Genomic DNA, 72,089 nt, shown 5'->3' with positions numbered 1-72,089 from the left:
AGTTCATAATGGGCAAGCTTCCAGATGTTTATTGCCAGGACCTTCTGCTCAGAATGAAAAGAAAATCCAAACAAATGCCAGGTCCCTCTTCTACACTATTAGAAAAAGGAAAGTTACTCGCTTTTTTTTTTTCCCACTTTCTTTTTTTTCCCATTCGATTTGGTATTCTGGATTGGACAGGAAGGTAAATTGCTCCTCCATTTTCTTGGAAAGACTTGACAGTGATTCTCTGTTGAACAGATGTCTGATTCCTTTTTGCACTTGGACACTGGATTCCAACCCTCTTGGTAGAGATGTCAAGGTTTGTAACTGACCATTTTCTAGAGGTAGTATGGTGCTGGCAAGGTGCCAAGAGTTGGCTTGGAGTTAGAAACTGCAGTCTCAAATATATATAGACTCTTTATTCAGATACAATCTGTTAATTAATATTATGTACCCAGAGTGTTATGTTAAATTTTAATGCTTTACTGATTAAAGTCAGTTCTGTGAAAAAAAATGTGATTCACATTCGGAAATCAGTTGATCTCAAGCTACTATTTAACATAAAGCACTTAGATCCAGCTAATTTTTCAAAAGTGTCCTGGGTGGGCACTTGTATTAGTTTCTATTGCTGCTGTGAGCTCTGTGATGGGTCTGTCCAGACAATTTCTCCATTTTAAGATCCTTAGCATAATCGTCTTTACAGAGTGGCTTTTTTCTTATAAAATAGTTGTAGGTTTTGGGGACTAGGAAGGACATCTTTGGGGGCTGCTGTTCTATCGTGGTCTACCTTCTATCCCCTTCAAATTTACTTCTATCCCACACGTTAAATACATTCACCAGCACCTCCAGAAGTGTCAACCCATTGCAGATCAACTCCAAGTCCAAAAACCTAATATAAATCTTATCAGTTCAGAAGTCCTAAATCTCATCAGTTATGGATGAGGTTCTGGGTAGTCATGCAGCACAATTCATCTCCATTTGTGAATCTGTGAAATTGGAAAAACAGATTATTAATACCTGCTCCCCCAAAACAATGGTGGGATAGGCATGGGATAGATAGAAACATTCCGGTTCAAAAGGGGAGGAAATGGAAGGAATAAAGGAGTCACCAGTCCCAGGCAACTTTGAAATACATCCATGCAGATTCATCCATCCATGAAATTAGGTTTCAAGGCCTGGGAATAATTCTCTGCGGTTCGCAGCTCCACCCTCTGGACTTGAAGCTCTCCCCTTGGAGTCATCCATCTTCATGAGGGATAGCATGTATTTGCAGATGAGTAGTTTTATTGGCCTGTTTCTTGCCTATACAACTTTGGGAATCTGACAGTCTTCTTTTATTTCATCCTCTCCTTTCCCCCGTTACGGTGCCTTCTATACAATGAAAGTCAGTTTGGGCTGCAAAAACATATTAGGGATTAACACCTGAGGAAGGAAATGAGCAGAAGCAGAGAAAATATTTGGACTTTGATGCAGGCCTGATAAAACCTTGGCCAACTCAAGGCTAACTGATGCAGAGTTGCCTGTATTGGGCCAAAATGGTCAAGCTTTTATACCCCTTCTTTGCTCAGCCACAGAATAGGCATTATCTACAGTAAGAGAGCTCTCTTGAGTGGAGGCAGACTGTGAAAGAGCTAACAGTTGGAGACTATCTGCTGATCACAGGTCAAGAGAAAGTTCTCCCCTGAAGAGTGATCCGGATCATGCATGAATTTCTCACACATATTGGCTTATGGTGAACATGAGAGAGATTAGAAAGTAGGCCTGTTAGTTCTTGCAGCCTTTTAGGGTTGAATTGGTAGCTTCTCCTGGACCAACTTGGTTTTTTTTTTTTTTTAACTTAATTTTATATTGGAATATAAGTGAAGTGTTAGTCACTCAGTTGTGTCTGACTCTGTGCGACACAATGAACTGTAGCCGGCCAGGCTCCTCTTTCCATGGGGATTCTACAGGCAAGAATACTGGAGTGGGTTGCCTTTCCTCCTCCAGGGGATCTTCCCAACCCAGGGATGAAGCCTGGGTCTCCTGCATTGCAGGCTCTTTCCCAGCTGAGCCACCAGGGAAGCCCATTGGACCAATTAACAATGTGTGATAATTTCAGGTGGACAGCAAAAGGACTCAGCCATGTAGATATATGTAAAATGTATCCATTCTCTCCCAATCTCTCCTCACATCCAGGCTGCCACACAACATTGAGCAGAGTTCCCTGTGCTATACAGTACTGGACTAACTCTCAAGTCCTGAAACAGTAGTGACAGAACCATCATGGTATTTAAGGCAGCCAGGTAGCTTAAGAAAGAGCTCAGCTGTGTTCCAGGGACCAAAGGCTGTTACGGAAGTTTTCCCTCTAGGCTGAAGGCTCTCCCTGTTCGAGGTGGGCTGTAGGGGAGTCTAGTTTATTCAGGCTCAGACACAACCCTCTATCTTCATGCCAGTAATCACTGCCATTATCATATTTCACATTGCTGTTATTTATTGAACACTTATTCTGTATCAAGCACTGTGCTAAGGAGTTTACATGTAAACTATCATTTAGTCACTTCAGGACACCTTAGAACTGTTCAAGGAGTAGTTGTGGGTTAAGTAAAGGAGCATAAAGGTGTTCAGTTCTGTGCTCAGTGATCCTGAGATGTCCTGTCACAACTCAGCGACAGTAACCTCCTCCTGGTCATCATTTCCTTTTGCCCAGCTTTCAAGGTTTAACTGAAACATGTAACATGGTACCATAGGGTTCAGTGAGTTAAGTTGTTTGAGTTCTAGAGCGCCTAGTAACTTTGCCATTCAAAAAACGGATTCTATCCTAGTGAGATCCAGTGTTCTCTAGAAGGTGCTGCCTAGTCGCTTTCATTTTAAATGTAGATTTGGGCCTCTTTCTTGGTGGGTCTAGGTCAAATGGGAAGAAAGATTTGTCATGCTATTTGTACCATTAAAGTTGGATTGCACACTGAAGGTGATTGGTAAGACTACCGGTCTAGAGGCTGTAACCCAAACCAACAGTCCTCATTTTCTCTGGTGCTATTACATTTTTGTGTTTATATTTTCCTAGGCTTGGTAATTATGGTAATCAGGAAAACAAGTCACATTTATAACATATCTTATATAAAGATATTTGCAAACATCTCCACATTTTACGTATGATCTGGTGTCTTTTTGAAGTTTTGGGCTCTGCTATGAAAATCTGTTCCATATTTGTATTTTTGTGTAACTAAAATTTTGACTCTTTAAATTTAGACTATGACAGAGTGTCAGTGAAAGGCAAATTAAATCTTCTCATTGTGTAATTTTGGAATTAAATTTTTAGGTCACATGTTTGAAGTCTCTTGCATGATTATGGACTGCATGCATAATTTCCCCTCAGTGCGAGACTCTGCGGAATTCTCTGAAAGAATAAAGAGCTTCCCAAAGCATGTTCCTGTAAACAGGATTTCAAGTTCTAAATGTATATGGGCTTTTAGTTGGTTCTTATCAGGATTCTGAGTTTTCTGGCAGCAAGTAGGCTTGAGACAACAGCTTGATTGTAGAAATAGAAATCTCTGGACAAATCATTAATGCAGTCCTTGAGAGAGAAGATAGACACAAAAAACTGCAGGTTTGTTTGATGGGACAGGACATTGACAATTCATTCTCAGTTAGTGAGTCTCTTCTGCATTACCTAGGAAAAAAATCTTGTAACTAGCCTGATTTTTGTTTTTTGGCCATGCTTGACAGCATGAGGGAACTTAGTTTCCCAACCAAGGATAGAACCCACACCCCCTACGTTGGAAGCATGTAGTCTTAACCACTGCACAACCAGGGAAATCCAGGAGTTCTTGAGCTCAGCCTTTCATCACATCTACCCTGTGTTAGTTTCCTATTGCTGCTGTAATGAATTATCACCAATTCAGTGGCTTAAAACAGCACAGATTGTTGTAATTCTGGAGGTCAGAAATCCAAAGTGTGTCTTATGGGAATAAAATTAAAGGCTTGGCAGGGCTGGTCCTTTCTGGAAAGTCTAGAGGAGAATCCATTCCTTGCCATTTCCAGCTTCAAGAGACTGCACTCATTCCTTAGCCCATGGTGCCACATCACTTGGCACTTTGTCATATCTGTGTCCCTGGCTCTGACTCTCTTGCTTCTCTCTTATAAGGACCCTGTGATTACATTGGGCCCAGCTGGATAGTTCAGGATAATCTCCCCACCTCAAGTTCCTTAACATAGTCAAGTATGCAAAGTCCTTTTTGTGATGTTTGGTGACATGTACCAGGTTTGAATGATTAGGTCATGATCCTCTTTGGTGAGTCATTATTCAGCTCACCATGTACCCATTCATATTGAGCCTCCCAACTCAAATCACTCCAGCGAGACATCATCCTACTTCTTCCAACATCAAATCCAGATTTGGGAACGCCTGCTCCTCAATCTGTCTAAATCCTACTATAAGGTTTGTGCTCAGATTTTGCCTTTTGCCTGAGACTTCCCCTGAAAACCTCACCTTCTTTGGTTTCTTTCTTCATGGTCTTCAAAAGCATTTGAAAATTTTGCACACAAATTTTGTGTATGTGTTTATACATACAATATTTAGTTCAGTTCAGTCACTCAGTCATGCCCAACTCTTTGCGACCCCATGAACTGCAGCATGCCAGGCCTCCCTGTCCATCACCAACTCCCAGAGTCCACCCAAACCCATGTCCGTTGAGTTGGTGATGCCATCCAACCATCTCATCCTCTGTCGTCCCCTTCTCCTCCTGCCCTCAATCTTTCCCAGCATCAGGGTCTTTTCAAATGAGTCAGCTCTTTGCATCAGGTGGCCAAAATATTGGAGTTTCAGCTTCAACATCAGTCCTTCCAATGAACACCCAGGACTGATTTCCTTTAGGATGGACTTGTTGGATCTCCTTGCAGTCCAAGGGACTCTCAAGAGTCTTCTCCAACACTACAGTTCAAAAGCATCAATTCTTCGGTGCTCAGCTTTCTTCACAGTCCAACTCTCACATCCATACATGACCACTGGAAAAACCATAGCCTTGACCAGATGGACCTTTGTTGACAAAGTAATGTCTCTGCTTTTCAATATGCTGTCTAGGCTGTCCATAACTTTCCTTCCAAGGAGTAAGCGTCTTTTAATTTCATGGCTGCAATCACCATCTGCGGTGATTTTGGAACCCAGAAAAATAAAGTCAGCCACTGTTTCTGCTGTTTCCACATCTATTTGCCATGAAGTGATAGGACTGGATGCCATGATCTTAGTTTTCTGAATATTGAGCTTTAAGCCAACTTTTTCATTCTCCTCTTCACTTTCATCAAGACGCTCTTTAGTTCCTCTTCACTTTCTGCCATAACGGTGGTGTCATCTGCATATCTGAGGTTATTGATATTTCTCCCGGCAATCTTGATTCCAGCCTGTGCTTCTTCCAGCCCAGCGTTTCTCATGATGTACTCTGCATATAAGTTAAATAAGCAGGGTGACGGTATACAGCCTTGACGTCCTCCTTTTCCTATTTGGAACCAGTCTGTTGTTCCATGTCCAGTTCTAACTGTTGCTTCCTGATCTGCATACAGTTTTCTCAAGAGGCAGGTCAGGTGGTCTGGTATGCCTGTCTCTTTCAGAATTTTCCACAGTTTATTGTGATCCACACTGTCGAAGGCTTTGGCATACAATATTAGTCTTTTGCTATTACTTCATTTGTGTTTTTTTGCCTCATTTTGATTATAAGCCCTTTGAAAGTAGGAAAAATATCATATTTCTTTTGTATATTGAATCACTCTTAGCATGGTGCTAACGACATGGGAATGTCAAGTAAATATTTACTCGGCCTCATTTGAAATTCTCTTTGGTAGGTCCATGACTATCAGAAACTTCTTTTTAGTATATAATAAAAATGGACCTCAACTTAATATTTACTGAATAAGCAATAGAGGATTCTGTATGGATCTGTTCCATAACCCACTGTAAAGCTCTTTTTCTTCATTTGCATTTAAGATCTGTAGTTTATAATCTTTGTAACCGAACTTTCTCCACATTTTGATAAACTGGCATAGTGTGCAGAGTGCATGCTCTGTCCCAGGTGATTTAGCTCTGTGTGGTACTGTGGTACTCCTTTGGTTTATGGAAGGCTTTGTTACCTTTCCTGAGCAGGTAATGTCCTGACATCAGAACTCTGTTGCTCTGGCCTCAGAGTGAACCTTTCATGCAAGGGAACTTTGGATGGCTTGAACACTGAGTGGGGCTTTCTCAAACTTAAAATGATAGATTATGTGATTATCCTTGTGTTTGCTTGCTATTAATTGCTGGTGCATTTGGTAGAATTTTGGCTTAATTTAAGCCAAAATTTTATTTAATATTCCACCAAGAAGGAAATTGTGGAGAAGGGGAAGGTTGCTCCTCTTTATGTTTTTTTTTTGGCTGTGCTGTCTTCTTTTCTGCGTGGGCTTTTGTCTAGCTGTGGTGAGGGAAGGCTACTTTCTAGTTATGGTGTGCAGGCTTCTCAGTGTGTTGGTTTCTCTTATCACACAGCACGGGCTCTAGGGCACCGCGGCTTCAGTAGTTGTGGCACGTGGGCTGAGTAGTTGTAGCTTCCTGACTCCAGAGCAGAGGCTCAGTAGTTGTGGCGCACGGCTTTAGTTGTTCCACAGCATGTGGAATCTTCCTGGATCAGGGATCAAACCAGTATTTGCCAAACCATTCTACACTGGCAGGTGGATTCTTTACCTGAGTCACCAAGGAAGCTCTCCCCTTTACTTTGAATTGTGGAATCTATTTCAAGGAGGTTTTCATCATTTACCAAAAGAACCTGATGATTGTTGAATGGCCAATTTGGCTTGGATTAGTTTGCAATAATAAACCTAGGAGAAAGATATTATCATTGCCTTCATTTTATTGATGAGTGTACTAAGGCATATGACATTAAATGACTGGGCAGTGATGAAGCTAGGATTTGAATCTAGGCAGTCTGACCTGAAGGTATTTGCTTTTATATTTACTTTAAATAACTGGGGTATGTTTATGTTCATTCAGGGTAATCGGCAAGCCTGATATATGAAGAATATAAACTGACATAGAGTAGGGCAAGAAAATGTTCAAAGACTTGAAAGTGCTGAAATAAAAATGGCTTCTCTTCTAGACTAGAAACATTTAAAAGCAAGGTACATCTTTTTCACATTAAATAGGCTTGTTTTGTTTCTTGCTTCTGTTGCTATGGAAGAGAGGGTAAGTAGAAAGGAACATATTGATTTACTTCAAGGAAATTTAATAGTTGCACTTTACCTGGAAGAAATTTTTGCTCACATTTCCTGAGGTGGTATAGAAGGTTGTTGGCTGCATAGACAAGTGTAATTGTTTACATAGTGATTGGTTCCTGAATATATAAACCTATATAGAGAGTATAGGTATATGGAATATACCTAAATGGGATATATAGGGAATATATATATTTTATAAAGCTGTTTGATTAATTTCAGTCAATTCATTTTTCTCTATCTTAAAGTCTCAAATTATAGAACTATTTCACATTTTTTTTAGCCAGAAATACATAGACCTTCAAGGAATATAAATATTGACTATAATGAAATACCAGCATGTTGCTTCTGCATTTGTAATAATTAGGATGGATATTAAATAAAAATTAATTTTAACCAGAGCCTTTTATCTTGGGGTATCATTTTCAGTAAAATTTATGAAACACTTGACATAGCAAAATAAAGAATTTGGCTCTTAGCAGTAACTACTGTTGTTTGATTTATGCCCTGTGAACAAAATATGACACAGCTAACTGCATCTCTATAGCTTATGGAAAATTAGAATAATAATAAATAACTACTTTTTACAAAATATTCAACAATGCAAAGTGTCTGTCTTTGAAATTTTTTTTTTACTAGTTGGTAGAGTTATCTCAGCTGGGGAACATCTTTAATCATCATCAAATAAATAAATTCTTGCTGTTACTCATCTTGGAGCAGAATTCATAGGGTTTGCCCACATGAGAAGCAGCCCTATCACAAACCAGTGCCTTTATTATATATATTATTTGTCTTTATAACTTTTGATTTATGGTTCACATTTGGAAGCTTCTGTTTATTTTCTCTATTCAAAGAATTTCAAAATAATATGATTTTTTTTTTCAGATTGTTACTCAACTTAGTATCTTATGCGTCAGCCGTTTTTAAGCATTGTAGTCTGTATATTTGCTGTGTTCTCTGGGTTCTTCCCAAACGCGTTTAATGAATATATATCTTTTTTTTTTTTAATGTCGAAGTGATTCCAGACATAACTCTAAATTTGATTAAGAGTCTGATTAGGTCTTTTTTGCTTGACATAGTTATTAAAAAAAACATAAAAATTTAACTATGTAAAGCAGAACGTGAGAAATAGGGACTGAACTACAAAGACAAAGCAATAGTAATAATAATAATTAATTCCCAAGTTTGCTGGTCTTTTTACTTTCTTAATGGTGCACTTAAATGAATAAAAATTATAAAATAAAATTAAGTCTAGTTTATTGATCTTTTTTTTTTTTTTTTTTTAATACTTAGTGCTTTTTATGTTCCTTTGAAAAATATCCTAGCCTGACCTAAGGTCAGGAACACATTTTCCTGTGTAATCTTCTGGGGGTTTTGTGCTTTGCCTTTCACATTTAGGTCTACAGTTCATTTGGAATGGATATTTATATATATGTGGTATGTGGTAGGCATTGATATTTACCGCCTCCCCCCCTCATCAATTGATCTCGAACCATTTATCGATAAGATCACTTCTTCTCCACAGTATTACAAGTGTCTAGGTCTATTTCTGGACTCAAGTTTTTCCACTGGTCTGTCTCTTCTTGTACCAATAGCAGTTTATTTTCTGTAGCTTTGTAATATGTCTTGATATCTGGTAATGAAGTCCTCCAATTTTGTTCCTCTTCTTGAAGATGATTTTGGCTATTTTATAATCAAGTTAATTACCCTCTAGCCTATTGCTAGCCTACAACTGAAAGACTGAATAACAACAAGCCGACACCTAAGTGGTAGTGTTTTGATTGGGATTACATTGAATCTATAGAGGCAATGCCAAAGAATGCTCAAACTACTGCACAATTGCACTCATTTCACACGCTAGTGAAGTAATGCTCAAAATTCTCCAAGCCAGGCTTCAGCAATATGTGAACCATGAACTTCCTGATGTTCAAGCTGGTTTTAGAAAAGGCAGAGGAACGAGAGATCAAATTGCCAACATTCGCTGGATCATGGAAAAAGCAAGAGAGTTCCAGAAAAACATCTATTTCTGCTTTATTGACTATGCCAAAGCCTTTGACTGTGTGCATCACAATAAACTGTGGAAAATTCTTTAAGAGATGGGAATACCAGACCACCTGATCTGCCTCTTGAGAAATTTGTATGCAGGTCAGGAAGCAACAGTGAGAACTGGGCATGGAACAACAGACTGGTTCCAAATAGGAAAAGGAGTATGTCAAGGCTGTATATTGTTACCCTGTTATTTAACTTATATGCAGAGTACATCATGAGAAACGCTGGACTGGAAGAAACCCAAGCTGGAGTCAAGATTGCCAGGAGAAATATCAATAACCTCAGATATGCAGATGACACCACCCTTATGGCAGAAAGTGAAGAGGAACTCAAAAGCCTCTTGATGAAAGTGAAAGTGGAGAGTGAAAAAGTTGGCTTAAAGCTCAACATTCAGAAAACGAAGATCATGTCATCCGGTCCCATCACTTAATGGGAAATAGATGGGGAAACAGTGGAAACAGTGTCAGACTTTATTTTTCTGGGCTCCAAAATCACTACAGATGGTGACTGCAGCCATGAAATTAAAAGACGATTACTCCTTTGAAGGAAGGTTATGACCAACCTAGATAGCATATTGAAAAGCAGAGACATTACTTTGCCAACAAAGGTTCGTCTAGTCAAGGCTATGGTTTTTCCTGTGGTCATGTATGGATGTGAGAGTTGGACTGTGAAGAAGGCTGAGTGCCGAAGAATTGATGCTTTTGAACTATGGTGTTGGAGAAGACTCTTGAGAGTCCCTTGGACTGCAAGGAGATCCAACCAGTCCATTCTGAAGGAGATCAGCCCTGGGATTTCTTTGGAAGGACTGATGCTAAAGCTGAAACTCCAGTACTTTGGCCACCTCATGTGAAGAGTTGACTCAATGGAAAAGACTCTGATGCTGGGAGGGATTGGGGGCAGGAGGAGAAGGGGATGACAGAGGATGAGATGGCTGGATGGCATCACTGACTCGATGGACGTGAGTCTGAGTGAACTCCGGGAGTTGGTGATGGACAGGGAGGCCTGGCGTGCTGCGATTCATGGGGTCGCAAAGTGTCGGACACGACTGAGCGACTGATCTAATCTGATAGATCAATTTGGAGAGAATTGACATCTTTATAATATCAAAAACTCTAAAGCATGCCCATGGTACTTTTTGCATGGAGGTCTTGCCTATCAGTTACTAGATTTTGTTTTAGGCATTTGATGTTTTTTTTGATGCTAGTGAGAGTTGGCGGAGAAGGCAATGGCACCCCACCCCAGTACTCTTGCCTGGAAAATCCCATGGATGGAGGAGCCTGGTGGGCTGCAGTCCATGGGGTCGCTAAGAGTCGGACATGACTGAGCGACTTCACTTTCTCTTTTCACTTTCATGCATTGGAGAAGGAAATGGCAACCCACTCCAGTGTTCTTGCCTGGAGAATCCCAGGGACAGGGGAGCCTGGTGGGTTGCTGTCTATGGGGTCACACAGAGTCGGACACGACTGAAGCAACTTAGCAGCAGCAGCAGCAGCAGTGAAAATTGGACTGTGAAGAAAGCTGAGTGCTGAAGACTTGATGCTTTTGAACTGTGGTGTTTGAGAAGTCTCTTGAGAATCCCCTGGACTGCAAGGAGATCCAACCAGTCCATTCTAAAGGAGATCAATCCTGGGTGTTCTTTGGAGGGAATGATGCTAAAGCTGAAACTCCAGTACTTTGGCCACCTCATGTGAAGAGTTGACTCATTGGAAAAGACTCTGATGCTGGGAGGGATTTCGGGCAGGAGGAGAAAGGGAGGACAGAGGATGAGATGGCTGGATGGCATCACTGACTCAATAGATGTGAGTCTGAGTGAACTCCGGGAGTTGGTGATGGACAGGGAGGCCTGGCGTGCTGCAGTTCATGGGGTCACAAAGAGTCGGACACGACTGAGTGACTGAACTGAACTGAACTGAGTGTTATCTTATCATCTTTTTAAAAAATTAATTTTCTGATTTTTTTTATTGCTCATTATTGTTCAGTCACCGTTGTATCAGACTCTTTGTGACCCCATGGACTGCAGCATACCAAGCTTCCCTGTCCTTCACTGTCTCCTGGAGTTTGCTCAAACTCATGTCTACTGAGTAGTGATGCAATCCAACCATCTCATCTTCTGTTGCCCCCTTCCCCTCTTGCCCTCAATCTTTCCCAGTGTCAGGGTCTTTTCCAACGAGTTGGCTCTTCGTATCAGGTGGCCAAAGTATTGGAGCTTCAGCTTCAGTATCAGTCCTTCCAGTGAATATTCGGGTTGATTTCCTTCAGGGTTGACTGGTTTGATCTCCTTGCTGTCCAAGGGACTCTCAAGAGTCTTCTCCAGCGCCATAGTTCAAAAGCATCAATTCTTTGGTGCTCAGCCTTCTTTATGGTCCAACTCTCACATACGTACATGATTACTGGAAAAACCATAGCTTGGTCTATATGGACCTTGTCTCTGCTTTTTAATATGCTGTCTAGGTTTTTCATAGCTTTTCTTCCAAGGAGCAAGTGTCTTTTAATTTCATGGCTGCATTCACCATCCACAGTGATTTTGGAGCCCAAGAAAATGAAATCTGTCACTGTTTCCATATAAAAATGCAATTGCATGTGTATACCTGTGGTGGATTCATGCTGATGTATGGCAAAACCAATACAATATTGTAAAGTAATTAACCTCCAATTAAAATAAATAAATTTATATTAAAAAAAAACAAAAAAAATGCAATTGATTTAGAAATATTGATTTTGTATCTTGTGACCTTGCTAAATTCTTTTTAAAATTTATGTTCACTTTTAGATATATGTATTTATTTTGGCTATTTTTTGTAATGGATATATTTTCAACTATTCCGTTGTGATGTTATATTTCTCCGATCTAAGGAAAATGCCTTTCATTAGTTCTGTAAATTTTTCTGCTTTTGTTTTGGTTGAATATAGCTCGTCCATGTTCCTAATTTTTAAATTCCTCTCTTTCAACTAGAGATGTTATTGTAAATTTGCCAAAAACAAAGAGAAAAACCCACAAAGCAACCTGAAAGAAAAGAGATTACTTACAAAGGAACAATAGCTAGACTGGCAACAGATTTTACATACCAGAAATAGAAGCTCAAGATAATGAACAGTATATTTAAAGGGCTGAGAGAAGCTATCAACTGAGAATCCTATATCAAACTAAATTTTCATTCAAGAGATAGGGTGAAATAAAGACCTTTTCAGAGAAAGACTCATAATTTAATTCTCCTTTGGCATTGCTAAGATTACTAAGTGATGTATATCACTCAGAAGAGAGAATGCAGAATAAAACAATATTAGAGAGATGGGGAACTACTGATGGTAAAAGGATTTAAACAAGTATTAGAGATTATCATGAACAGTTTTCTACCAGTGCATTTGAAGCCTTATATTAAAGAAACAATTTTCTAAAAAAATAAACGTTTTCAAATTGGAGTAAAGAAGAAATAGAATACTAGAACAGACCAAGTTTCATTAACAGCATTGAATAAAATAAAATCACCCCATGTAAAAAAATACAAAATACACAGATGGTTTACGGGTAAATTCTAACAACCCTCAGGATACAGATTACCTGTGTATAAGTTATTGTAATAAATAAAGAGGAATTTTTTATTCTCAAGCTCATTTTATGATATTTGTGTAACTGATAATAAAACAAAATATACAAGGATAATATAAGAAAGCAAAATTATGAACAGAGATATAAAAATAAAAAGTAAAATATAAGCAAACAAAATTTGCAACTGCTTATCATGATCCAATGCATCATATCTAAGTTAATTTTACTCTAGGAATAAAAGACATTAACATCAGATAAGATGTAATTGCAAATCCGGAGCTCCTCCTAAGCTGAAAAAGCATGTCAAATGCACAGCAAGTATCATGTATAGTGGTGATACATTTGAAAGGAAAACGACTACACTCTGCCCATCAGCCATGTTGCTTATTTGGGATTTATTTAGGATGACTGAAGAATGTTTTCATTTGCATCTCAAAGAACTATATATTTCAGAACTTTTGTACTGTGATAAACTGCAGTTCATGTCAGAAGAGCTGTGATCTACAAATAGTTAATTCTTTGACATCAAATGGCTCATTCAAGCACTTCCAGATATTAGTGGTAGATGCTTGGTTTTGACATTTAGATAAAGACAGGCTGCTTATATTTTAGAGCATTCCAACTTAAACTCATCCTTGAATCTTATTATATATATATTTCATATAAGATCTTATCCATATGTAAATAAAATACAAATGCATTGGAAAAACCAATTAATAGAGGTATTACTATTATGTAAATAAAATACAAATGCATTGGAAAAACCAATTAATAGAGGTATTACTATTAGGTAATAATAATGATTGCTATATAAACATTATACTGAGACTCCTGCTATTGTATGCCATAAGAAAGAAATATAACAGCTATAAGAACTGGAAAACAAGAACCAAAATGGTTGGCATTCATAGGCTATATGATTTTCTATCTAGATAATCCCAGAAAATTAGAACTAGTAAGAAAATTCAATAAGTTACTAGATACAATAAAATTATGGAACAGTTAATGGCATTTTATTCAGAGACAAAAAGCAATTAGGAAATGTGATTAGAATATCGATCTCATATACAGTGGCAACAGCAGTGATAAGGAACCAAGAATAACTTTAAGAAAAAATATGTAAGATCTTATCTCTAAAATTATAAAATTTTACTAACAATATGAAAGAATATTTAGATAAATGAGAAGCATTCCCTGTTTATGGATGAGGTTGAACGTGAAAGTGTTAGTTGCTCAGTCGTGTCTGACTCTTTGTGACCCCTTGGGCTAAAGCCCAGCTGGACTCCTCTGTCCATGGAATTCTCCAGGCAAGAATATTGGAGTGGGTTGCCATATCTTCCCCAGGAGAAGGAACCCAACCCAGGGGTCGATCCTGGGTCTCCCACATTGCCCGCATATTCTTTACCATCTGAGTAATCAGGGAAACCCCGTGGGTGAGATTACCCAATGCCATATAACAACTGTCCTGAAATTAATTTGTAAACAATGAAATTCAAATGAAAATATCAACAGTGGGTTTTTCCATGAAACTTGTGATCCTGAGTCAAGAAAATTTTGAGGAATAATAATGACACAGTTAATTATTTGTAATTAATTATATTACTATAATTAATATAGTAATTAAAACAAATTATCAGTACAAGGATCAACCGATGATTGGAACAAAGTTAAAAGCCCAGAAATATATCTATACACATATGAAAACCTAGTGCATTTATTCATCCAATAATTATTAAGTACTCTGCTTTTTGGAAGCATCTTCAGGTTGTTTTCCAGGGTCTTTTGACGTGATCCTAAGAGTCATTGATAACTTCCTTACTATTGGTGACAGAATTTTCCAGCCTCACCTGGTACATTTCTTGCTCCTAACCTAGAATCAGCCATTTCTCCAAGAAGCCTTGCTTTCTCTTAAAGGAAGTAGAATTTCAAGACCACATTTATGTAATAGGGATGCTCATCGTTGCTGGGTTGGTCAGTATTTTTAGGCCTTTTCAGCTGACAGTGCTAAAAATTAAATGTATATAACATATGCACACACACAATATATCCATAAATATATGCTTAATCTAGATTATCTACATATTAATATGTTACATATATTATATGTTAATATATTGTTGTTTGTTGTTTAGTCACTAAGTTGTGTCCAGTTCTTCTGTGACCCAATGGACTGTAGCCCACCGGGCTCCTCTGTCCGTGGAATTTCCCAGGCAAGAATACTGGATTGCCATTCTCTTCTCCAGGGGATCTTCCCAACCCAGGGGTCAAACCTGCATCTCTTGCATTGCAGGTGGGTTCTTTACCACTGAACTGCCAGGTATAGCTAAGTACATACTATATATATATTTAAAGATTAAAAGCCTCATGAGTTCATACTAATACTTCCAATTCAAATTTGGAAATACAAAATTTTTACTTGTATTCTCCTATATTAAATCTTTATCTCCTTTGACGTTTGGAATCATGGTTGTCAAGGACTTAAGAGATGAGAAAATTGCAATATACTTTGATTACTAGCTTGTTTTATACTTTATTACACACACATCTTGCAATAATAATACTAATACAACCAGTGTCAATATGATAAGTGAAAACACTTTGTTATAAATATTGTCTATGGGTTTTTTTTTGGGCACATGTGTAGTTGTTTTGTCTGTTTTTATGTGGGGATTAAAATCTATGCTGTTGCTTCTGTGGAACAGAGTCCTCTTTTAAAAAGTTTTGACATCTTTCATGGATAATAAAAAATACCTAAAGAGTAATCCAACTGGCTAATCATTGTTTAGTTCAGTCTAGGATGCACTTTGTGGTTTATTTCTGTGGTTTATTTGTGGTTGTGTCATTATTCTATGTGGTGACCTCTCTGGTTAATCCTGCTGGAGATTACAGAATAAGGTCAAAGAAACTATTATAGCAAATCAGGGGGTGTCTTTGGGGTTGTGGTCGGTAGAGAGGGCCCAGCTGTGGCTTAGAGAAGCTTAAATTAGCCAGTAATTTTCAGCAACTCTTCAAATTACCCAAATGGAGTTAGAATCGAAGTCAAAGCTGTGTGATGGCTAGTGAAATGCAGCATAAAAAAAAAAATACCCTATTGGGCTTCCCTGGTGGTTCAGTGGATAAGAATCCACCTGCCAGTGAAGGGGACACAGGTTTGATCCCTGGTCCAGGAAGATCCCACATGCCCCAAGACCACTACGGCCGTGTGCCCCAACTACCAAAGCCTGTATGCCTAGAACCTGAGCTCTGCAACAAGAGAAGCCAGTGCAATGAGAAGCCTGTCCACCGCAACTAGAGAGTAGCCCCCACTCGCCACAGCTAAAGAAAGCCGTCTTGTAGCAATGAAGACCCAGCACAGTCAAAAATAAAGTAAAATTAAAAAAATATCCTAATGTCCCCTTTCAACCAGATTGCTGTTTTTGTGTAGACATTTAGGAGCTGGCACTAGCGGTAGTAGACATATTTTGGGTTTTGGTTCCCTATCACCCATTTTCCCTGTTTTATCGTAAACACACTAATTTCTGTTTTTTTTTTAAATTTTAATTAAAGGTTTATTTCTTATAGCAGTTTTAGGTTCTCAGCAGAATTAGGGAAGGGTACAGATTTCCTGTCTATTCCTTGCCCCCACATATGCATGGACTCCCTCATTACCAACATTCCCCACCAGAGGGGTAATTTTATTACAGTTGATAAACCTATATTGACACACTGTAATCACCCCAAAGTCCATAGGCTACGTTAAACATTACAGTTAACTCTTAGTGTTGTATATTCGGTGGGTTTGGACAAATGTATAATAATAGCATGCATGCATCATTATGGTGCCATAGTATTTTCTCTGCCGTCTGCCTCTTCATCATTCCCTCTCCCGCTCCCACTGAGCCTTGGCAACCACTGACCTTTTTACTGTTCCATTGTTTACCTTTTTCCAGAGTATCATATATTTGGAATCTTAGAGAATATAGCTAATTGCCTTTTGAAGAGTTTTCTCTCCCTCTAGAAATTTTCCTGTCTTTGGAAAATTATCTACCCACTAGGAGTAGGAATGTGTTACTAGCTAGATTAATCAGACCCTTGTGAAGCTTCCAATATTGATTGGGCTAATGCAGAAAGGTTGTAAGGTGGTAGATCGTTCATTCCAGTGATGGTATTGTGGTAAGAATGTTGATTAAATCCACTTAGTTTGGAACTGCCCTGATTCTTGACCTTTTCCAGCTTGTTTCTCCGATCTTACTGTCAATTTTGTGTATTCTCGGATACACATTTCACACATTCATTTTTTGTTTAGAGCTGGTTTCTGTTACTTGTAGCCAAATAACTGTAACTGATTTGGTGGTGATCCCTAGAATATATTAGAAATGTTTAATATATAGCCCTACCTTTGAGATATTGTGGGTTCCAGACTACTGTAATAAAGTTAATATTGCAATGAAGTGGGTCACACGAGTTTTTTGGTTTCCCAGTGCATATAGAAGTTACATTTATGCTATACTGTAGTCTATTATAAAGTGTGTGATAGCATTATGTCTAAATAACAATGTATATACCTTAATTAAGAAGTATTTTATTACTAAGAAATGCTAACCATCATCTGAGCCTAGTAAGTTGTAATCTTTCTGCATTAGTAATGTTAAAGATCACTGATCACAGGTCACTGTAACAAATATGATAATAATGTATGTGTGTGTGCTTAGTTGCTCAGTTGTGTCCGATTCTTTGTGACCTTTTGGACTGTAGCCCACCAGGCTCCTCTGTCCATGGAATTTTTCAGGCAAGAATACTGGAGTAGGTAGCCATTCCCTTCTCCAGAGGATCTTCCTTGACCCAGGGATCAAACCTACATGTCTCCTGCGTCTCCTGCATTGCAGGTGGATTCTTTACCCACTGAACCACCAGGGAAGTCCTAATACCAGGCTTCTCTGTCCATGGGATTTTACAGGCAAGAATACTGGAGTGGGTTGCCTTTCCCTTCTCCAAGGGATCTTCTTGACCCAGGGATCGAACCCAAGTTTTCTGCATCTCCTGCATTGGCAGGTAGATTCTTTACCAGTAGTGCCACCTAGGAAGTGAAAATGTTTGAAATGTTTGAAATATTGCAGGAATCACCAAAATGTGACGGAGACACGAAGTGAGCAAATGCTTTTGGAAAAATGGTGCCAATGGACTTGCTTGATGGAGGTTGGCCACATACCCTCCATTTGTAGAAAATTCAATATATGAGAAGTGCAGTAAAGCAAAGTGCAATAAAATGAGGTGTTCCTCTATTTAAATTGCAGCCTCTCTTTTAATAGTTCTTCTGATCCTCCTTTCCCTATTCTATTAAATATACTTTATAATTTATTTTTTATCTATGTTTTCTCTCTCTACTATAATATAAGCTCTATGAGGGCAAGAATTCTTTATTTAAATCTGTTTCTATGAATCCTGTGTCCCAAGTACCTAGGACAAATCCTGGAACATAACAGGTGCTTAAGAAATATTTGTAAATTTAATTAATAATTAAATTGAATCTGCTGTTTTTTGAATCTGTTGATCATCTAAATGGAGTTGTGCTTAGTCCCAGTTCATTGTAAAATGTTGGCATGCTTTTGCTGCAGATGGTTTTGTTTTGTTATCACTGTGTGGATTGGGAGAAAATGTAATTATATGGTGGCCAGTAACCAGCTGCTCTCCACCCCCAAGGAAATGAACAACACTGTGGGCTCCTTAGACAGTTAAAGTTATACGTGGTCTTCCATATCTTGATACCTAATGTAAACTTATTTTATTTTTAAGGGAAATTTTGAAAATATAATGTCATATTAAGGTAAAAGCAGATTTAATTGAAGGATTAAAAAATAATGCATTCATTTTTATAAAAAATTAAAATTTGGCCTACTGCAGCTAAATGGCATAGCATCCAAATGAGACATAGATCCAACTAAAACTGAATCAAGAGAGGACCTCAGATTGGAGAGGATGTCTGGTAAGTGATTGGAGGTGTCATTATAGAAACCAAGTCTCATTAAAATGTTACAGTTGCTAGTGGAAGGTCAGTTGAACAACTAATCTTGGACAAGGAAGGGGAATTAATATTTGTAAGCAAGTCTGATCTTTCACATATGGATTATATATATTATTTGACATATGCTTTTCATATGTTTTTCATATTATCCTCAAAATGAACCTGTAACTTGCCACCTTCATTTTATAAACAGAAAAACTGAGAATAAAAAGTTAGTTAACTTGCACTCACATAACAAGAAGAAAGTGTCAGACTCAAAATCTGGCTAAGGTTAATCTAAATCTTCTACTCTTTTCACTGTATCACCCCAACATAGGAAATTGAATCTGAAACTGGAAAAACAAGCCATTTTTTCCTAGGTGAAGATAGTGGATTGTATATATACAATAGCCATCACTTGCTTGTCAAACACCAAACCTCTTTAAAACAACAGTTACTATTTTTTTAAAGGCATAAACACACAAAGACAAGAGAACAGGAGAGGAATGAACAACAAACTTTGAGAAGTTGGTAAGTAGGTGGAAAAGTGGGAATTAACTAAGCAGACCTGGGATAACTGAATTTCAAGTCAGCAATAAAGTTGAGTAACAGATGGATTTGCACCATTGTGTCTCTGAGGCTCAAGAATTAGAGCTAATACCCATATGTAAGGTCAAGGAAAGTAGTCTGATTTTGAAGCTCCCAGTTCAGTTGCCAAATTGATATCCCAACACCATAGACCTATATGATGACTTGCTCTTCTCACATTCTGGAAGACTGAAGATGTATTCTCTGGAGAGGGTAATGTAGAAAGTCACTGGAGGACCCCAAGCACCACTGAGGACAGGTGACTTAGCACCCTGAAAGTGGGAAGAAGGAGTTAAAGTTTGCACACCCAACGCTGAAATCATTGACTGTCTTTCCCTACACACCTCGCAGAAAGCTGGCAGCCAGCCCCATACCTTTTTGTAAAAGTGGAATTTGGGCAATCATTCTTTGAAATATGAGCAGGCCATGGCTCTCCAAGAGGAAAGCTCTTATGACATTAACATCAGGGATTCTTCACTGAAATAACTTGTCTTACCACTTGGAACTGAAGCCCATGGCAAACCAGTCCCACCTTAGTGCTCAGAGTTTCTAACCAACATTTTAAAAAAGTTAATTTAAATTGTGGTTAAAAAAACAGATAACATAAAATTTGCCACCTGAGTCATTTTTAACTATACAGCTTAGTAGTATTAAATACATTCACATTGGTGTACAGGAGATCTCCATAGCTTTTTCATCTTGCAAAACTAAAACTCTACCCATTGAACAACTCCCCACTTCCTTCTCCTCCTAGCCCCTAGCAGCCATCATTTTTCTGTTTCTGGGTTTGACTGCTTTAGATACCTCATGTCAGTGGAATCATGCAATTCTTATCTTTTTGTGACTGGTTTAATTCACTTACCATAGTGTCCTCAAGCTGAATCCATATTGTAGCATGTGACAGGATTTCCTTTTTTAAAAAGGTCTGAAAAATATTCCAGTTTTTCTAATCAACTTTGGACTCTCCAGTCTTAAATATGTGCAGACATGTACAATTACCAGGCATCAGAGGAAGCCCTCTTTCATAAAAGACAGACACAAACAAACATGAGACACCAGACTATTCAGGGATAAGACAACTTCTCAAAACACATCAATTAAAATATTGGAGAATAGAAATATCATACAGGAAGCAAAAATAGGATAATTAATTTTTTAAAAAAGAACAATAAAAAAAATAAAACAAAAAGAGTTCTTGGAAAAACTCAAAGAATGGTGGAATATCAAGTTGAGGAAGTGTCTCAGAAAGTGGAGAAAAAAGAAAATAGATGGAAAACAAGAAAAATAAGGTAAAATAAGGGTAACAGATAAGAAAATCCAAAATCTAAAATAATAGGTGTCTTTAGGTAGAGAGAACAGAGAAAATGAAGGGGAGGAAATCAACAGAATAATATACAACCTAGAATGGAAAGGGATGAATTTTTTGTTTGAAGGATCCATTGTAATTCCAGCAAAATAGCACAGCATCATGAACTCTCAGGAACCCAGGGACAATAAGAGCGCTCTACAAATGTTAGAGATAAAAAAAATTTAGGAACTGGAATGACATCAGTATTAAAGTAGCAATGCTGGAAACTAGAAGATAAGGGAGATTTGTGTTCAATGGAAAAATCATCTCCAAAGTAAAATTCTCTACCCAGCTAATTTATTAATCAAGGTATTTAATGAATATTAATTTTGTGAGTGCCGAAGCTATACTTTATCATTTCACTTGTGGGGAGCTGTTGGAGAAATAAATAAAAAAGGAAGACAGGTCACTGCTCTGTACTTTATTGTTGTTGTTTTTAAATAAATGTTTAAATTTAGGATAGTTTCAGATTTACGGAAAATTGTGAAGACAGTAGAGTTCCCATTTCTCCACATCCAGCTTGCCCTATTATTGTCACAATTGATGCACTAATATTGATTTATTATTGCTATCATCTAAAGTCCACACTGTATTCTCATCTCCTTAGTTTTTACCTAATGTCCTTTTCCCATCCTGGGATCCCATCCAGGACACCACATAACTTTTAGACATAACATCTCAGGCTCATGTGGCTAGGAAAACTTTACGAACTTTCTTATATTTTTATAACCTTGACAGTTTTGAGGAGTTCAGTTCAGTTCAGTCTCTCAGTCGTGTCCGACTCTTTGTGACCTCGTGAATCGCAGCACGCCAGGCCTCCCTGTCCATCACCAACTCCCGGAACTGACAGGTATTTTATAGAGTGGTCCTCAGTTGGGATTTGTCTGATATTTTTATTATGATTAGACTGTGGTTTTAGGTTTTTGGGAGGAAGACCATGTAGATAAAGTATCATTCTCATCATATCAAGGATGTGTGCTATCAATTTGGCCTCACTGTTTATGTTGACCTTGATCACTTAACTGAAGTACTGTTTATCAATCAGGTTTCTCCACTGTAAAATTTCTCTTTCCTCCTTTTTTTTACTGTACATGTTGCAAAGTCACCATGTGCAGCCCACACTTCTAGGGTGAGAGTTATGCTGCACCTCCCTATGGATGGAGTATCTACATAAATTATTTGGAATTCTTCTCTGTAGTAGAATTGTATTTTTTCCTTTAATTTATTTTTTCAATAATTTTGTTCAGCTGACGCGCCGAACCCGAGCCGCGGATTGGCTGCGTGGCGTCTGCGCGCGATTGAGCGGCCTGCCGCCCCCGCCCGCCCGCCCGTCCGCCGGAGCCGCCGGAGCCGCCGCCCCGAGGTCCCGACGCGGAGCCCCGTTCGCCCGCTCGGGCATGGAGCCGCAAAAAAAAAAAAAAAAAAAAAAAAAAAAAAAAAAATTTTTGTTCAAGTGAAGTAAGCCAGAAAGAAAAACACCAATACAGTATACTAACGCATATATATGGAATTTAGAAAGATGGTAACAATAACCCTGTATGCTGCTACTGCTAAGACACTTAAGTCATGTCCAACTCTGTGCGACCCCATAGACGGCAGCCCACCTGGTTCCTCTGTCCCTGGGATTCTCCAGGCAAGAACACTGGAGTGGGTTGCCATTTCCTTCTCCAATGCATGAAAGTGAAAAGTGAAAATGAAGTTGCTCAGTCATGTCCGACTCTTAGCGACCCCATGGACTGCAGCCTACCAGGCTCCTCCGTTCATGGGATTTTCCAGGCAACAGTACTGGAGTGGGGTGTCATTGCCTTCTCCTAATGCGAAGACAGCAAAGAGACACAGATGCATAGAACAGTCTTTTGGACTCTGTGGGAGAGGGAGAGGGTGGGATGATTTGGGAGAATGGCACTGAAACATGTATAATAACATATAAGAAACAAATCGCCAGTCCAGGTTCAATGCAGGATACAGGATGCTTGGGGCTGGTCCACTGGGATGACCCAGAGGGATGGTCCGGGGAGGAAGGTGGGAGGGGGGTTCAGGATGGGGAGCACGTGTACACCCGTGGCAGATTCATGTTGATGTATGGCAAAACCAATACAATATTGTAAAGTAATTAGCTTCCAATTAAAATAAATAAATTTATATTAAAAATAATTTTGTTCAATAATTTATATCAGTATTGACTCATGTGTAGTAATTTTGTACTTTGGGTCATAACCCAGTATTGCTAATGTTTACCTTGTATATATATTTTTGTCATACTTATTTCAAAGGTGCTGTGTCACAAAGACATAGAATAGTCTAGTTGTCTTTCTTCTAGCCTTATATCCTTTGGTTTGGATCCCAAGCACGTAAAACTGATGCACTGAAGAAATGTTCTTCTACTTATACACAAGTCACAGACTTTAATTAAAATAAATGTGGTCAGCATTCTCTGTTAGCAATGAAGACCACTCGGTGGAAGTCACAGTGCCTGTGGAGCTTATGTTCCATTCACTTACTGTAATGCCATTTCCCTCAAATTAGGTCTGTTGAGATGAATTTATAGTGTAGTTGACCTGAGCTCCTATGGAACTTGAGGCACTAAAATGCTTCTTACTGTACGGATTATCATCTGACTCATATTCCTGTCAAGCAGTATATGTAAGAAAGTGTATTTTCTTTAATTTTTAGATAACTTTATAGCAGGGACTGTGCTCAGACCATGAACTCCTTATTGCCAAATTCAGACTTAAATTGAAGAAAGTAGGGAAAACCACTAGACCATTCAGGTATGACCTAAATCAAATCCCTTATGATTATACAGTGGAAGTGAGAAATAGATTTAAGGGCCTAGATCTGATAAATAGAGTGCCTGATGAACTATGGACTGAGGTTCATGACATTGTACAAGAGACAGGGATCAAGACCATTCCCATAGAAAAGAAATGCAAAAAAAGCAGAATGGCTGTCTGGGGAGGCCTTACAAATAGCTGTGAAAAGAAGAGAAGCGAAAAGCAAAGGAGAAAAGGAAAGATATAAACATCCGAATGTAGAGTTCCGAAGAATAGCAAGAAGAGATAAGAACGCCTTCTTCAGCGATCAATGCAAAGAAATAGAGGAAAACAACAGAATGGGAAAGACTAGGGATCTCATTGGTATCTCAAGAAAATCAGAGATACCAAAGGAACATTTCATGCAAAGATGAGCTCGATAAAGGACAGAAATGGTATGGCCCTAACAGAAGCAGAAGATATTAAGAAGACATGGCAAGAATACACAGAAGAACTGTACAAAAAAGATCTTCACAACCCAGATAATCATGATGGTGTGATCACTGACCTAGAGCCAGACATCCTGGAATGTGAAGTCAGGTGGGCCTTAGAAAGCATCACTACAAACAAAGCTAGTGGAGGTGATGGAATTCCAGTGGAGCTATTCCAAATCCTGAAAGATGATGCTGTGAAAGTGCTGCCCTCAATATGCCAGCAAATTTGGAAAACTCAGCAGTGGCCACAGGACTGGAAAAGGTCAGTTTTCATTCCAATCCCAAAGAAAGGCAATGCCAAAGAATGCTCAAACTACTGCACAATTGCACTCATCTCACACGCTAGTAAAGTAATGCTCAAAATTCTCCAAGTCAGGCTTCAGCAATATGTGAACCGTGAACTTCCTGATGTTCAAGCTGGTTTTAGAAAAGGCAGAGGAACCAGAGATCAAATTGCCAACATCCATTGGATCATGGAAAAAGCAAGAGAGTTCCAGAAAAACATCTATTTCTGCTTTATTGACTATGCCAAAGCCTTTTACTGTGTGGATCACAGTAAACTGTGGAAAATTCTTCAAGAGATGGGAATACCAGACCACCTGACCTGCCTCTTGAGAAATCTGTATGCAGGTCAGGAAGCAACAGTGAGAACTGGACATGGAACAACAGACTGGTTCCAAATAGGAAAAGGAGTACGTCAAGGCTGTATATTGTCATCCTGCTTATTTAACTTATATGCAGAGTACATCATGAGAAACGCTGGACTGGAAGAAACACAAGCTGGAATCAAGATTGCCGGGAGAAATATCAATAACCTCAGATATGCAGATGACACCACCCTTATGGCAGAAAGTGAAGAGGAACTCAAAAGCCTCTTGATGAAAGTGAAAGTGGAGAGTGAAAAAGTTGGCTTAAAGCTCAACATTCAGAAAACGAAGATCATGGCATCCGGTCCCACCACTTCATGGGAAATAGATGGGGAAACAGTGGAAACAGTGTCAGACTTTATTTTTCTGGGCTCCAAAATCACTACAGATAGTGACTGCAGCCATGAAATTAAAAGACGCTTACTCCTTGGAAGGAAAGTTATGACCAACCTAGATAGCATATTGAAAAGCAGAGACATTACTTTGCCAACAAAGGTTTGTCTAGTCAAGGCTATGGTTTTTCCTGTGGTCATGTATGGATGTGAGAGTTGGACTGTGAAGAAAGCTAAGAGCTGAAGAATTGATGCTTTTGAACTGGTGGTGTTGGAGAAGACTCTTGAGAGTCCCTTGGACTGCAAGGAGATCCAACCAGTCCATTCTGAAGAGAGATCAGCCTTGGGATTTCTTTGGAAGGACTGATGCTAAAGCTGAAACTCCAGTACTTTGGCAACCTCATGTGAAGAGTTGACTCATTGGAAAGGACTCAGTCTTATGGACTCTGTGGGAGAGAGAGAGGGTGGGAAGATTTGGGAGAATGACATTGAAACATGTAAAATATCATGTAAGAAACGAGATGCCAGTCCAGGTTCGATGCACGATACTGGATGCTTGGGGCTAGTGCACTGGGACGACCCAGAGGGATGGTATGGGGAGGGAGGAGGGAGGAGGGTTCAGGATGGGGAACACATGTATACCTGTGGCGGATTCATTTTGATATTTGGCAAAACTAATACAATTATGTAAAGTTTAAAAATAAAATAAAATTAAAAAAGAAAAAAGAAAGGACTCTGATGCTGGGAGGGATTGGGGGCAGGAGGAGAAGGGGACGACAGAGGATGGCTGGATGGCATCACTGACTCGATGGACATAAGTCTGAGTGAACTCCGGGAGTTGGTGATGGACAGGGAGGCTTGGCGTGCTGCGATTCATGCGGTCGCAAAGAGTCGGACACGACTGAGCGACTGATCTGATCTGATCTGATAGCAGAGAATTCTATTTAGAGAAGTTAGAGCTTCTGCAGCAGGCTTATAAAGAGAAAACAATCCTGAAAAGGTTTAGACACTAAATTTTGAGTATTAAAAATATACGTTTGTTGTTTGAATTTTCTAACTAGTTTCTCTGTCTGTGCTCCTCATGACCAACTGTACACCTTCAGTCATGAATTACTGTATGCTCAAAACAAGGACTCATGAGAAGTCATTAACAGTGTAGAAAAATACCAGTGATAGAAGTACTTGTCTTATTCATAACTAGTAAGTTTCATAATTACGTATAAGATTTTCTATAGGTTGCTGGTAGAAGTTTTTTTTATCAAATTCAGGTCATTTCCTTCTATTCCTTGTTTAATGAGATTTTTTTTTTTTAATTGAGAACTAATGGTAAATTTGTCAAACACTTTTAAAGAAACTTCTATATTTTTTTCCTCCTTTAATCTCTTAATGTAGTGATATGTATCAGTAGATTTTCTAATGTTGACCATTCTTCTGTTCCTGGGAAGAATGCTGCTTGGTTCATTTGGCATAGCTATTACTCTGTTCTTTGAGGATTTGGTAATGCTTTCTTATAAAAACATCTTTGTACCTTTACTATGAGGGCAGAGTTTTTAGTACTTAAAATTTTTTCTTCTATATTTATGAATCCATATAAATTTAAGAAGTCTTCTTGAGTCAGTATAGTTAATTTGTATTTTATAATCACCCATTTTATCTGATTTTCCAGTTCATAGATATGAAGTTGTATCATATTATCTTAAAATTGAAAATATTTTTTATATATATATTTTGTGTTACATCTCTTGATGCTATATTAATGTTGTTATTTGTGTTTTCTTCAACCATTTTTGGGGGGGTCTACTCCCATAATTGGAGGAGGCAATGGCACCCCACTCCAGCACTCTTGCCTAGAAAATCCCATGGACGGAGGAGCCTGGTGGGCTGTAGTCCATGGGGTCGCTAAGAGTCGGACACGACTGAGCAACTTCACTTCACTTTTCACTTTCATGCATTGGAGAAGGAAATGGCAACCCACTCCAGTGTTCTTGCCTGGAGAATCCCAGGGACGGAGTAGCCTGGCGGGCTGCCGTCTATGGGGTTGCACAGAGTTGGACACAACTGAAGCGACTTAGCAGCAGTAGCAGCAACTCCCATAATAGGTCTTATATTTACTTGGTTTATTTATTTATTTTTATGCCACATATGGGATCTTAGTTCCCTGACCAAGGATTGAATCTGCACCCCCTGCCCTGGAAGCGTGGCATCTTCATCACTGGACCACCAGAGTAATCTTCTTTATTATTTTTTATAAACAAAGTAATACTAAATAATCATTTAAAAAGTTAATTCTTTTTGGACAGAATTTTGACCAGAAATATATTGTGATGAAAAAAAGAAGTCCAAGCAAGTCCTGCTTCTTTCCCTTCCCACGAAAATAGAAGTTTTGGGTTGCTTTAATTCTTCTATTCTCTTTTTTCAGTAGGAGAGATACTTTATAGTGATATTCACAGATGTGTTAGGCTCCATTCCATAAGAATGCTAATGGTGTTGTCTTAACAAACTGACTTGGATGGGACTGGAGTAACCCCATGCACGAAGGATGCCTGCTGCTTTAGTTGTTACTGTAGACCTCTCCATAATGCATGCAGTTATGAGTTGATAAGGAGACTGTATAATGAACAGGGGAGCAGCCTGGGTAAACCAAGCTATATAGCGAAATAGGCAAATAGTTTTGCATAAAAATTATGCATCCATTTTGAGCTTGTATCTAAAATGCATAGAAGACTGGCTTTTAGTAATATTTGAAAACAGCTGTACTGGTTCTGTTCTGCCCCTGGGGTCCTTTTATGACTATCCCTGCAGGAAAACTTCAATAATAAGGGAGAAAATGAAAATATTTGCATTTTGAATTAAGTTTTGCCATCATTTTGTTTGTCTCGCTTCTTTATCCTTACTCATATGCATTTTTTTTTCTTTTTTTGCAAACATCAAAGCCAGAATTGATTAGAACAAGAATTCTGTGGTCACACAACACATGCTAAATCAACACTTTTGTCTGGGAGTTGGACATTTATCTTTCCAAGCCAGGCAAACACCTAATTGTCTCCACATTGTGAGAAGTGTAAAGGCCATCATGACGATGGGGCAGAAAGTTTACCCAATTCAATTTATTTAACACCTCATAACACTCTGGAGTTTTCTTCACTGCCCAAGCTTGTAAAATTTATTATGAACTATTAATCCCTACTCCAGCTTTCCTTGGAGTTTTAAAGTGAATGTAAAACAACAACAAACAGGGTGTCTAAAAACATTTCCAAGCAGCACATGCGGCCTTGCACATACTATGACTACAGCTTGAAAAATCTGTTCCAAATGTGTTAGACTTTTCAGACTTTCTTACGCAAACTTTGTCTTTCTCTCATGTAAAAGATGTGGACAATAAGTCCATATATATATAGTCTTTTTCAGAATCTTTTCCATTATAGGTTATTAACGACTTTGAATATTGTTCCCTGTGCTCTACAGTAAATCCTTGTTGTTTATCTATTTTACTTGTTGCGTATCTGTTAATCCCATACTCCTAATTTGTACCTCCCCACGATTCTTCTTTGGTAACCATAAATTTGTTTTCTATGTCTGTGAGTCCATTTCTATTTGTAAATAGTTCATTTGTATTATTTTTTAGCTTCCACATATGTGATATCATATAATATTTGTCTTTTTCTTACTTCACTTAGTATGATAATCTCTAGGTTCATGCATGTTGCTGCAAATTATTTTGTTTCTTAGGTGAGGTCTTGTTCCACATTTTAATTTTGTTACTTATTAGCAAGCACCTTGGCTTTCACTTTTTTTTTTTTTTAGATTCCAAGGAATATCCAATAGAATGACTGGTGAGAATTTACCAGTATTAAAAAGAATTGAATGATTAGTAAGAAATGATAGTAAGAATTGATAAAGCTTTTTCTTTCTTGATCGATTAACAAAGACCATCACGACTTGCTAAGATTTTTCCATCCTTGCCTCCTGTGTTTCTGTGGGTTATTGGGTTTTACAGTCTTTTTTCAAAGCCTCTGAAATGACTTTGAGATACACACAGGAGGCCTCCCTGCCTGATTCTGGGAGGTCTGGACTGACTACTAATTCTGTGGCCCAGATTGCCCAGCAGCCTGTATGACCAAGTTTGTTGATGGTCTCACTGTATTTTCAAAGTCACTGGTTCTATTCCTGAGCTTCTAATCTATTTCTTTTGGGGTATAGTTATAGTAAGTAAGTGAAGTCGCTCAGTCATGTCCAACTCTTTGCAACCCCATGGACTGTAGCCTACCAGGCTCCTCTGTCCATGGGATTTTCCAGGCAATAGTACTGGAGTGGATTACCATTTCCTTCTCTAGTGGATCTCCCGGACCCAGGGATCGAACCCAGGTCTCCCGCATTGTAGACAGACGTTTTACTGTCTGAGCCACCAGGGAAGTAGCGTATCTAATAGTTAGATACTATTAGTTATAGTATCTAATGCTTATTGCTGACACTCAGGAGATATTCAATCTCATACAAATTAATTAAAAAAAAAACAGATTTAGAAGAAGATAGGACAAGAGGGAGCAATGATTTACTGTTGGAGAAAAAACTTCATTAAAAGCTTCCTCTCTGATGGCAGGGCTCTTTTCCACTGGAATTTCTTTACTTGCCTTATTAGGTTTGGAAATGATTCTGTACTCACTCTCCCGTCCCTTTCAAAGATGCTGAAGGCAGAGTCCCAGCCTGCTGGGAAGATAGTGGGGAAGACAAATGCTTGAGCAAATAAATTACCATACAGCCTTGTATAAACAACAGTAGGCAAACTTGTGATCACTTCTGGAGATTGTGACAAGCTCTGTTAGGGTGGGAGTAGTGAGTGAGGTGGCACTCCACTCCAGTGTTCTTGCCTGGAGAATCCCAGGGATGGGGGAGCCTGGTGGGCTGCTGTCTATGGGGTCGCACAGAGTCAGACACGACTGAAGTGACTTAGTAGTAGTAGTTAGTAGTAGTGAGTGAGGTGTGATGTCAGGGCAGGTCTTGACCTGGGTTTTGAGAGACTAATACATACGTTATGAAGTGTGGGCATAAAAGGATCTTGAAAGACTTCTATGTGTTAAAAAAAAATCCCATAATTGAAGTGATAGAAGGTACTGTTAAAAATGGATATGTGTGACTAGTTAAGTCTTTTCACAGAAGGTATGAAACTAGGCGTGATTTCTTTATATACCAGGTATTTGTATAGAGACTGATCCAAACGGTATTTGAGTGATTTTTGTTGTCTTAATAATTGTAATATAGTTTAATAAGATGCTATATTCAATTCATATCATTAAAAATACATACATAATTACACAAAATATACATTTTTATGACCCACAATTAGATTCTCCTTCTCCTAGTCATCTGTTTATTTTTTAAAACTACAGTTTAGATCTTCATAGAAGCACTATATTTTACATGATTAGATCTCCTTGGAAGTGTCATATTTTGCAACAAGGAAAGGTCTTTTGAGTTGCCCCAAATTCATAAACCTATGTCTAGAGATTTTAACTTCCTTAGTGAAGCACAAAACACATATGCTTAAGTAATTAAGGATACTTATGGGGTTAAAACATATTTAAAGTCCCCAAGCAAATGTGTAAGCACTTTTCCAGAGGACTCCCTGCTTAAGAAATGTTATGCCAATGGTCAACATGGCAGTGATTTGCACCACTGAACTGAGCACCTGATGACTAGCTTTCCTCACCACGTAAGTTTGATTTTTTAGTTTGATTGTTTTTGTCTCTATGTACTGAGAATGTATTGTTGTGCCTGTGGCTTGGGGATATGGTGAATAAATGACGGAAAAAGAGTTTTAATGTTCCTGGTTAGGATTTCTCACTATTGTTGATGTCGCTATAACTAAACCTAGGGTGTTTTCCTATAACGGTTTGATTTTGTTCTCAGTGATCTGAACCCAGTGGTGGTCTGCATAAATGACTGGCAGATATAGTAAATCCATTTTGCTTGGTGGATGTCATAGTTCTGTTCCATGGCAGGAAGTGACTCTGGTCACCTTGGACCAGCCTTTGGACTAAGGTCTTATACCCTTTGGTCAGTTTTTCTAACTTCACTGTCCAGACCCTTTCTTTTCTTTAACTTTTTACCTAGGAGAGGCAGAAGAGATGTAGTATAGCACTACCTTGTGGGAATTGGTACTTGGGGGACCAGTGTAAGAAAATGCTGATACTCTGGCTACAGCAATTATCAGTAATGAAGTCCTTTATCCCTGATCCAGGAGTCTCCTGTCTTCTGCCAGCAACTGTGAAATAAGTTAGCCTGCAAGTTGGGTAAAACTCACTCTTGACGGTTTTTGACATTTCTGTCATAAGCCTTTCTGTGGTTTACTTTCTTTGCTCACCTCGTTTAACATGGATGCTTCTCAGAGTTCTGCCTTTGATTCACTGCTTTTTTCCTTCCTTCATACTAGTCTCATGTGTGCAGTTCTAAATAATGGAGGATGCCTTCCAAATCTGCATTAGCCTCAATTTGTCCTATCAGCTCTGGACTCATATATCCTGCTTGGATGCTCAGGGCACCTCAGAATTTAACATATCTTATGCTAACTACCTGTCCCATAAACTCCTGCCTGGGCTCTCATTTCCAGGGGCTCTACCTCTTTTGGGGGGTATAGCCAGTGTCTGAATATAGTGTTGCTCAATAAATGTTGACAGATCAACTGTTGGATTTTAAGTTCCCCAAAACTCCATATTGGAGTGGGCTGGAGGAAATAAAGGAAGAGAAAATAGAGATCTGTTTTAGTGACAAAATTTTTTTTAAATCCACCATGAAGTTAGAGATTCTCTTGGGAAAGTAACTTTAAACAACTTACAAGCAAATCGAGGGTTTCTTATTAAGCATTGATTACCTGTAGGGTCAAAGACTGACTGTGACTTCAACAGTAACATAATGCTGTTTAGTTCCCTCCTAGATATCTATGTAAGGTTTAGGTTTTAATGTGAGGATAAGCCTGTGAACTCAGGGATGAGTGATGGCTGTCATACTAACAAGTAAGATAGGCTGACACTTCAGAAGAATTGTTATTAATCATTATTACTGTTATTTTTGAAAGATTTCAAATGCCTGAGAACACTGTAATTAGTGTTTTTTTTTTTTTTTTTTTTTTTGAGGCTTGTTCTTAATACACAGGCATTTTTGTTGCAAGGCAGTGTTTAGTCCACGCACCATATTCTGGGCACCTGAAACTATGGCAACCATGATTTGTAAGCAATTTAATTTGGCTTGAACATTTAGAAGCATTATTTTGTCAGTTATTTCTGGAAATGATTGAAAAAAGACTTCAACAGGCATAAAATTTTGTTTTATTTTAGTGCTTTTCTTCTGAACCATTGTCTTGCTTTTCTCTGTTTCCCAGGGTGGGAAGTGATTTACAGCCATAAGGCTGTCCGTATGCTCATGTACCATTTACTTAGTTTTCGAAATTGGGCTCAAAGAATTCAGTGTAGGGCAGAGACAGGTATTATCCTTTAAAGAAAGTCATAATGCCCCTTTCTCATTTTTCTCTGAAGTTGACACTCTGAGGAGGTTCAAGTAATTTTAAATCCTAAAATGCAAACTGAGGTAAAGATGCTTTTATGTGTGTGTGACAGAGTAGGATGGTATGATTGTTTTTTACAGCTATTAATTATAGGAGAAAAGTACATCTGAGTTCTACCAAACAGCCTTTTAATCTAACCTTGCATTAGCTTTTCCATGTACTTTAGCTGAATCATCTATAGATTTTAAAGATTGTTATCACACACAAGGAACAGGCTGAGTTTTAATCCTAAAAGCTTGATAACTAATGTTCTTCACAGGTCTCTCACAGTTGGAATTTAGAAGCTTCCATTCAGAATGACTCAAGATAAATTCCCCACATTTGTCAAAATCTGTGGATATGTATGGAAATTTTTCTTCTGTCCAACTGGAGGAAGATGGTTTTAGTTTTGTTCTTTCTCATTGTAGTTGGTGGGTTGGGGAGTGCTAAAACTTCTTGTTGATAAAATATTTATAAGACAGTATATTCAAAGTGGTAAACACATTTATTCAAAATTAAATGAGGCCAAGTGGAGTGTAGTTAAATATCTTCTTAGAAATTTTGGCACGTTACAATGGAGATAAAGATTCTAAGTCATTTGAAAATAGGATTCAATAATGTTATCTTTCATCCCTTTTGTAATTACGGAGCCATACAAGTAATACAGATATTAAGATTACTTATCCAGATATTTGTTTGACTTGCCAATATCTTTACAGCCTATTTTTCTTTGTTCAGACCACAAGCCTGACTACATATTAATTTTTGCATTTTGATATGTGAACTGGGATTTGTTAGTGGTAGAAATATTTTTATAAATAGAAGAAATTTTAAAATGTCTTTTTTTCTGTATATAAATATCTATAAGCACAAATAACCCTATATCCTCAACAGTGCTTTGGTACTATGAGATTAAGAAATTAGGCGAACAGTGCAAGGAGTCTTGATTAGGGATCCCTTAGACAATCCTCCATGGGGTTGCTGCTGCTGCTGCTGCTGCTGCTGCTAAGTCGCTTCAGTCGTGTCCGACTCTGTGCGACCCCATAGACGGCAGCCCACCAGGTTCCCCCATCCCTGGGATCCTCCAGGCAAGAATACTGGAGTGGGTTGCCCTTTCCTTCTCCAATCCATGGGGTTGAGACCCTTCCAAATAAATTCTACTAGCAATTGAGATTTCCTTTCTCTGATTTCCAGATCATTCCCTATGTTGTAATAGACTCCCATAGACCTTAAATATAAAGTTGACTGGTGCAAGTTTGCTTAAAAAATTTCACTTTGATTTTTGAAGCAAGATTGAGCAGTTTTTAATTTAAAAACTTTGCCTGGCTACTCCAGATTTTGAAAAATGTAAAATATGCCTGGCCACTCAGTAAGTCAGATTAAACTATGTCGCTTTATTGCAAGGGTGCCTGTTGCTCAGTCTCTGAGCCCCGTTAAGCAGTACTCAACATTCAGAAAACTAAGATCATGGCATCTGGTCCCATAAATTCATGGCAAATAGATGGGGAAACAGTGGAAACAGTGACAGACTTCATTTTCTTGGGCTCCAAAATCATTGCAGATGGTGACTGCAGCCATGAAATTAAAAGACGCTGCTCGTGGGAAGAAGAATTATGACCAACCTAGACATCATATTAAAAAGCAGAGATATTACTTTGCCAACAAAGGTCCGTCTAGTCAAAGCTATGGTTTTTCCAGTAGTCTATGTATACATGTGAGAGTTGGACTCTAAAGAAAGCTGAGCGCCGAACAATTGATGGTATTGAACTGTGGTATTGGAGAAGACTCTTTAGAGTCCCTTGGACTGCAAGGAGATCCAACTAGTCTATCCTAAAGGAAATCAGTCCTGGGTGTTCATTGGAAGGACTGACGTTGAAGCTGAAACTACAATACTTTGGTCACCTGATGTGAAGAACTAACTCATTTGAAAAGACCCTGATGCTGGGAAAGATTGAAGGCAGGAGGAGAAGGGGGTAACACAGGATGAGATGGTTGGATGGCATCACTGACTCAATGGACATGAGTCTGAGTAAATGCTGGGAGTTGGTGATGGACAGGGAGGCCTGGCCTGCTGCAATCCATGGGTTTGCAAAGAGTCGGACATGACTGAGCGACTGAACTAAACTGAACTGAAGGCAGTACATACATAGCTGACCAGTGCTGCTGCCTGGTTCTGCTGGTCCTGTTGATGGACTTCTTTTTGGCTGGATTTATGATAAAGAACCCAGTTTTTCTGAGGACTTGTGGCTGCCAAACTGTACTTATTCCCTTAATTTGACCTCCAAACCATTGTGATGTCCTGCCTGGAATGTTGAGAAAGATCTGTTCTCCCCCTCTTTGGCTAGAGGTACTCCCTTTGTTTCCCATTGTATTTGAGAAGTTGGGCAGAGGCATTAAATGCTGCTTGTCATTTTACTTTGCTCTGAAAGTTTGTATTCCTGTGTAGAGGTGTAATTCCTTAGGCAAAGAAGAATCTGCTCTTGTCCTCACCTTGGATCTAGAAAATCAGTCTCAAACCAGACTAATACACTCTCCCTGGTGTGTCATTGTGATCTCATCCTATTCATCATCTAATTTCTCAGTTCCCTTCATAATGGGTCAGCTCTCTTCCTTCCGATTTCTATTTGTACATGACATCAGAAGTTATACAGATGATTACAAATTAGGTGGGAAAAATCAAAGCTCTATATCTTTAGTATAACTTGATTTCTTTTAAAGTCGCTGTTCTCACTTGGGAGTGGAAAAACAATCTTGTCACATTCATGTATTCTAGTCAACTAAAATTTAAATCTTGCTTTAGGGTAAATGTTCAGTCAAATTTATGTGATACTATCTCTCATTTAGCTGTTCACAGCTCCTTATCCCTGTCTTCTCTTTCTCTGACTCGCAGTCCTGCTTCTAGTTCTTTGGGCTCTAGGTTCCATCACCTGGCAGTGGAAGGAAGAGAGGGAATTTGTTTATGGGGATGGTGTATGCTGAGGCAACATAAAGGCTGTCCACTCCCTTAATCTCATTTCTTACCCAGATGCTAATGCTGTTGATGTTCGTTGTTGACTTTGGAGACGTGGATGACATCCAACATTGACTCATGTGTGTTATATTATTATAGATGACCTTCGATGTCCAATGGTTACCCTTTATGGCCTATTGCAGAGGATCCTATGGAGACAGCATCGCTTCCCTTCCTTCCAATTTTTTTTCATTCTTCTAGCAGGCCTCATCTGGGGCTAGCAAGCAGGATAATCATCTCACTAGATACTTCCAGGTACCTACTTGAAGTTCACAAGAAGCCTCAAAACCTCCACTCCACTTGGGAAACCGGAAGTGATGCTTGCCCAGCCCTGTCTGACCTTCCTTCTCTCTGTTGATGTCTTGTCAAGCATCATACTGGGTCTGTTGCTCACCAGACAGATGGTCAACAATTCTTCCTGTCCAGAATCACTCACATTTCTGGGGAGAGGCACCTACTGTTCCCTTGAGATTACAGTAGGGAGTGGGGAGGGTGGTGTCCCAAACATGTTTTTTCTTCTTTTTCTCTGGTGGTGTTTCCCAGCTTGTTTTATATTTTGTCTCCTGAAATAACATATGTTTATATTCACTCCCAGACTGTTTTTCTTTTACAGCTAGCTAGGTGTACATTGAATAGTTTATGATCTAATTTTAGTCCATGGTGCGTGTGTGTGTGTGTGTGGGCACTTGCACATGCATGCATGGGGTGTTTGTTTTGAAAGTGGAGAGTTGTTGCAGGGAGAAGAGAAAACCAGACTTGTTTTCTCTTGCCCAGTTACCGCATTGGGCATTCTGAAGAGTGGATGAGAAGAAATGAGAACTCTTAAGAGGTCCAAATTTGGACTTCCTAGATTTTTTATAACAAAAAATATATTGTGAGCTGAAAATAGCAATATTCAACCAGCAATGCAAGCTCTTAGATAGTCATGGTTAAGTTTATATTATATACTGATTTTTTTCTAAACAAAAATGCAGACTTCTCCTATAGTGGCAAATGTTGGTATTAGAGTTGGAAATGCAGATGGAAGATGGACTCAAATAAGAATATAAGACCAGAAGGGCCAAAATCAGAGCAAGGTTGAAAGTGTCTTAATGAAAATTATGTTATTTCCAAGCCCAGTGAATTTTTATAACATCATTGACATTGAATAATATTATCACAACTCCCTGAACTAATAAACCATGCAACAGTCTTCCCTGTCTGAGGTGAAGTGATAAGCTATGTGTATCTGTGCTTTTCTTTCAAGAATGGAAATTATACTTGTTTTACAACTGCATAAAATTTAGCATAATTGATCATGCAGGTAAAATACTGGTCTACAAAAATGATTTCATTCTTATCTCAGGAAAAAAGGGGTAACAAATCTCCTCAGGTTTCAAGTGTTGAATAAAGAGCCCTTAATAGACTGTCTACACATAGCCGGCATCAGAAGTGGGTTTCTTTTAGTGAAGGATGTGTCAGACCAATAGAGCTGACATGGGAAGTTTAGGTAGACCCATTGGGAAAGGCCCAACACAGAAGACTGCAGTGTTGAGAGATCTAGTGAGAGACAGTGCTATGCAGGTGTCAGTGAAAGAGAATGTAGGCAGGAAGCCTGGTGGTGCTGGAGCTTGGAGACCAGAGAAGAGGGTGAATAGAAGGCAGAGGCTGCTATCTAAAGGGCCTACCTGGTAGGGCCAAGGGTCCAGTAGGGCAGGCAAGCCCAGCAGGACTCACCGGCGGATCCAAAATGTTGACTACAAGTTTGGAGTGGATAAGGAGTAAAGATGACATAATCTAGGCAAAAATTTCGGTAACAGTTATGGCCATGAGAAACAGTGAAGATCATGAACTCAAAACTTAGGGTTCTAAGCTCAAGACTTTCTGAGATAGAGACCAGATATGGTCTTAGTGTGATGGAGATCAGTGAATATATGTGGCTAAAGCAAGTAATGTGGGCAAGGTATTCCGAGACTCAAATCTCTAGAATATTACACACACACACACACACACACACACACACACAGAGGGCTGAAAAATTACAGAGCCAAACATTCATAAAATCTCTCTTAGAAATATAATAAAAAGAAAATATGAGTGATGTCATTTTTTTTGCCTGCTTATGCTTTCTGAATTGTCTACAGTGAACATGTATTATTGAAAACAATGTAAAAATGTTCTGTAAAAAAAAAAATCTACCCATAGTGAACTCTAGTGTATTTGCAAATTGTTTGAAATTTTGGTATTTTGTACTATGACTGGGTGACCAATCCTGCCTAGTGGGGGCCACAGATGTAAGACCAAATTATTGCAGAACACAACAAATTCTCTTAGAATTGGGTAAATATCCATATTCAATCTGCTTGCCTTTTATCTTCTAGGGGAAATTTCTTGATCGACCTGTAAAACAGTTACTTTCTTCCAAAACAGTCATTTAGGCTGGGTCTATTTGGGACAAAATGAACTAAGAGTTGGAAATTGTTGAGGTGAGGTGATTAATTGGAAGAATTTGAACTGAATAAATTACTGTTGGATCCCAGTCTATGTACCCAGCTGGATGCTTTTTATTGGCCGATTGAGCCTATAATGGGATAATAGAATAAGGAGAATGTTGGGCTTTGTTTTTTAGTTCATTTTGCAAATGAGAAAAGCCTTAGGCAAAGTTTCTTTTGTTCTTAATGCCAAAATATTTCACTATTAACACAACAGGAAATGTATTAGATAATAATTTTTAAATAACACTGGACCAATAAATCTTATAAAATTTAAACGTGTTTCCTGCCCTAAATATTATCATTAACCCCAGTGATGTAAATGGAGCCAAAGCTATCAATAATGAGAAGATAAACAAGTTCTGTTCTCAGTTAAGCTCTTATTCATACCTTAGGAATTGGGTAATAAGAAAAGAAATGTTTGGATGCATGAATGAAATTGATATTCAAATTTGTTACACACACATACATGTGTATTATAATTGTCTGGCTCAGTTGGGAAAGTCAGTTTAAATAGCAGTCATGATTTTAACCTATTCTTGTTTGTGTGCATCCTCTGAATTTTGGAAAGCCATAGCAGCTTTAGGACAAAATGGAACAGTTTGGCTATAGATTGGATGCTAGATAACTCACATGCTGTGTCCTTAATTAATGTAAGACTAGTAATGTTTAGCAATGGATAACAAATCGGCCATTGTCAGGTTCAATAGGTTCATATCACCCTTATGGTGACTTGGGTGGATAAAGATCACCAAGGAGTCCATAGGGAATATAATGACACTAAATGGACCCTAAATGTCCTATTCCCCACATAAGCGCCAATTGAGGTTGTACTATAGAATTTATCAGAACTCTGCTAATTAAAAATCCTTTTTCACTCTTTACTAGAGTGACATAATGGACCTCGTTTAATATTGTCATTAGCATGCTGTGAGCCTGGTGATTTACTCCTGTACACAAATAGTTTCAGTGACTAGTGACCCCCTATGTGGGTGATGGACATGCATGTTTTTGATTTGACTATTTGCTCTGTCATTAAGTCTTTGGATGAGATAATTCAGGCTGCAGGGAACTTGGATGTGAGGGGACAGGTCTGGGACAATTAGGCCAAAGCACAGCTTCCCTTTAGTGTCTTCCCATCCTTTATGCTCCACTTAACAGATGTGTCTCCTGATGACACCAGCCCAAAGGGTACAGATGTGTCATCTTTTGTTGATGCTACCAATTGTTCTCTCCCACATATTCCCCTGGGCTTTCTTGCTTTTGGGTGACAGTGAGACTGCCTCATTCACCTCTCTTTTGTGAGTGTGCTTGGGGCCACTAGGCTCAGCTGTCCGCTGCCCAGTGCATTCCTGGCTGCCGTGTTTCACTGTCACTGCGTCGTGGTACTGGCACGTTGCTTTGGCCATGATTTCTGTGCCTGGCACAGAACTTGAGTCACTGGGATGCCTTCCCTACACTTCCATTCCAAAGTGCGATACCCTTTTCTTTTCTTTTCCTTTGCAAGGAGTTTAGCTGCCAGACCTTAGGGTTCAGGTGACATGGAATCCTCCCAAGGCCTTGGGCCCTTTCTATGTGATTTAAAAGTATATTCTAAGCAACTGGTGGAACACGACTGAAGCGACTTAGCAGCAGCAGCAGCAAACAAGGTTTTATGCCTTGTTTTGCCTTACACAAGTTCTTTATGCCTTCTCTGTGCCCTGCGTATGTTGGTCCATCCAGGATTAGCTGTCTAGTTCCTTAAACCACTGAATGCAGAGTTGGAAAGAGGTGCCTATAACAGCTTCTTGTGAGCCTCTGTGAGTAGGCACCAGCTCATTGCAGTCTTGGGTATCTCACACTTTGTGTTTGCTCCTAATTACAGTGAGAAAGTAAAGTTAAATTCAGTGGAGTAAACAGTACAGAGGCATATGTTGCCTAATGCAGTAGAAATGGCCCTGAAGATTGCACCTGAATAGAATATTCTTTTTTTTTTTTTTAGTTTTCTGTTTTTTATTTTATTTTATTTTTAAACTTTACAATATTGTATTAGTTTTGCCAAATATCGAAATGAATCCACCACAGGTATACATGTGTTCCCCATCCTGAACCCTCCTCCCTCCTCCCTCCCCATACCATCCCTCTGGGTTGTCCCAGTGCACCAGCCCCAAGCATCCAGTATCGTGCATCGAACCTGGACTGGCAACTCGATATTATACATGCTTCAATGCCATTCTCCCAAATCTTCCCACCCTCTCCCTCTCCAACAGAGTCCGTAAGACTGTTCTATACATCAGTATAAGGGAGGTCATTATTTCAGAGAAAACGTAGTAAAGAGCTTAGTAAAGCAAACATTCTGTTTTTGTAAAATTTTAACCATGCTTCCTGATTTATCTGATTCATACATTTGGATTTTATCTTTCAGATTTTTCTTTAAAATAATACATGCATATAAAACTAAAAAAAAAAAAAAACCTTAAGAGTTTAATGGGGGGCTGGGACTTGAGCAGGACTCTCTCATGATTTTTCCATTTTTTTCTTTAGGGTTTCTTCCTTTCTTTCAGATGGAAAAGTGACTGGAATCTTTGGCAACTTTTGATAGGCCCCTGGGAGTCACCTGCAAGGGCTTATTGTCTTCTGGGGAGAATCTGCGTAGTTGAGACTTGCTATTTTTTCATATACTTTCTCTATTCCTTTGAACAGAAGCATAAGAAAACAGGGAAGTTAGATTAGGGCTCTGGTTTTGAACAGATCAGTTGGCTCCTCTGGGTCTCCTTTTTTCTAATCAGTAAGCTGAGCAGACTATGAGCTCAGTCATGGAGCAGACTATGAGCTCAGTTGTGTCAGACTCTTTGTGACCCTATGGACTGTAGCCCACCAGGCTCCTCTGTCCATGTGATTTCCCAGGCAAGAAACTGGAGTGGGTTGCCATCTCCCACTCCAGGGGGTCTTCCCAACCCTGGGATCGAACTTGCATCTCTTGAGCCTTTTGCATTGTAGGTGGATTCTTTACCACGGTGCCATCTGGGAAGCCCCAAAACGAGCAGAGTAGGCTTCATGATTGCTAAATTCGCATCTGCAGTGCAATTTTAAGAAACAGACAAACAAGAAATAAATTTTAGAGTCTATCTTTGGAAACACCACCAAATCATGAATTTTCTTTATCCATATTCAAATGCTAACTAACTATGAGGGGCACGTGCTTTTCTGAAGGCAATAATGACAGAACTTTTGGAAAACCTGTGTACTTAATAGTGCTAAATGGTTCATGCAGTGGCAACCACATTCTTGAGTAATGGTGGAATATATTTTCTCAGGTGAGAGCTTAAATTCATTTCTACTGGGGCTTAATTAAGGCATGCTGTCTGTAGTCAAGAACAATTCTGTGGAGTAAAATCACTGAAGAAATTGAAATGCCCCAGAACGCAATGCCAGTCTTTGACATTTGAGGCATAATCTGATATAGTTAGCTTGGGTTTTTTAATTTGAAGGAGATTCAAGGCTCTGTTGAACGTGCTAGGGGTGAATCCCAATGGCCTTGGCCTGTTGCAAAGAGCCAGGGAAGTTTATTTTGTGTCTGGGCTGTTGGGTGAGTTCCCGAAACCAATTTTCTGTTGGAAACGGTGTGTATCCTTCTGGCAACAAGCTGCTTGAGCAACGAGCTGTCACATTTCAATGCAGAAGCCTTTTGTTTGGCAATAAGATAATTTTAGTTCTTATTCTATCAGGATTCTATTTAGAATTTCAGCATAAATACATTTTGAGTACACTGGACTCTTCACAGGGGAGCTGAGGTCCAGGTAAAACCATAACGTGCTTTTTTTCCCTACTTTCTCATCTTCCCCCACTTCTACATGCCATGTTTTGATATAGGAAAAAGAACACCAGAGGCAACCTTGAAAGCACAGTATGTGCGGAGCGCAGGGAAGTAGGTATGCAGCAGCATCCACTCCTTGCCTTCCCAGTGGCAGTCAGAGAGTGATGCAGAAGCTGAAGCTGTGTATGTCGGTTATACTGAGGTTTTGTTGGCACCTCCTGTCAGGACTTCCCAGGTCGCACAGTGGTAAAGAATCCTCCTGCCAATTCAGGTGCTTCAGGTTCGATCCCTTGGTTGGGAAGATCCCCTGGAGAAGGAAATGGCAACCCACTCCAGTATTCTTGCCTGGTAAATCTCTTTTTTAGAGATTTAGAGGAGCCTGGTGGACTACAGTCCGTGTGGTCACAGAAAGAGTTGGACTTGACCTAATGACTGAACCAAACAACAGCTGGCTTTTGGACTTGACAAACTTTATCAGCCACTTCAGCTTTAAACATCTAAGATACTAAAACAAAACTGGAAGTATTGTAAAGGGTGTACTCAAATTCAAATAGCTCACAGGTCCATGAGGACAATCTATCCAATCTCGTTTATTTTTATCTTCAAGTTTTATATATATAAATTGTTTATTTGTTCTTATATGCTATCAGAATGGTATTCAAGCAGACTTTCCTATTGTTTTGTGATTCTTTATTGCTTATATAAGGGAAAACTGGCATGAGAAACTCACACTGTTTTTAAGGTGGCTTAGGTACATGTCTCGGAGAAGGCAATGGCACCCCACTCCAGTACTCTTGCCTGGAAAATCCCATGGACGGAGGAGCCTGGTGGGCTGCAGTCCATGGGGTCACTCAGAGTCGGACACGACTGAGCGACTTCACTTTCACTTTTTACTTTCATGCATTGGAGAAGGAAATGGCAACCCACTCCAGTGTTCTTGCGTGGAGAATCCCAGGGACAGGGGAGCCTGGTGGGCTGCCGTCTCTGGGGTCGCACAGAGTCAGACACGACTGAAGCGACTTAGCAGCAGCAGCAGCAGGTACATGTCTGGGGCTTCCCAGGTGGTGCTGGTGGTAAAGAACCTGCCTGCCAATGCAGGAGACGTAAGAGATGCGGGTTCGATCTCTGAGTTGGGAAGGTCCCCTGAAGGAGGGCATGGCAACCCAGTCCAGGGTTCTTGCCTAGAGGATCCCATGGACAGAAGAACCTGGTGGGCTGCAGTCTGTGGGGTCGAAAAGAATTGGACATGACTGAGCGATTGAGTACACAGGTGCATGTCTTCCAATACAGAGCTTTGTGTAAAATGTAGCCTGAACAGTATCGTGATGTCTTCCTTTTCAGGAAATTCCTGTTCACTTATCTTTATTTATGTACCAGCAGAGACCAAACTGCAGCTTTTCCTTTACATTTCCTTATATTTGCTCTTTCAATAACCCTTTTGAATTCAACAGACCATGTAATTATTGTACCATATAGAAACAGTTGGGGGAAACAAATGTCATAGTGCAAAGGGTATAATTTATGGAGGTAAGTCATCCAGAAAATCGTGGAAAGAATGTTCAATTTATATTAAATATCTTAGTACTATGGCCTTTCCCCCATTTCAGTTGTGCACATTAAATTCTTTGTGTGACACATGAAAAATTATTAAACATATGCCTATATAAAAATCAAGCAGAAGTCAAAATCAAAATGTTCCAATTTAAATGAAAAGAGAAAACCAGCAGAGTTTAAGGCATTCATTTCCTTGGTTCAAATGTGACTGTACTTGAGTCAAGACATTTTCATTTGTCAGCAGCTCAAATACCTATGCTCTTCAATCTTAGAAAGATGGGAAGGTGAGGTTCCAGCCTTACAGAGCATTAGCATGAAGTGTGTGTATGTGTATGATGGTAGAATGGGTGTATTACTGAAATTTTGATGTTACTTTTATCCAAAAACCTGATGCATGGAATATAGGACTGTAGTCGTGTAACACAAATGCACTCACAAAGTCGTATTTATCACATATATGTTTGTGCCTATGTATGTGTACAAATGTATGCATACCTATCTTGTAAACTTATGAATAGTATACTAACATATTTAATCTAGGTGTTGCTGTTGTTTCATTGCTAAGTCTGTTTCATTGCTAAGTCTCTTCACATATATGTTTGCATATATGTATGTGTACATATGTATGCATGCCTATCTTGTAAACTTATGAAGAATACACTAACCTATTTAATCTTGGTGTTGTTGGTTAGTCACTAAGTCGTGACCGACTTTTTGTGATCTCACAGACCTGTAGACCTCCAGGTTCCTCTGTCCATGGGATTTCCCAGGCAAGAATACCGGAGTGGGTTGCTATTTCTTTCTCCAGGGAATCTTCCTGACCTCCAGGGGTTGAACCTGCATCTCTGCATTGGCAGGTAGATTTTGTACCGTTGAGCCACCAGGGAAGTTCTAATTTTCCAAATAAATAGAAGTAGAAGAAACTGTTTTGGAGTGTTTACTTCAATATTTAGGTTATTTAGCTTCTACATTAAATCTCCATGCTAACGCTATGTGTCTTCCATCTTAGAGCTCAGCACATCTCAGCACTGGATTCAGGAGAGTCATCTAGGGAACATAAAAAAAAAAAAAAACCTCCGCTGCACAGTAATTAGTAATGTTTAAAAGCTCCCTTGATGAATGTAATGTGCAGTAGGGTTGACAGCTACTGCATTAGCTGTGTGTTGACAAGCAGCACTGGCATTATTGAACAACAACCACATGGAGATCTTGGGTTTGTTGAGATCTTTCCTGCTTCTTCCTGACTGCTGTTAAGACTCAGAAGTCAAGTGGGCCTTAGAAAGCATCATTATGAACAAAGCTAGTGGAGGTGATGGAATTCCAGTTGAGCTATTTCAAATGCTAAAAGATGATGCTGTGAAAGTGCTACACCCAATATGCCAGCACATTTGGAAAACTCAGCAGTGGCCACGGGACTGGAAAAGGTCAGTTTTCATTCCAACCCCAAAGAAAGGCAATGCCAAAGATTGCTCAAAGTACCGCACAATTGCACTCATCTCATACACTGGCAAAGTAATGCTCAAAATTTTCCAAGCCAGGCTTCAGCAGTTCTTGAAGTTCTCGTGAACCAAGAACTTCAAGATGTTCAAGCTGGATTTAGAAAAGGCAGAGCAACAAGAGATCAAATTTCCAACATTCGTTGGATCATCAGAAAAGCAAAAGAGTTCCAGAAAAACATCTATTTCTGCTTTATTGACTACACCAAAGCCTTGACTATGTGGATCACAACAAACTTTTGAAAATTCTCAAAGAGATGGGAATACCAGACCACCTGACCTGCCTCTTGAGAAATCTGTATGCAGGTCAGTAAGCAACAGTTAGAACTGGACATGGAACAACAGAGTGGTTCCAAATCGGGAAAGGAGTATATCAAGTCTGTATATTGTCACCCTGCTTATTTAACTTATATGTGGAGTACATCATGAGAAATGCTGGGCTGGATGAAGCACAAGCTGGAATCAATAGTGCTGGGAGAAATATCAATAACCTCAGATATGCAGATGACACCACCCTTATGGCAGAAAGCAAAGAAGAACTAAAGAGCCTTTTGATGAAAGTGAAAGAGGAGAGTGAAAAAGTTGGCTTAAAGCTCAACATACAGAAAACCAAGATCATGGCATCTGGTCCCATCACTTCATGGCAAATAGATGGGGAAACAATGGAAACATCAACAGACTTTATTTTTCTGGGCTCCAAAATCACTGCAGATGGTGATTGCAGCCATGAAATTACAAGACGCTTACTCCTTGGAAGGAAAGTTATGACCAACCTAGATAGCATATTCAAAAGCAGAGACATTACTTTGCCAACAAAGGTCCATCTAGTCAAAGCTATGGTTTTTCCAGTAGTCATGTATGGATGTGAGAGTTGGACTGAAAAGAAAACTGAGCGCCGAAGAATTGATGCTTTTGAACTGTGGTGTTGGAGAAGACTCTTGAGAGTCCCTTGGACTGCAAGGAGATCCAACAATTGCATCCTGAAGGAAATCAGTCCTGAGTATTAATTAGAAGGACTGATGCTGAAGCTGAAACTCCAATACTTTGGCCCCCTGATATGAAGAACTGACTCATTTGAAAAGAACTGATGCTGGGAAAGAGTGAAGGCAGGAGGAGAAGGGAACAACAGAGGATGAGATGGTTGGATGGCATCACCGACTCAATGGACATGAGTTTGAGTAAATGCTGGGAGTTGGTAATGGACAAGGAGGCCTGGCGTGCTGTAGTCCATGGGATCACAGAGTCAGACATGACTGAGACACTGAACTGACTAACTGATTTCCTGTTTCCTCTTGACTGTTGTTAATACTCAGTGCTGCTGAGGTTTGCAAAGGGTGCCACCTGTTGCTTTAGACAAAAAGAAGCAGGAAATGTGAAGCAATAGAAATGACTTAGATTAAAAGTGAGGTGACTTGCATGAGTATAAGCTGAAATGGAGGGGAACTTGAACCTGGGTCTTCTACAGTGATGTGATTGTGAGTAAGGGCTCTAGAGTCAGCTTGCTGTTGGCTTGAGTGTGTTGGCGCCTGTGTTAACTAGCTGGTTGAGTGATGATGGTCCTGCCATTCATTTGTCAGCCTGGTAAATACTTTGGAATTCAGTCCCTGAGCCAGTTATGTTTGGGGAAGAAAAATATTGCAGCAGTCACAGTCTTATGTGACAGGTCTTAGATACCCTATTTTAGCCAAAGTTTTCATACTTCCAAAATGGAGGTAACTTCCCCGATGGCTCAGTGGTAAAGAATCCACCTGTAATGCAGGAGACCCAAGAGATGCAGGTTTGATCCTTGGGTTGGGAAGATCCTCTGGAGAAGATAATGGCAACCTACTCCAGTATTCTCACCTGGGAAATCCCATGGACATAGGAAGCTGGTGGGCTAAAGTCTAGAGGGTTGCAAAGAGTCTAATACAACTGAGCATGAGTGTGCACACACATTGTTAATGCCTACTTCATATGTTGAATGGTTGAGAGGATTAAATGATGGGATCAGTGTAAACCGCTTGTGACAGTACCTCACACAAAATATCTCCTTAGTACACGAGGATTAGTATTATTGTTATTACTATTATTTTTATTTGATTTCACATGCTATTCTCTTTCTACTACACAATGCCACTTAGATTGTGTATAGAAAACTCTCTTTTTAGTTTTTTTTCCTCATGACTTGGAATCTTTTAGGAGCTGGACACTAAATCGAATTTGTCACCTCAGCAGTTATCTGAATACTATTCTTTCATTGTTTTTGATAACAGTTCCTTGGATGGCTTAATTTGCCTTTTCTTCTAAGCCAACTAGAGATATCGCTTATTGCTTCCTTTTCCTTATGTAGTGGACATTAAAAAAAAGAGGCTAAATGTAAATAGAATTAAAATAAATTCATATAAGTCCTTGAAAATGCAGTTCTAGCTGTAATAATACCAACTGTTATATGGTCCTTACTGAATGCCAGGTATAATTTTGAATGTTTTACATAAAATACTTAAAAAATGTTTTTACTATGGATAATTCCAAACAAAAACAGGAGTATCTGTGTATAGAGAGTATATGAACCCCCACATACTCATATTTCATTTTTAAAAAAATTTTATTTTTAAACTTTACAATATTGTATTAGTTTTGCCAAATATTGAAATGAATCCGCCACAGGTATACATGTGTTCCCCATCCTGAACCCTCCTCCCTCCTCCCTCCCCATACCATCCCTCTGGGTCGTCCCAGTGCACCAGCCCCAAGCATCCAGTATCGTGCATCAAACCTGGACTGGCAATTCGTTTCATACATGATTTAATACATGTTTCAGTGCCATTCTCCCAAATCTTCCCACCCTCTCCCTCTCCCACAGAGTCCATAGGACTGTTCTATACATCATTGTCTCTTTTGCTGTCTCGTACACAGGGTTATTGTTACCATCTTTCTAAATTCCATATATATGCATTAGTATACTGTATTGGTGTTTTTCTTTCTGGCTTACTTCACTCTGTATAATAGGCTCCAGTTTCATCCACCTCATTAGAACTGATTCAAATGTATTCTTTTTAATGGCTGAGTAATACTCCATTGTGTATATGTACCACAGCTTTCTTATTCATTCATCTGCTGATGGACATCTAGGTTGCTTCCATGTCCTGGCTATTATAAACAGTGCTGCGATGAACATTGGGGTACACGTGTCTCTTTCCCTTCTGGTTTCCTCAGTGTGTATGCCCAGTAGTGGGATTGCTGGATCATAAGGCAGTTTCATATTTCATTTTTAACTATTATTCCGTCATGGTCAGTTTTTGTTTGTTTGTTTATAGCCCTCCAATTCCCCTATCTTAGCCTCTTAAATATTTTTCTCTAAACAGTTCTTTAAAAGACAAAGACCTTTAAAAAAAGATCCTCACAATGCCAGTATCACACATAAATGTAACCCTTATAAAGAAACATGATATATTGAGTAGTGTTATCCCCATTTTACAAAAGAAGCAGCTAGGCACAGACAAGTAAGTTAAGTTAGACAAGTTAAGTAAGACAAGTAACTCTCCCAAGGCCACACTTGAAATTTGAAGCCAGGTGGTCTGGCTACTTGGTCTGTGTTCTTAATCACTTTGATGTACCAGCTTCTCTAACAAAAAATTGCTCTTGTCCATGAAAACTTGATCAGTCAATCTAAGAAAGAAATGAAAAATTTTGTTCAAGCCAGATTGAGGTTACAACCTGGGAACAGTATCTCAGGAAGCTCTAAGAACTATTCTGCCCATTAGAAGTTAAGGCACAGTTCTGTTAGGTTGGTGCAATTGCAGTTTTGGACCGTGAATTTTAAATCATTATGGTAGGTTCAAACACATCTTTAGTCATCAAAATAGGAGCCACTACAACCAACATGTTTTTGCCAACAAGAAATAAGTTTGTTTCTTCCAGGAGCATAAAACTCTGTGCTTTGGGATTCTGTCACTACACTCCTCATCTTCAAGGCTCCTGTTTCCTTTTCGAAACTTCTTGAACCACCACTGCACTGTATGTTCCTTAGCAGTTCCTGGACCAATTGTGTTGTTGATGTTGCCAGTTGTCTCTGCTACTTTAAGACCCATTTTGAACTTGAATAGGAGAATCACTCGAATTTGACTTTTGTCTAATCTTTTCCATAGTCTAAAATAAATATAAAATAAGCAGCAAGTCCAGTTTGTTGCAGCTGATGTGCTTCTGCGCGGTTCAAGAACAGCGGTTGCACGGGCGCAGGAGGGCCGAGAGGAGCTACTCCACGTTCCAGGTAAGGAGGGGCGGCTGTGAGGAGATTCCCCTCATCCAAGGTAAGGAGCAGCGGCTGCGCTTTGCTGGAGCAGCCATGAAGAGATACCCCACGTCCAAGGTAAGAGAAACCTAAGTAAGATGGTGTTGCGAGAGGGCATCAGAGGGCAGACACATTGAAACCATAATCACAGAAAACTAGCCAATCTGATTACATGGTCCACAGCCTTGTCTAACTCAGTGAAACTAAGCCAGGCCCGTGGGGCCACCCAAGACGGGCGGGTCATGGTGGAGAGGTCTGACAGAATGTGGTCCACTGCAGAAGGGATGGCAAGCCACTTCAGTATTCTTGCCTTGAGAACCCCATGAACAGTATGAAAAGGCAAAATGATAGGATACTTAAAGAGGAACTCCCCAGGTCAGTAGGTACCCAATATGCTACTGGACATTAGTGGAGAAATAATTCCAGAAAGAATGAAGGGATGGAACCAAAGCAAAAACAATACCCAGTTGTGGATGTGACTGCTGATAGAAGCAAGGTCCGATGCTGTAAAGAGCAATATTGCATAGGAACCTGGAATGTCAGGTCCATGAATCAAGGCAAATTGGAAGTGGTCAAACGAGAGATGGCAAGAGTGAACGTTGACATTCTAGGAATCAGAGAACTCAAATGGACTGGAATGGGTGAATTTAACTCTGATGACTATTGTATCTACTACTGTGGGCATGAATCCCTAGAAGAAATGGAGTAGCCATCATGGTCAACAAAAGAGTCCGAAATGCAGTACTTGGATGCAATCTCAAAAACAACAGAATGATCTCTGTTCATTTCCAAGGCAAACCATTCAGTATCATGGTAATCCAAGCCTATTCCCCAACCAGTAATGCAAAAGAAGCTGAAGTTGAACGGTTCTATGAAGACCTACAAGACCTTTTAGAACTAACACCCAAAAAAGATGTCCTTTTCATTATAGGGGACTGGAATGCAAAAGCAGGAAGTCAAGTAACAGGCAAATTTTGCCTTGGAATACAGAATGAAGCAGGGCAAGGGCTAATAGAGTTTTGCCAAGAGAACGCACTGGTCATAGCAAACACCTTCTTCCAACAACACAAGAGAAGACTCTACACATGGACATCACCAGATGGTCAACACCAAAATCAGATTGATTATATTCTTTGCAGCCAAAGATGGAGAAGCTCTATACAGTCAGCAAAAACAAGACCGAGAGCTGACTGTTGCTCAGATCATGAACTCCTTATTGCCAAATTCAGACTGAAATTGAAGAAAGTGGGGAAAATCACTAGACCATTCAGGTATGACCTAAATCAAATCCCTTATGATTATACAGTGGAAGTGAGAAATAGATTTAAGGGACTAGATCTGATAGATAGAGTGCCTGATGAACTATGGACTGAGGTTCGTGACATTGTACAGAAGACAGGGATCAAGACCATCCCCGTGGAAAAGAAATGCAAAAAAGCAAAATGGCTGTCTGAGGAGGCCTTACAAAGAGCTGTGAAAAGAAGAGAAGTGAAAAGCAAAGGAGAAAAGGAAAGATATAAGCGTCTGAATGCAGAGTTCCAGAGAATAGCAAGGAGAGATAAGAAAGTCTTCCTCAGTGATGAAGGAAAGGAGGAAAACAATAAAGTGGGAAAGACTAGAAATCTCTTCAAGAAAATTAGAGATACCAAGGGAACATTTCATGCAAAAATGGGCTCAATAAAGGACAGAAATGGTATGGACCTAACAGAAGCAGAAGATATTAAGAAGAGGTGGCAGGAATACACAGAAGAACTGTACAAAAAAGATCTTCACAACCCAGATAATCACGATAGTGTAATCACTGACCTAGAGCCAGACATCCTGGAATGTGAAGTCAAGTGGGCCTAAGGAAGCATCACTACGAATAAAGCTAGTGGAGGTGATGGAATTCCAGTTGAGCTATTTCAAATCCAAAAGATGATGCTGTGAAAGTGCTACACTCAATATGCCAGCAAATTTGGAAAACTCAGCAGTGGCCACAGGACTGGAAAAGGTCAGTTTTCATTCCAATCCCAAAGAAAGGCAATGCGAAAGAATGCTCTAACTACCACACAATTGCATTCATCTCACACACTAGTAAAGTAATGCTCAAAATTCTCCAAGCCAGGCTTCAGCAATACATGAACCATGAACTTCCAGATGTTCAAGCTGGCTTTAGAAAAGGCAGAGGAACGAGAGATCAAATTGCCAACATCCGCTGGATCATGGAAAAAGCAAGAGAGTTCCAGAAAAACATCTATTTCTGCTTTATTGACTATGCCGAAGCCTTTGCTGTGTGGATCACAATAAACTGTGGAAAATTCTGAAAGAGATGGGAATACCAGACCACCTGACCTGCCTCTTGAGAAACCTGCATGCAGGTCAGGAAGCAGCAGTTAGAACTGGACATGGAACAACAGACTGGTTCCAAATAGGAAAAGGAGTATGTTAAGCCTGTATATTGTCACCCTGCTTATTTAACGTCTATGCAGAGTACATCATGAGAAACGCTGGGCTGGAAGAAGCACAAGCTGGAGTCAAGATTGCCGGGAGAAATATCAATAACCTCAGATATGCAGATGACGCCACCCTTATGGCAGAAAGTGAAGAGGAACTAAAAAGTCTCTTGATGAAAATGAAAGGGGAAAGTGGAAAAGTTGGCTTAAAGCTCAACATTCAGAAAACGAAGATCATGGCAACTGCTTCCATCACTTAGTGGGAAATAGATGGGGAAACAGTGGAAACAATGTCAGACTTTATTTTTTGGGGCTCCAAAATCACTGCAGATGGTGAATGCAGCCATAAAATTAAAAGATGCTTACTCCTTGGAAGGAAAGTTATGACCAACCTTGATAGCATATTCAAAAGCAGAGATATTACTTTGCCAACAAAGGTCCATCTAGTCAAGGCTATGGTTTTTCCAGTGGTCATATATGGATGTGAAAGTTGGACTGTGAAGAAAGCTGAGCGCTGAAGAATTGATGCTTTTGAACTGTGGTGTTGGAGAAGACTCTTGAGAGTCCCTTGGACTGCAAGGAGATCCAACCAGTCCATTCTAAAGGACATCAGTCCTGGGTGTTCTTTGGAAGGACTGATGCTAAAGCTGAAACTGCAATACTTTGGCCACCTCATGTGAAGAGTTGACTCATTGGAAATGACCCCGATGCTGGGAGGGATTGGGGGCAGGAGGAGAAGGGGACGACAGAGGATGAGATGGCTGGATGGCATCACTCATCGATGGACATGAGTGTGAGTGAACTCTGGGAGTTGGTGATGGACAGGGAGGCCTGGCGTGCTGCGATTCATGGGGTTGCAAAGAGTCGGACACGACTGAGTGACTGAACTGATCTGAACTGAATGTCATAGCAAAAAAACGTAAAGTGAGAAATGCACGTTAAAATATGTATAACATAACCCCATTTATTTAAGAATGTATTTCAATATCAAATGGATGATTTCAACAATGCAAAAACCGCAATTGCTTTTGCACCAACCTAATAGAAGTGTTTTGAGACAGAGGGTTGTACATTAAATGATTAATTATTGACAGTTTACACACTCCAGACCTTAGTGTCATTTTGGTCCCTTGCAAGATCAAGAAGGAATGTTATCTTTAAAGATTTGTCTTGTTGATGCTAAGAAGACCTGAGTTTGAACCCTGGCTTCATCACTTATTAGCCATATGACTTTGTGCCCAGTGCTTATCCTCTTGGTTATGTGATGATGTAACAATACCTACGTCATGGAATTGTTGTGAGTTGATGTGTGTAGAGTGCTTTGTACCATGCCTGGTGCGTATTGGTACTTATACATTATTATATGGGTACATAAATTAGGCAGCTAAGTGTGTCTAGGAAGACAGGTGTATATTTCCATGTGTATGTTTGGGATATTTAAGTAGTATTTAAATGATGACATTAACAAGTGTAGTTGTTTTGTTTTTAATTGTTAAAAGGACACAGGGTACTGGATCAGATTGATTCTCATGACTCTATGGGTTAGGCACAGTCACTTTGAATGGTCAAGAAATGCCTTGATGATGACTTACTGCAATGGGTTTAGAAATACCTTCTAATTTATAGCTGGAAAGCTGCTAGCTTGTTAAATAAAAATAAATTTTATATTAGCTCATGTGAGCAAAGGAGCAGTATTTTCAAGGAGTGATGTCTTTCTCTTTGAGCTACTTTAAAGTCATTTGTCAACATCCATCCTAAGAATACAGTGAAATTCTCATGGAAAATGTGCACATATCTTTTGTTGCCTGATTTCTTCCACTTCAGTGGGAATGCATACTGTGAACAATAGGATGGGATGTGAAGAATGTTAAGACCAAAGAAGTGTAAAATGTGTGTGTATGTGTGTTTGTGTGTTTGTGTGTGTAGGAGTCCCTGTGTGGGACTCTAAATTTTGCCCTCTAAAATTAAATATAAATTATTTCTTAGTCACCTACTGTTTTGAAATTTATGTGCATTCCTATATGCTGCTAACATGGATAATCAAGGGTTGATCACACACACAGTATTTTATGGCATTTTCCCTTTACTCTGTAACATCTTATATTCAGATACTCTACTCCATTCCAGATCTTCTTTCTTTCTTCCTCATTCATATTGGTACTTCCCAGGATTTATATTGAACAATTCAACCTTGTCAAAGAAGAATCATGCTTTCCCAATATTACATTTAATTGTGTGCCTTGTTACTTCTAATCTGTGTGATTTATATACCGTGCACATTGTGTCAACATTGCCATTTCTTTAGTATTCCCACTGGATAAGAGCACCACCCTGCAGCCTGTCCTTTCTCCTTTCTCTGCTTTATTATGTAAAAGTGAAAGGCTTATTTTGATTTATAAGGAGCAGCTGAGCTTGGCTCTCACCTTGGTTATCCTTGCACTTGAAGAAAACAAATGTTATTTTCCTCTATAAACATTATATTTGAGAATTTTCTTCACATGGCTTTTGACTTCCTGCCCCTTGGTTTGGAATCCCTCCCTAGCCACCGCAAGTGAGAATTGCGGTGGAGGCTGATTCTGGGAAATTCTCATGTGAAACCAAGTTTCTTGCCTCCAGCAGTGTATATATAGGGGAAATTAGGTTGCTAGTTTTCCCTAAAGCTGGGTCGAGGTAATAACTCATGCTGTCTGACCAAACACTTGGCAGGATTTAGATGACATGCTGGCCTCTTAGAGTTTTGCGTTAACAATTTCTGAATGAAGGAAAAACTCCAAACTGTGTTCAGTTTGGGAAATTCTAACAATTAGGAAATTGGGAATGGTTTGTCACTCAGATGAGTTTGGTTTTGCTTCATCTTATCTATCATCTATCTGCCTACTTATCTGTTCATATATATATTTTTAACAATCCCCTTTTTGAAGTATACTTTGTGTATACTAAAATGTGTCAGTTTTAAGTAGAGTTTGTTGATAAATGTATACATTTAGGTAACAACTACCCTAACTGATTTATAGAACATTTCTGTCACACCCCAATCTTTCCTTGGGCTTCACAGGTGGCTCAGTGGTAAAGAATCCGCCTGCCAAGGCAGGAGACACAGGAGGCGTGGGTTGGATCCCTGGGTTGGGAAGATGCTCTGGAGAGGGAAATGGCAGCCCCTCCAGTATTCTTGCCTGGGAAATTCCATGGATGGAGCAGCCAAGTGGGCTGCTGTCCATGGGGTCACAGAAGAGTCAACTTAGCGACTAAACAGCAAGAGCAGTAATCTTTCCTTGTACCCCTTCCAAGGTGACAAGAACACGCTTCAGAGACTGTCATTCTTAGATGAAGACGCCTCACCAAAACCTAGTTGTGACTATGTGGCTAAGACTGGCTTTGCTTAACAACAGTCACTGTGATTACTTTATTATAAGTAGAAACATTCAGGCACTAAACAAGTTCCTACTTTTGACTGACAGCTCAGAGAGGAGGAGGAGGGATGGGTGGAAATGAGTGGATGCTGGGCAGCAGTTTATACCACTGCAGTCAGCTCAAGATGATAGCTTCGGGTTTGGAAGGACCTGGCTTTCCTGGCTATAGCAAAAGGGATGAATGATAGTCGACGTGTGCAATGAACGGAGCGAGATGACTCAGAGGGAAAAATGTCAGATGTAGTGGAGGTCAGAGAGCCTTGCTGAATTGTCATTCAACAAATGCAGGTTTGGTAATTGTCATTCAACAAATGCAGGTTTGGTAATTGTCATTCAGCAAATGTAGGTTTGGTGTAGAGATCAAAGGCAGCTGCCAGAGAGTCAAAAGATGTTGGGAGATACGTGGTCAAGAAGAGAAAGTATCCAGAGCACACTGGTCAAGGTATTGGCCCTTTATTAAATCAAGCAGTTCCTCCAGCTGGGCAAGGCAAAGGTGGGACTTTATGGTGGTTGACATAGTGGGTGAGAGGGCAAGACAAAGGCGAGGAGGCTGGTGATTCCAATTAAACAGGGTTTATTTTTGAGGAGCTAGGTCTGAGTTCTTTCCCCACATCTCTGTGGGCGTTTGATATTGTTCAGACAGCTCTATTATAAGATTTTGATGCCTTTAGTGGCTGAATCAATCATCTGCAGTGAGGCTTGGCTTGTTTTCCTGCTTCAGTGTGCTGATGAAGATGGCAGTTAGCTCTTTCATTATGAGAATGGTGGGTCTGCAGTGGGGGAAACACTGAAGCTATTTCTGATTCAAATTGCCTGTGCACAATTAGATCTGAAAAGAATAGTTTGGAAGATGGAATCAGAGAGAAGTCTCACTTTTGGTCCATATGCCAGGCCTTCTTTCTTTCTTCTTATTCTATTTATGCAGCATTTAAGTCGAAGAACATTCAGCTTGGTCCAAAAGACATCTAATAGGTAATGACTTCTCTGGAGAGTGGATTCAGAGCAGTTAAAACAGACTCACTTAAGGAAGTAGGAAGGAGAGTACAGTGGTTGTTGTGGTCAAATTTCATGTCCAAGTCAGAATAATTTTCCAAATCAAGTGATGCCAGGATGTTGGGCAAGGTCTCCAGGGGCAGTGGCACATGGTTACTTTTTCTGCCCTCCTGACATGGAAAAATGCTAGAGATTTAGTTGATCCTCTGGGCTCTTCACGGAATGCCTGAGTTTCCCTTTGAGATTATGTTTCCCCAGAATTCAGTCAGTTGATTTTTTTTGTACGGTATTTCTCCAACCTCCTCAGAAAGAGTGAGGTGTACCTTATAGTACACTAAAATATCCTTTATCCATGCCATGCGGCTGCTTGCTGCTGCTGCTGCTAAGTCGCTTCAGTCGTGTCCGACTCTGTGCCACCCCATAGACGGCAGCCCACCAGGCTCCCCCGTCCCTGGGATTCTCCAGGCAAGAACACTGGAGTGGGTTGCCATTTCCTTCTCCAGTGCATGAAAGCGAAAAGTGAAAGTGAAGTCGCTCAGTCATGTTATTTAAATAAAATAAATAATTCTTAATTATGCATTCACTTTTTGTATAGATGTGTACTTGACTTACCAACTGTTCATTGTGTTTTTGTTAATTTGCAGCAAACCAGTGTATTTGATGGTTGTAGTCCGCCTATGAAAAAGTCTATTATTTCGCTTCTAGTATTACAAACTAATTCTCCTAAGACTAAAGTCTTCAGCTCATTTCCTTGGAGACAGGGTAAGAAAATCCCAAATTCATCAGGATCAGACTATTGCACACCTTGGGAAATTTTAGGTAAATTGGTTTCCCCCACCAAAGGATATTTTGATTAAGCAAAAAAAGCGCATACAACCTTCCCCTCTAATTCTCCAAATCACCTTTTAAATACAATCCCTCCTCTTCTCCCATCTTTGGAGGGACTAGTTTTCTTCTTTCTCAGTTTTCTCTGTTTTCATTCTTTAAATGGAGCTGGATAATAGTGATTTTAACTTTCCATCTTACAGCTATTAAAATCCCTGACCTGTTGATCCTAATAAAAGAGTTATGAACCATGCCCTGCTAAAATGACTTCACTCCCCCTCTCTCCCTTCACCCCAGTAAATTCCCTTGGTGGGTGATAAAATACTGGATTGAAGCGGACACATTTGGTCTCTGTTAAAGCTATTTACGGTGATTTCTCTGCCGCGAGCATTATACTTGGGGCAACCAGATGCTCTTCTTTTGGAGTCCATCTCATAACATATTCTCTCAGTATTCCAGGAACTCCTTGGGGTCCAGCAAATTATCCTCTCTTTATAAGTGCAGTTATATAATATAGCTCCATCCAGAGAAGCCGAGCATGTGGGGAGGAAAGATGGCACAATAGGAAAGCCACCTTTAATTTTTTTTAAAAAAGCATTCAACTAAATGCCATTTACTTTCTCTTTGCCCATGTAGTTAGCATCCCGTAGTGAGGGCCATTAGCGACAGGCTGGCAGCTGTCTGCAGGACATGAATGAGTTTTACTGTTTGCTGTTTTGTTTCTGAAAGGATTCAAGCTGGATGAGCCATTTTAAGGCTCAGGTAAGCAGACATTCGTCTAAGAGTTTATTGTGAGACACAGTATCGTTCAGTTCAGTTCAGTCGCTCAGTCGTGTACGACTCTTTGTGACCGCATGGACTGCAGCATGCCAGGCCTCCCTGTCCACAGACTGAAAACCACAGTACCATTGGTTTTTCTAATAAGTGTATTGCATTTTTCTCCATTTATCTTCTTGATGATTATTATAGCAATGAAAGAAACTTAGAATCCCCACACCTCCCCAGTCATCTCCTAGGCCGTAGGATTTAATGCTGCTAGGACTGTATCAGCATCTATTTGAAGAAGAAGTTCTTGAAGATATGTCTTCTATTTGTATTTTGGGAAGATCTGGATGGTCTAGTCTAGATTACAGTTTGTCAGTTGGATGTTTGCTGTTGTATCACTTCCTGTGTTGTTGTTTAGTCACTAAGTCATGTCTGGCTCTTTGTGAACTCATAGACTGTAGCCCGTTAGGCTCCCCTGTTCATGTGATTTCCCAGGCAAGAATACTGGAGTGGGTTGCCATTTCCTTCTCCAAGGGATCTTCAGGGGTCAAACCTGTGTCTCTTGCTTGGCAGGTAGATTCTTTACCACTGAGCCATCTGAGAAGCCCACCACTTCCTGTAGGCCTACTTTATTATTTATTTATTTATTTTTGGAGTGGGTTGCCATTTCCTTCTCCAAGGGATCTTCCTGACTCAGGGATCGAACCCAGGTCTCCTGTGTTGCAGGCAGATACTTTAACCGCTGAGCCACCAGGGAAGCCCATTTATTTTTTGAGACCAATATTAAGAACAGCACTAATACTACTGTTATTAAAACTGCAGTTTGCTTTGCTAACATAGATGAGTGCTTCTCTGCAAGCACCCAAGAATGTGGAGAAGTTTGTCTTTATTCCTCTAGGTGAGTTGCCTAGAAGCCTAAAAGGACAAGGCTGTGGTAGACCAGAAGCTTCAGCTCTTTGGCCTTGCCGGGCACTATTTCTTCAGTTTCACAAGCAAAAACACGATTACCAGGTCTGGAAGACAACATCCCCAGAACAGACTATTAGATTTCATGCAGATGATCAGATTGAATTTTCTTCTATTGTTTCAAGAAAATAATTTTCTTTTAGAAGTGATAGGGAAACAAGTACCCAGAATTACATGGTAACTTTCTTCTCACAAGCTATGGGAAGTTGTCTGTAGAAACGGATTTAAAAGATAATGTCTATCTGTATCTTCAGAGAAATCAGTGTGAGAACTGGATGATGATATATCCTAAACCCATTCAGAGTCCCTAGCACAATGCCTGGCAAAAAGTAGGCCTTCAAATATTTGCTGAATCAAAATTTCCATATTAAAAATATCTATAAACTAGAAAAATAAAAATTAGTGGTAGCATTTTAAATATTACGCTTCAATAGTGGTTGTTGTGAAAAGAAGACAAAATGATTAATGTGGATACCTGCATATACATTCAGAATGTTTATATACAGTTTGTGGAGATTTAACATTTATTCTTTTTATACCATGATTGGATAGGATTCCCTTGTTATATATCTTGATCTTAACTGTTTCCATTGCTTACTTTGGAGCTGGCTCTCCTGATCTAAGTTTCCTGTATGTAAACATGAAATATTTAAAAATTGTTTTGGAAGCCATGATGTAATCTTTTGAAATCCAATTTCCTGAAGTGAAGTCTATTTTTGGCAGAAAAAAAATCCTCCTTGAGAAATAGGATTGTCTATGTGCAGTTGAGGAGGCATAATTCAAACAAGGTTGTTGTATCAATCAAATCAAACTTGGAGAAAAAAGAACAATCCAAAGAAGTTCTAGCATGATAGAAAAACAACTACCAAGTTTGGTGAGATCTCATTCTCAGAAAGTTAGCTTCAGTTTGATTCAATTTTATTTAAACATTTACTTTCTGCCAGACATTGTGCTGAGTGCTAGAAATAAAAAGATGATTTAGATACACTTTGTACCCTCCAGGAGCTCGCAGACTGACTGGTGGGGAGGATAAATGATTCCATTAGAATCTAACCTCCGTGAGAGCAGGACTTTGTTTTGTTTGCTCTTGAACCCCTAATGTCTAGAATAGTTTTTGGCACTGAATAGGTGCTTTAGTTTGCTCAGACTGGTATAACAAAATACCATAGATTTGGTGGCTTAAAGAACAGACATTGATTTCTCATAGTTTGGAGGTTGAGAAGTACGAGATTAAGGTGTCTTCAGATTCAGTGTCTGGTGAGGGCTTGCTCTCTGTCTTGCAGACAGCTTCCTTCTCACTGTGTGCTCACATGGCCTTTCCTTGGTATATGCTCATAGAGAGAGAGAGGGCTCTTATATCTCTTCCTCTTCTTATAAGGGTGTGAATATCATCATAGGGGTTCCATGATGACGACATTTCAACCTAATTGCCTCTCAAAGGCCCCACTTCCAAGTACCATCACACAAGGGTTAGATTTCAACATATGAGTTTTGAGGAGGACACAAACATTAATCCATAACAGTAGGTACTTAATTAGTAACTTTTGAATAAGAGTGAATGGATTATTATGTTGGAAGATTTTGGTTATCATGTGCTTTCATGACCAGTGCTCACTAGTAGGAAAACTGAGCATGCTCCTACTCAATCTGTTCTCATCTATGCAGTGGTCAGTTGCTGTCATGTCCAATTCTTCTGTGACCCCATGGACTGTAGCCTGCCAAGTTCCTCTGTCCATGGAATTTCCCAGGCAAGAATACCGGAGTGGGTTGCCATTCCCTTCTCCAGGGGATCTTCCCAACCCAGGTACTGAACCTGCATCTCTTGGGTCTCCTTCATTGGCAGGCAGACTCTTTACTGCACCACCTGGCAAGACCAGTTATCTCTAGAGGGTCATTAATGTTGCCACCCTTTCACCCTTTTCAAATTCTAAATTATAACCTGGTATATTTGGATGTAAACTTGGCATCACCCACTGTTGTCTCTGGGCTGTCTTCCTGCATAGGACAAACCATAACAATTATTTCTTTGAAAGATCTTAGTCCCTGGGAAGGATGCTGCAGTCATTTGACTCCCAGTTCCCTGTCTCATGAACAAGAGGAAGCTCATGGAAGATGGCTTGTCAAGTAAAAATAGTTTGGAAACTCTCAGTCAACAGCATCCTGACATAGGCAACATAGAATCAAACAACAAAGGCAGCAGAGAATCAAGCAACATAGGACTCTAACTGTATCATCCAGAACAGGTGGGTTCCTCTGCCTGGAGGGGGACCACAAATATTGTGGAATTACAGTAGCTGATCTTCTGTCTAGTGTGACTGGACCCAGGAGACAGTTAGTTAATCAACAAAGTCAGCTAAAAATGGAAAGTCAAAAAAGAGGATTCATGATAATGTACACAATTTATTTAAATGTACTTTAAAACAGGCATATATGTATGTATTCATTATTCAATATATTTATATGGGTTCAGGGCATTTGTTAAGTACTGTTTAGCTGATTGGAATACGTGCTTTTCTGTCTTACATAAACCAGGTTCATTTTGCATCTTCCATGATTCCCAGTGTCAATGTCTTTAGATTGAGAACTTCAATTCAAACTTTCCAATATAGTTGCAAAGCATTCTGAGAACAAAATCTTTCTATACCTCTGACTCAATGGACGTGAGTCTCAGTGAACTCCGGGAGTTGGTGATGGACAGGGAGGCCTGGTGTGCTGTGATTCATGGGGTCGCAAAGAGTTGGACACGACTGAGCGACTGATCTGATCTGATGACTTTCTGTATTTTTATGGTTATAAACCTCCTAATTCCTCACAAGTTTGTCCCTATTGAATCCTTTCAAACCAATAAATTCTTTTTAGATGAATAGTTAATTGGTTTTTCCCAATATTTTATTAAATTATGAAATTGCAATAGCAAGTACCATTTTCATAGACAGGTTTCAGGACAAACACAACTGATTCTAGATGAATACAACTCCATGATTAGGGGCAGAAATGCACACTGCTGAGAAGTCAATTAGCTGTGAGTAGGAAAAAGGTTTGTAGGTTTAGCACAAGCTTTGCCTCGAATGGCCTGTAAAGCTGTGTTATTAGCAGTGATCTACATTGTGTAACAACGAGAAACAACAATTTTTGGCTTTTAGTGGGCAAGGATGAGTCTCTCAGCTCATACTTTTAATATAACATTAAAATTGCTTCTAGAAAATATAAAATATAGCACTTACTTGAGCTGGGTTGACAGTTCAAGAGGGATTTGTTTATTTGTGCTGAGAGAAATAGAACTATATATAAAAAATATTTGTTTGGAGTCAGAAAACCCAGATCCAGCTCTCAGCTCCAACTCTTCTACTCACTAGCTGGGTGAGTTTGGGCTTTACTCAAACCATCTCAGTATGCTCAATGGGCGTCTGAAAGTTGTACCCTGAATCAAGACTTAGATTCAACCCATAGGGGTCCCAGATGAGCACTAGCATGAGAGATTTTGGGGAAAAGTTTAGAGAATTTATTGCATTAGTCAGAGCTCTCTGTTGCAAACACTAGATATAGAGTGATTAAATAAAAAGAGTTTATCAAAAGGATGTAGTAGGTGCAAATTATAGAATCCTTGGGAGAGCTATCATGCCATGCCACAGGCAAGTCTGCCAGAATGAGCACCAGAACTGGTCTTCAGCTGCCACCAAGCCATAGATGCAAATGTTTGTATCACTTCTGTACCAGGAAATTGCTTTTATCACAAACAGGTTGTGCTAGTGGTAAAGAATCCGCTTGCCAAGGTAGGAGACAAGTAAGAGGCTAGTAAGAGATGCAGGTTTGATCCCTGGGTCAGAAAGATCCCCTGAAGGAGGAAACCTCACTCTTCTCCTTGCCTGGAAAATCCCATGGACAGAGGCTCTGGTGAGCTACAGTCCAGGGGTTGCATAGAGTTGGACAAAACTGAGCATCTGAGCACAACAAGTGCTGACCTCACTGTTGTCAAGGATTCAATCTTGTTTCCATTGTGCGTGTGTGTGTGTGTATCTAGGAAAGAGGGAGAGAGGGAGAAGGAGAGACAGACAGACAGAGAAGGAGAGAGGGAAAGGGGGGCGAGGGAGGGACAGGGGAATGCTCTGTCCTTTCCTGATTGGGTCCCCCTAGATCCTGAGTCTCGTCTGGTATGAATGGATCTCTTTTGGATTGGTTACACGCTTGAGCCTAGTTATATAGATAACATTAGGAAAGCAAGTACCTAGAATTTTAATCTTCAGATAGGAATATACCAAACATAGGAAGGGTTTAGATTCTGAGCTGCTGAAATGAATGTCAAATGTCTATCTAGGCACCAAACAGCCACGTGGAAGCCACCATGAGATGCATGAGTGCTGAGAAGTATGTGCCTCAGTTCAGTTCAGTCCAGTCACTCAGTCATGTCCGACTCTTTGCGACCCCATGAATTGCAGCACGTCGGGCCTCCCTATCCATCACCAGCTCCCAGAGTTCACTCAGACTCATGTCCATCAAGTCAGTGATGCCATCCAGCCATCTCATCCTCTGTCATCCCCTTCTCCTCTTGCCCCCAATCCCTCCCAGCATCAGAGTCTTTTCCAATGAGTCAACTCTTTGCATGAGGTGGCCAAAATATTGGAGTTTCAGCTTTAGCATCAGTCCTTCCAAAGAACACTCAGGACCGATGTCCTTTAGAATGGACTGGTTGGATCTCCTTGAGTATGTGCCTAAGTGAATGTAAAGTGTCCAGAAAGGAGAATCAAAAAGACCACTGTTCTGATTTTGGAAGAAGGCAAGTCACTGAACCCTCCTAAGCTTGGAGGGAATTCTGTCAAGGTGATAGCTAGGAATTTCAGTTTTGCAGTTGTTCTCAAGGTAAAGAGAAAAATTGAAATGAGTGTCTGGGCCTTAATTACTACTTTTTAAGGGTGATGAATGAGCATTTCTGTCTGCCTGCTGGAATGGAAATGAGAATAGGATGTATCCCTAATGGGATAATGGAGCAGTGCTACAGTGGTTTACTTTTCCCATTTTAGGAGGATCTAGGCAGCTGTGATTAACCTGACAAATCAAGGAGGGGGTGGTTTGGCGAGATCCAAACAGCTGAGCCAACCTGGCACTCCTCCTTTCTGCATCCTTGAGGGACTCATCAGACAATGGCTTGGCGCCACTCTTGGTAGGGATTCTCTGTCGGGCTTCCAAGGCGAGGTCCCAGTAATGCTGAATGCTGAAGTCTGGGCCAAGATTCTCCTGGCCGTGGTCCTCTGTGTGCCCATGGAGGCTGTTTCTAATCCTGTTTTGGAATGGACTGCAGTATGGAAGATCTCACTCAGAGATAACCAGCCAACAGTTATGGCACCCGAGGTGGCCTTCGGATTATCAGCCATTTATATATATGGCAAATATTTGTTGAATACCCACAGTGTTCAAGATGCAGGGTTAGTCCTGTGGGCATTCTAAAGAGAAGAGAAATGCACCATCCTGGCCTCAGAAAGGTGAAAGGAAGGGACTAACATTTCATGAAACGCTGGCAGGCAGGGACTCATATGTTAGTCTAACAGAAAATTGTCTCTGTTTGCATCTTGGGCTGCCCTGGACGTGAAAATCATTCCTGCTTGGGGAGCTAGTGATGTCTGAGGGAGCTGATGAGTGCTGGACCTGCATGGCACTGGTTGATGATGGTAGATGAAGCTCCCAAACTTCCCCTCAGCCTTCTGGAATTAGCTGCAGCCAATTCCCAAACCTCTGGGTATGAAAGCCAGATCCACCTGGGACAGCCTGGTTGAGGAGGTCTAAATTTAGATGCCAGTGTAAGATGAAAACAATACTCTTTATGCTTTAGCTCCTGCCAGTTTGACTCCTCAGTGGCTTATCTGGCCTTGTTTGAGCACATGGAGAAATGAAGCTCAGGTGGTCAAAAGAATTCTAATAAAGTCAAGTTTATACTTCAGTTGCTTTGTATCTGAGACTCTTCCCTAAAGAGAGGGACTGTTTTCCTTGGGTCATGTGGACTCTTTTATTGTTAAAAATAGGAGAAGCCATCCCCTGGCTTCTGGTCAGGAAAACAAATGCATAATGCCATTGAGGCTGATTCTAGACAAGGCCTTAGGATGGGGAACATATCCTTCCACAGGGAAAATTCTTGAGCAAAAATCTGGGGGGCTTTTATAAAAAAGGTCCAGACATTGCCTGAGGCAGAGTGTAAGTACAGAGTGCTGTGTGCAGAGCAAGTCCTAGCTTCTCCCACATGATGCTATTTACAAGTCCCAGTTAATGCTCCTCTAGTGTGTCTCTTCGGAGAAGGCAATGGCAACCCACTCCAGTATTCTTGTCTGGAGAATTCCAGGGATGGCGGAGCCTGGTGGGCTGCTGTCTATGAGGTCACACAGAGTCGGACACGACTGAAGCGACTTAGCAGCAGCAGCAGCAGCAGCAGCGTGTTTCTGTTGAGCACAGTTCTTTATCCATACATTTGAAACCTGAGATAGATCCTCTGAAATCAACTCTGCTATCATCCAGCTCATATTCAGATGAAGCGACTAAGGTGCAGAGGTTAAGCATTGGCTCAAGGTTCACGCACTAAATGTACAAGCTGGGCTTACACTTTGAACCACCATACCAGACTGGGTTTGGAGGATAGCTTTTTTGGGGAATAAAGGAGACACGACAGTCAGACAGTGAATCTGCTGTGGTGAGCCAGGAATGCTGTTTCATCATGACTCAGATGCACCACCTTTTGGTTCCCTTACACAGAGAAATCAGCCTTCCCTATGTAGTGGGAGAAGTGAAAGTGAGTGTTAATCATTCAGTCATGTCCGACTATTTGTGACCCCATGGACTGTAGCCCTCCAGGCTCCTCTGTCATGGGATTCTCCAGACAAGAATACTGGAGTGGGTTGCCATTCCCTTCTTCAGGGGATCTTCGTGACCCAAGTACTGAACCTGCATCTCTTGGGTTTCCTGCATTGCAGGCAGATTCTTTGTTGTCTGAGCCACCAGTGGGAGAAGAAATGAATGTAAAAGGAATAAGATCCAGTGCGTCCTCCCCCTTCCTTCCTACTCTGGTCATTCTCATATTAATCTCTAAGTTCCCGGAGGTCAGGGATGATGTCTTACTCAGTTTTGCAACTGCCTGCTGTCCCGTGCAGTGCCCTGGCACAGTGTGTCACGGGAATACTGAAATGCCTTCTCTGGAGTCCTGCCTACGTGGAGGGAGAGCCCCTGGGCTGCTGTAGAAATATTTGATGGGAAAATACTTTAATTCATAGATATGTTTACAAATCTCTAGCACTTTGGTGACACTGATATTTCATGCTAATGATTTGAAGGGATTTGCAAAATAAGAAGAAGCGTGTATAAAATACAAAAGAACAAAAGGGTGCTTGCTTGCTTGCTTTATGACCTGGTCTGGTGATGGTGTGCTAAGGTTGAAGATTGTCAGGACTGTCCTGACATCCTGAGAGCTGAGATCTGTGATGGGGATGCTGTATTCAAAAACAGCAGTGGAGCATACATTGTTAAATGAGCTCTTCCCTTCATCTTTTTGAATGGAATGCCAATTCTATGGAAGAAGGCCCGGTTATATATCCAGCTAAAATGATCACCTTTCTGAACAACTAGAGCTGGTCATTTTTCATAGTGCCAGCCAAGGAAATTTAAATTGGGTTTCTTGGCAAGCTTTTCAGTTTCTGATATAGGTACTCTCCTTTCTTCCTTACTTTGTTATTCTTTCTGCCTGGAATAATGACACGAGGCTGAGGATGCAGCATCCATCTTTTTACAATGAAGCAATAAGCAGGAGGACTAAATCCAACATACAAGGGATGGCAGAGCAGGAAGCATGAGTCTGGGTCACTGACAGCAGACTTGAAAAGCTGCAGCAGCACGGGGCTACTTTAATTCGGACTTCTTATTATGTGTAAAAAATAAACTTGTGGTCAAGGCTTCTATAAAGCAAGTTTTTTGTTACTTTCAGATGAATGTAATCCTTCCCAACCCAGGTGGTATCTTCAGACCTTGAAATTAGTAAACTGCTGAAGACTGAAGTAGATGTTTATAATCATTGCTCAGGGCATGCAATTAACTGGCCCAAGCAGCACATTTAAGAGGTCTGTTGTAAACATGCTTTTTAAGTGAGAGAATAGCAGGTTTCCAATAATTTCATCAGGAAGGCTTTAATGTAAAGCACAAGTAGCACACACTACATTTTTGAGAATTATAACGTGGGCTTTAACTGTCCCATAGTTGACTGATAAAGAATTCTTGATTGAGAGAGTGAAAATTTATGAATTCACCATTGTTCAAGGGAGGATGGACTTAGTTCTAAATATCAATACTGGTTATACAGACAAATATATCAGTGGACAAGGGTGATTCATCTGGTTCCCTTGACTGTGGGCTTGCGACTAGTGTTGGCATCACCTGGGAAGTTGTAAAACTGTGAATTCCTGGCTCCTATTGTGGACCCACTGATTTGGAAATACTGGGGCTGGGGGCGGTTGTTTCCAGCAATCTGTGTTTTAATAAACCCTCTTGGTGATTCTGATGCAAGCTAAAGAGTGAGAGTCACTGTGACCTTAGATTAATTTTCATACTTTAACCTCCATACATTAGGTTTACTAAGACTGTCCCATTGCAACCCCCTCCCCTCTCCCCATTCTAGGGTCATTAACATCTTTCTGATTTGTGACTTGGTCTCCTGGTGACCATCTCCAGAGGGAATATCCTCTGATGGTAAATTAAGAAGCTGGCATTCTGCTTTCTAAATCAATGTCATGGAAGATGTAGGAGCCCTAAGTGAAACCTCTAATACCGTGTTTCTAAACCCGAGTTAATCTATCTTACTGAGAGAAGACTCACTCTGAAGCAACTGGCCTCTTTTTATTCATCTTTACAATGACAAGAGCACTCAAAGTCATGCTAAAGTTTTTTTTTTAATCTAAAAGGACTCTTCAAAGTTGAAAAAAGGAATTTGCCACTGATAATCCAGAATGTGAACAATTAACAAATTGATTCTTGGCTCTAAGTTAACAAGAGGAGCAGTATAGAAAATAGGTCCTTCTGGCTAGCTAAGAAGATTTGCTGGTTTAGACACTTTACAAAAGGTTAATTCTACAATTAAATTCAGCACACACTTAAAAGGCAAATAATTTTCTTTGTGTATTTACTTATGCTAAAAGCTAGCAAAATTAGTGATCTATTTCTTCCTTCATGAAAAGTCCTTAAAAATGAAGTGTTCTTTAAAATAAATCTGATTTGATTTATTCTGGAAGAGAATGTCATCAGCCTTCCTTTCTTCATGACGATAGTATAATTCTTTGTCCCAGAAGACGGAAGCAGGTACATGTTAAAGAGGAATTTGATGCTAGAACAGCTTCTTTTAGAAAAGAAAAGAGTAAGTGCCTGAGTGTGACAGATGGTCTGTGGAAGCTGGTCAACCTTTTGATTAGGACATTTGACTTTTAGGAATAAAATTAATATCTGATATTATCATAGGAATTTTTTGGGTGTATGTTTATGAGTATTTGTAGTTATTGTGAGGTACGTGTGAATAATATGAACTCAGCTAAAAAGAGAGTAGTGAATACTACTTAATATATATTCTATCCTTATTATAACAACCTTCTATAATGATGTATTTAAAAGAGAACAAGTCTTGGATCTCTTTAACTGTGGTACAGCTACAGATATATTAGTAAACTTCCATTTTACCCTATTTCCTGGAACCTAGAATACTATCATTCTATTCAGGATTCAGAGTGTTTACATCAAAGACTATAGTAGTGTTTGTCAAATGATGGACTAACATTCAGTAGGACCATGGGTGCCCATACTATTTGCATCATTAAATATTTTAACTCTTCACTCCTGAGAAAGTACAACCCTTAATAGTGTATGGCAGGGAAAACATGACTAAGAAAAGTCAGTGAGGGAAAGTGTTACAGCTTGCCCAGGATCTGGAAATATTTTCACTATTGGACATGCCTAGAAGGCAATGGCACCCCACTCCAGTACTCTTGCCTGGAAAATCCCATGGATGGAGGAGCCTGGTGGGCTGCAGTCCATGTGGTCGCTGGGAGTCAGGCACGACTGAGCGACTTCACTTCCACTTTTCACTTTCACGCATTGGAGAAGGAAATGGCAACCCACTGCAGTGTTCTTGCCTGGAGAATCCCAGGGACAGAGGAACCAGGTGGGCTGCCGTCTATGGGGTCGCACAGAGTCAGACATAACTGACGTGACTTTAGCAGCAGCAGCAGCAGTTAGGACATAGCATTTTGAAACTGTGCTTGGAGTCCAGATAATGGAAAGTGGTGTTTGGAGTAGAGAGAAGAGGAAAGCATTAAGTGGGGAAAATGAGTAGAGCTAGACTAAAGATTCAGAGAAGGCAGTAGCACCCCACTCAAGCACTCTTGCCTGGAAAATCCCATGGACGGAGGAGCCTGGTGGGCCACAGTCCATGGGGTCGCTAAGAGTCGGACATGACTGAGCGACTTCACTTTCACTTTTCACTTTCATGCATTGGAGAAGGAAATGGCAACCCACTCCAGTGTTCTTGCCTGGAGAATCCCAGGGATGGGGGAGCCTGGTGGGCTGCCATCTACGGGGTCGCACAGATTCGGACATGACTGAAGTGACTTAGCAGCAGCAGCAGCAATCTCCAGGCTTAAAAAAGTCTGTTCTGCTTTTGATTGCCTGCTACTTTTGTGCCTTTGAGTGAGAGGCTGTGGTGTGGTTCTTTAAACGCTGTCTTTCTTTCCACACTCTGGGCTTGTCCACTCAAGCCAGTGTGTCCTATTTTCCATTCTCCACATCAGAGTTCCATGTGCCAGGAAGCATGATTCTGCTTACTAGGATCCTGCCTTTGATTGTTACCTGATGGTGGTACATCCCAATCCTGGCATTACAGGCAGCTTCTGGAGAGCGTTTAAAAAATATCAAGGCCTCGTTTCCCATCTCTGAGAATTTTGCTTTAACTAGTGGGGTGGGCCTAGGCATTATTATTGATATGTTAAAAAATCTCCCTAGTGATACTAATACACATCAAGAACTAAGAATTTCTGCCTTATGGGTAGTAGGGCTTTCAGGTGATAATTACCAAAATGATGTCAGCTGAGGGTGCCTACCGTCTTTAGAGCTAGAGAGAATTGTTCCCAAAGTGTGGTCCCCCTTCCAGGAGCATCAGCATTACCTGGGAACTTGATGGAAATATAAGTTTCGGGCCCACCCCAGACCAACTGAATGAAAATCTCAGGTGGGAGCATAGGGATTTATTTTAAGAAGTCCACTAGGTGATTCAGATGCAAGTTAGAGTTTGAGAGCCACTGCTCAAACGTGCCATTTCCATGACTTGATTATATGATTATGATCGATTATTTATTATGCAGCAGCTCTTAGATGCCACATGTTCTCCAGGCCTGTTGCACTGAGCCCTCTGCTTCTAGGTTCCAGGTTCTTATGCTGATTCTTTGCTGCCCCACATTGACTTAGATGGAAATCTAAACAGTCCTTGTAAGTATCCACTCACAAAAAGCACTTACGAACATGCAGACTTTACTGAAGATAAGAGTGGCAAGGAAGTATTTATATTAAATACCCCAGAAGAAGCCAGTTAATAATGGCCTATTAGAAATTGCTGTTGTTTCTTTTCAGCTGTACTGGCTTTGGGGCTGTTCTTTTGACCCTCACCTCCTACAGCACTCAGCTTCTTCCCTTCTCATTAGCTCCTTTGGACCTTCAAAATATTATCTCTCTGTTGTGTTATCTCTCATCAACTCCCACTTGCCAACTTGCATTCACAAACCCATGAAGGTATTGCTAGAACAGAAAAACTGCCCTCTAATTGGATTTACCCTAGCAGACAGTGGTTATACATTATACATCTTTCCTATTGTGTTCTCTGCTACATAACCCGAACATTACACATTTTTCCTATTGTGTTCTCTGCTACATAACCCAAAACAAGCGGACTGTCTGAGGCAGATTCAGTTCCCACTGCCACAGAGGGCATTAAGCATCACAGTGGCTCTGCTCGCTGTTTTGACTTGTCACTTGAGCCCATACACTAATTAGATCAAGATAGTATCAAATAAATGACTGAAAAAGTGGAAATTCCAAACAGTTGATTGCTTTGCCTAACTAATACCAAGCCACCAACTTGATTGTTTTTCTTCTATACTTTTACTTTTCTTATAGAACTGGGGTGGGGGTGGGGGAGGCGAGGGATGGTGTCATGCATATATGTCTGTTCTTGTCAGTCTGTTGAATGATGAGCTTGGTCTCCTTCATTTCCTCATGGATGATAAGAGAATCATAGTACCTCAAAATTAACAAAGATGAGAAAAATTCTTTAAGGGAATTTAGAGCCTCCAAATGCCAAAGGACAACTTGAAATTTGTTTTAGACTTCTCTAGAAATAAGAACCGCTAATGAATAAATTTGTATTAAATTTAGATCAGCTTGGTCGTGATTTTGAATGTGTCCGAGATGAGGAAGTTTTTGCCTTACTTGACGGGTAAATAAAGACAGTGAGTAGATTATTCAGTGGACTGCTGATGTGGCTCCGCATCCATTCTGGCAGGTGCACTGTGCTCCAATATACATGATAATAGTTTAAATGTAAATAAGGTTAATGAATTTTAATATTCCTCTGAATCGTGTATTCATCCTTCCATTTGCATAGTGACTTATTTCCCAAGTCCTTTTGTAAATATTGTAATGAAATAAACATAAGAGGCAAGCACAAAGAGGTGCATACAATTAGCTCAGCAGACAGCCCTCCATGAAGGCACACTGGAATCATATCACAGGATCACAGACGTCAGGGATGGACGAGTCGCATAAGTAAACCAGCTGATCCTTCTTTCCTATTATTGTTATTCTGTTTGGGGAGGTTTTCAAAAAAGTAGCTTGGCTTAATTTTCTGTGCCTCAAGTGACAAGGTTTCTGAACTTGGCTTCAGTAGAATTTTTACTGTGCTTCCCTCTGAAGTGATCATGGTCCCAGGGATGTGGTGTGAGGGATGAAGATGAACAGAGGTGTCTACCCAAGCCAAGCCACCTTGGGCATCAACACTGCTTGTCAGAGGAGCAGGGCAGCCTCTTGTCACCAGGCACACTCAGGCCCCAAAGTTTATCTGGGAACAACTGTAGCACAGAGCAAGACTCACTTTGCTTTTCACAGCTTCCACTTTTTCTATTATGTTTTGAAAATAATTTAAAAAAAAGAAGGTTACCCTTCCCCCTCACTGCTGTTGTCCTGGTGAAGGAGGAAACAGACAGAACAGGCTCCATCTTGAAAGCAGGACTCCATCTTGGGCCGGACTGTGGACTTTGAGCTATATACCCGGTATCTATGGAAATGACATACCAACTGGAAAACCAGACCCCCCGGATGGAAGAACCCCAGGGCTCATACCTAGACTCTCCATTGCCTAAAAGAATACCCCAATTATCTGTGTAACCAAATAGAATCATAAATTCTATTATGCTTATTGGGGTATCACCACAGGCCTATTGATAATTGTCCACTGTTAACTACCTAGGCTTAAGGCAAATGAATCGTGGGTTAACTTTGATTGTATCTTTCTCTTCCTTTGTTCAGACTAGTTTCAGGGAATTTGGGGAGATGGGTTTGGGCACATACACT

The sequence above is a fragment of the Bos grunniens genome, chromosome 2 (assembly GCF_055505025.1).
Source record: "Bos grunniens cultivar Pamir isolate PY7600 chromosome 2, Bosgru_T2T1.0, whole genome shotgun sequence".
NCBI lineage: Eukaryota > Metazoa > Chordata > Mammalia > Artiodactyla > Bovidae > Bos > Bos grunniens.
This window is presented reverse-complemented; position numbering follows the sequence as displayed.